The sequence below is a fragment of the Eublepharis macularius genome, chromosome 13 (assembly GCF_028583425.1).
Source record: "Eublepharis macularius isolate TG4126 chromosome 13, MPM_Emac_v1.0, whole genome shotgun sequence".
Lineage (NCBI taxonomy): Eukaryota > Metazoa > Chordata > Lepidosauria > Squamata > Eublepharidae > Eublepharis > Eublepharis macularius.
In genome coordinates this window covers 43,356,045-43,428,133 of record NC_072802.1, presented here as the reverse complement: position 1 = coordinate 43,428,133, position 72,089 = coordinate 43,356,045, and the positions used below count along the sequence as shown (strand labels likewise).

Below are 72,089 nucleotides of genomic sequence, written 5' to 3'. Positions count from 1 at the left end.
GACATTACAGTTTCATTGAGAAGAACAGGGAAAGAGCCTCTTCCTGCTTTCTCAAAAATCTTCTGTGTAGTTTTGTGCTGTCATCATTGAGCCAGCATGGATCTGTCTGTCTAATAGATTTTTATTAAGCCTTTCCTCTATGGAGCTCAGTGCAGCATACATATTTTGCCCTTTCCTATTTTATCCTCATAACCCTGAAAGAGTGTGACTCCCCGAAGACAGTGAGGTCCACAGCAGTGTGAGTGAAGACATGAACCTGAGCCCAGATATACAACCACTACACAACACCAACAATCTGCATCATGTCACCCTGCGAATCCCTGTGTTGTCTTCCCTTTTTCTTTCTGAATGATGAGTTCAGTGCCCAGCGAAACAACTCCTTGATTTTTTGCAAAGGGGCTGTTTCTCTGAAGAAAGCTTGAATCATTTGTTTCTTGTCCCCAGTCCCTCCCTGCATATACTGTGGCTCTCCAAGAAAGGTTTCAAGGGCTGCCTTAGATGGCTGGATGTTGGAATGAGTCATGTAGCTGTGCCAAGCCAAGTGGAGCCATTGCTTTCTGTGTAGATTTGTCCTGGTTTAATCATTGATGATGGACACTAATGGGCAATTCAGTTGCAGTTTAACTAAAGTCACCTTGGCAGGCATCTCAAATCTCACCCATTTCCTGGGTAGGAAGCAGCTGAAAGTGGTTGCCAAGAAGGGGGCGGAGGACCACCGCAGAAGTGGAAAGGAGCAGTCATGATGTGACTGTAGATTTAATAGCTGAGAATAGCTCACGGATGCTGCTGTGAATCTGCTGGGTTCAATTCAGAGTGAATGTTCCATTGACAGAAGGGAATTTTCACGCCTCCCCCTCCCACTGCAGCCCACTGATCTCTACAAAATGCTGCTCCTGAGGGGCAGGGGACTCTGAGCAATGACATGGGGGGCTGTGCAGAAGGAAGGGGGAATCTGTGGACATTGCCTGTTTAGTCTGGGTCCAACCCACTTTGTGCTCGCTTTTAAGCATTTTAACCATCAGATCAGCTCAACAGGTTACAGAGAGTTAATCACTATCCAGCACTGCCTTCAAAAGGGTATGGATTCTGGCTGTAGTCGCTCAGGAGCTGCTTACTCTGTTCTCCCCTTGGGAAAACATACAGAATGGATGTGCTTTGCTGAAAATACAGATTGGAGCTACTCCTTGTCCCCGTGAGAAAGGATGCCTCCCTCCCACTCCGAGCAATGATTCCAGTGTCAGGGCTTGAGTAACCAATGCCTCCGAAGCGAGATCACCATTCACCACTCTCGGAAGGCAAGAAAATGAATATTGATTTCCGACATGATGCTTTTGGGAGGACTGGAGCTTCTCCATAGGCAGCTTTATGTGGTTGTGATGCCTCTTGGCAAACAGCCTTTGACTCATGCTGTTGGCATAGCACATTACACTGTTCAGAGAGCTCTCTTGGAGCTCTTAATCACATGTGCATGTGCGTGCGCCTGCCTAGGAGCAACACAGTGCCCTAGAAGCCCCCTGATCCAATTAAAATTTAAGTAAACATGCACGTACCTATCGCTCCCTTGCTTCTCCAGGGCCCACTAATATGATCAGCAGCTATTTCATGAGTCTTTTCACTGGCCACAGTGGTATTCATTATTGCCTGAAATACTGTTTCCTATGGTGAGGGGCCATAGCTGAGTGCCAGAGCACATGTTTGGCATGCATGAATGCCCTCTCCCATCCTTAAAGGACTCTACCCTTCCTTATGCTTGGAATTGCTTCCTCCCCCCATGCCTGCCTTGATATGGGCTCTCTCACTTCCTTCAAAAACCCTCCTCAAAACTCACTTCATCTGCAAAGCCCCATTGGCGCACCCCTGAGCCCCCCTCCCTATGGGGCATGAAGCAGGTGGGTTGGAAGGAATGCCATTTCTTCCCCTATGTGTCCTTATCTCCACCTCCTTCTCTTTCCTTTGTTGGCTCAAATTTTGGATTGGAAGATCCTTGCTGGCAAGGATCTGTCATTCTGTACTTTGTTAGGTGCCCTCTGGGGTGTGTATGTGTTAAGCTTAATGAATGTGGTGTTGCATGCTCCTGGCACTTGAGAAGTTGTATGGTGGAATTTGCAAAACTCTGAAAAACAAGGTCTCTGAACACTGTAAATGTGAGGCCCCTTGAATCAGTCTAAAAAGGAGTATTTTCACACAATAAAAAACTGGGGGTATTACCTGCTTTGACAATTTGTAAATCTGCTCAATGCTGCAAAGCCATCTCCCCCCAATCACACACAAACTGCAGTGCCCCTTAATGACATTCTATGAAAAGATAGTTTCAGGTGGGTAGCTGTGTTGGTCTGTAGTAGAAGAGCAAGATTCAAGTCCAGCAGCCCCTTAAAGACCAACCAAATTTCCAGGGAGATGGATCAAGATGGGTAGCCATGTTAGTCTGAATGTAGCAGTAAAAAAGAGCAAGAGTCCAGTAGCACCTATAAGACAAACAAAATTTGTGATAGGGTATCACTCACAAAAGCTCATAACCTACCACAAATTTTGTTAGACTTATAGGTGCTACTGGACTCTTGTAGATTTCCAGGATATGAGCTTTTGAGATACCTCTGAAGGGAGCTCTGACGTTCAAATGCTCATACCCTGGAAATTTAGTTGGTCTTTAAGGTGCTACTGGACCTGAATCTTGCTCTTCTATGAAATTGTAGTAACAGAGGGCCCCAGATTCAATCTGCAGTTTCTCCAGTTAAAAGGATTTCAGGCCAGAGGGAGAGAGAAGACCACACTTTGCTTGAGATCATGGGAATTTGCAGTGAGTTAGCCTAATCCAGTGCTCCACGGGCCTATGAGCTGATGCAGACTTAGGGTTGCCCACTCTGAGTTAGGAAATTCCTGGAGATTTGGAGGTAGAGCCTGGCAAGGGTTTGATGAGGAGAAAGAGTTCAGCAAGGATAATGCAATAGATTTCACCCTGCAGGGCAATTGATCTTTGTAGCCTGGAGATCAGTTGTGATTCCAAGAGATCTCTCAGCCCAGCCTGGAGGTTGTTAATGCTAGATTCATTATAGGGCAATTTCATATGAAATGTTATCAATGAACAACTTAGTCCAAGGCATGCTTTTAAACAAAGATTGGCATTCTCTTCCTGGTATCGTAGCGTCAAATATAATCAACATTCTAGCATTATTTTTAATAACATTTCATCACCATCCAAGTTAATCTTTCAAAGTTAAACATCTCCCCCGCCCCCACCAAATCTCAGGTACCTTCAGCACTTAGCACTGTTTAGGCCAGGTTTGTTGCTCTGAGAACACTAAATAATGTTTTAATATTGCATGAGCAGACAACAGATTTCCGGAAGAAATGGATACAGAAGGGTTTGGGGCAATGGGCACTCATTTTTCTTAAAATGTGGCGTCTAGAACTGGACATGATATCGCAGTGGAGGTCCAACTAGGCCAGAATAAAGTGGATTGATTACTTTTTCTTAACAGGAGACTCTGCTTCTGTTAATACAGGGTAAAATCCCATTAGCCTGTTTTGTACCACATCACCTTAATGTCCCGTTCATGAGCAGCTGCAATCCCTGAATCCAATTTCATGTGTATTCTTGCCAAACCAAGTCACCCCAATCTCTACCTGTACATTTGGCTGTTTTTTCCTAAAGGCAGAACTCTATTGAATTTCATTTGTTTAGTTTCAGTACAGCTTTCCAACCTGTCAAGGATGTTGGAAATTTTATTTCAACCTTCTAAGGTATGAGGTATTCCTTCCATTTTAGCATCATCTGCAAATCTGGTAAGGGGTCCCTTCAGCCCAATCACTAACACAAACATTGAAGAGGAATGAGGAACAGGCCCAGGACAGAGCCCCATGGCATCCCGTTGCTTAAATGTAACCAGTTTGTTAACCAAAACCATATTGGGAAGCAGTGTCGTGTAGTGGTTAGAGTGTCTGACTTGGCTCTGTGAAACACAGATTCAAATCCTCACTCTGCTATGGAAGCTTGAGGCAGTCACACACTCTCATTCTGACCTACATGGCAGGATTTGTGTGAGGAGAAAATGGAAGAGACAAGAACGATGCACGCTGATTTGGATCCATGCTGGGGAGAAAGGTGGGATATGAGTAAATAAATAAATAAAATGCTGTGGAGGGCTGTGTGAAATGCTTAGCACTAGACTAATAAACTGATAAACTATTCTAATAAACTCAACTGAAACTTGACTAATGGTAGGGGCGGGGGGAATAATCCTTTCTGTTCCAGGCAGTTCTTTAAAAAAGAGTATGGTTTGTTCAAATGGTGCAAGGGCACTAGTTAATATTCCCTCTGCTTCTGAGCACAAAGAGAAATTGGATTTTCCCAGTATTAATAATAATTATAATAACTGTGCTTTTATACCACTCTTTTAGACAGATTAGTGCCTCACCCAGAGCAGTGAACAAGTTAGTGTTGTTATTATCCCCACAATACAATTGGGGAGCTGGGGGTGAGAGGAGTGGCTTACCCAAGGCCACCTACTGAGCTCATGGCAGTAGTGGGATTTGAATCAGTAGAGTGTTGATTCACAGCCAACCTACTTAACCACTGTACCACAGTAGCCACAGTTTGCAGAATGTTAGCTTCCCTTTGGAACCATTGTAGATGAGTGTTGTGTGTGTATATATGAGCAATACAGCAGGCTTGTTTTGGGACAGTATTGCACTTTGGGAAAGGCTGTATATGCTCAGAGGCTCACATCAAGCCATTTGAAAGCTGAGTTCCCAAGCAGCCCAAAACCCTCTAATCTAGTACTATCAAGGGACTTGCCCATTCTGTTACATGCATCACTACTGCCTCTCAGTGGCTATAGTCTGTTTAGCAGGTGCATCTTAGCTAAAATAGAGCCAAGCCCCTGATCATGTCAACTGCTTTTTGTTTTAAACTCATCAGTTTAGTTCACTGCTGGTGGTGGACTAGATCTGCCATCTTGAACATGAGCAACTGTTTTCCACGGCTGTGCAAACACCACCCACCAGAGCTGCCCCTGCCTAAGCAGGCATCCTGGCCTCTGGCCTCTAAAGCCCCTGTGCAGTTTTTGCTGCTTTCCCCCTTCCTACTCTACTCCCTCAAAGCCCCTATGCACCAGAAGCAGCATTTTGTGGAGATCAGTGGGCTGCAGTGGGAAGGGGGAAAGCATCAAAGCTCCATGCTGCAGGTGGAAAACAGACGTTTTGGCGCATGTTCCTCAAGTGTAGGGAGACGCAATGTTAGCTGGAAAGCATAGTTTAAAAAGACAGAGCTGGCAGAGATCCTTCCTCAGAGAGTTTGCTCATTTCATCTTCACCTCTCTGAAGGCGCTTGTCAATTTCACCTCTCCAGTCTAAAACTGTGTGAGATCTCAACAAGAGGGCAGTGAGGAAGGAAAATGGGCTGGAGCTACCTTCCAGAACCAGGCTTGGACCTGGAGAGGTTATAATGGGCTGGTTTCCCTTCTTGCATTTCACAGTCCCTTCACACAGCTCCAGCGTATATGCTGCTACCGGCTCTGTCTTTTTAAACTACCCTTCCCAGCTAACTCTGCAACTCCCAACATATGTTCTTCATGTGACCGATGTCTCATATAGAGAGATTCTCTGGATCCAGTCCAATGGCCAGGGGTCCCCATTTTATAGTTGCAGGGATTGAAGCCCACACAAGAGCTGTTTCTGGCCTTGTAGGGAAAACTGAAGTGAGGGTTGAGGTCTATTCAGGGTCTAGTCTATGCCTAAAAAAAAACCAGGCTGCAACTCAAACCCCTTTAAGTTTAAAGTGACCTGGTTTTTGGAGCTTGCAACTGGGCTGACATCACAGCCCACGTCTGTTTTGGGGTTTTTACAGATCCTGTTGCCGCTACAGTTCAAAACAATTGAACCACAAAGAAAATGCAGGACAAAAAATACAAGGCTGCTGTTAGCTCCTTTTTTCTGTCACTACGAAGGAAAAGGCCAAAACTCTCTGTACCACTGACAGCTTTTTAAAAAAAATTACACTCTAGAAACTTTTGTATGATAAAGATTAACAAAGGGATGCTACTGTTCAGGATTTCTTCAACCAGCTTCTCTCTTCTGGGTAGTTGCTGTTGCTGCCATACATGTTTCTCCCAGTCCCTGCTTCTGGTAGGATGGCAGGACTCTATTGAGATAGACCAGTTAGGGAAATATAGCTGGGTGTGCCTGCAATAAATGCAAGCGGGGTCCTGGAGACTACTGATCCATGCTCAATTACAGGCATATTAAACAGGACATCCTTCTTGATGCTGTTGATGATAGATTCCCAGGCAAATTTCAATCATGCTCTTCCCAATTCCACAAAGTTGTACAAAATTCCCACAGCAGCAGGAGAGCTGGCCACTCCTGGATATCTGTGAGCAGCACATGGAGAGGGAGCTCATGCGATGCCATAAAGTCTGCCCTCCAAAGCTACAAAAACATTCAGGTTACAAAAAGAAGCTTTCGTAAGTCAGGCCTAAAACATGCACTTGTGGGATTTTGCGTGTTAAAATATGTGTTAATATGTGTTAAAATAAATATCACTAACAGTGAAATCCTAAGCAGACTTAGTCCAAGCACCTGCTGTTTCATCCAAAGGAAACATATCCCTGTTCCATTTCCCTTGGGTTTCCTGATGCTAGCAATTGAGTTTGCCCCATTAGTGAAAAGAATTTTGTTAACCATAACGATGCAATATTTCAGAGTAGGGTTGCCAACCTCCAGGTGGGGCCTGAAGATCTCCCAGAATTACAACTGATCTCCAGTTTAGAGAGAGCTGTTCCTCTGCTTTGGAGGATGGAATCTATGGCATTGTACCCCACTGGACGCCGTCTCCTCCTCAAACCCTGCCCCACCCCCAAATCTCCATTTCCCAAGCCAGAGTTAAAAAGCTTATTTCATGCAGAAAAATCTCCAATATCTGCTCCCTTGAAGATCTCAGCATAACCAAAGAGCACTTGGGAAAGGTCAACTTTTAGTGAGCAGAGACAGAAGCAAAAAATGCAACAGAAATCTAGACTCCAAAATCTCCAGTGGAGGCACAGAATATGGGCTTTGTCTCTTTCCAATTGGCACGCAAGACACACAATTGAGATCTGATCTAGGGAAGATAAGGGTCATTTCTCTTGATGTTAGGCACTGAGTGAAGCACACAAAGGAGCCTCCAGCAGGTCAGCAGCATCCTACTATATAAAAGGCAAGCCGCATTGGCGACAACTCACTTTTTAATACCGTGCCGGTGCACTCACACGCCCCTCTAGGGGGATAAAAAGTGAGTCGTCGACAACACGGCTTGCCTGGTGGTGGGAAGGCCCAGCACGGCAACCGCTACAGGGCCTTGGGAGAGCCAAACAGCCCCTGCACTACCCCTGCCCCCGCTTACCTGGCTGGTGGGGGGAAAGGCAGAGGAATGTGTCTACTGGTGTGCTCTCTCTGGTGGTGCAGCACACTCCTGCATGTCCTGAAACATGCCTGATTTGGCTCGCTGTGGAATGCAGGATGGCTCCAGGGCCCGTTGCACTGCCCCAGCTGCACTCCCTACTTCTGCAGGGGCCCTATTTGGGCTGAATCAGGGCCAAATCAGGTCACTGCAGAGCGCTAGAGTGCTTCAGGGCCCCTTGCGGCCCCTTTCCAGTCTGCAAAGAAATTCCTTGAGAAGGCAGTGTCCTCCAGTGATGAAAGCACTCCACTTAGAGGCAAGGCACCTCAACCAGTAAAACTGAGCATCATCTCACCAGGCTTACCAATAGATAACTCCAAAATACAGAGCAGGAAATAGAGGAGGATCACTGCAGAGTTACGTTGGAAAAGCTGTTTGTGCATGTGTGGAAATCCTTGTATTTCTGTAAGCTGTGAAAATTACAGCTCAAGACTTTCCCCCCCTTAGGGCAGATAAGAATCCTGACAGCACATTGGGGAGGGACCATGGCTCTGTGGTGGAGCATCTGCTTGTAACGCAGAAGGTCCCAGTTCAATCTCCAGCATCTCCAGTTAAAAGGACCAGGTAGTAGATGATGTGAAAGACCTCTGCCTGAGACCGTGGAGACCTGCTGCCAGTCTGTACAGACAATACTAACTATGATGTACCAATGGTCTGATTCAGTATAAGGCAGCTTCATGCATTCATGTGTTCACACAAGGCAGATTCAAATGTTCAAGCAACTACACCTGCTGCCAGTTTGTTTCCGAGTTCAATTCAAGGTGCTGGTTTTGTGACCTTTAATGCTTTTCATGGCCTAGGACTCAGATTATCAGAAGATTCATTTGTTGCGTGTGCCAGCTACAGTCCTCAGGCTGACATCTACTGGCTGCTCCTCACATTTAAGGTCGCCAATCAGGCATTAACGTCCACTTGTTCTAGCCTAGCTCCCACCCTGGGGGATAGGCTCCCTAAAAAGCAAACACTGTCCCCAGAAGGTTACGCTAGGCCTTTTCATGGGCATTTTTTTTAAGATGGGGAGAGGTTTATTTGGGGTTTCATTGCATTTCATAGGTTTTAAATTTGAATTTGCAAGCCACGTTGAGATGGGAAAAGGTGGGTCTCTCTCTCTCTCTCTCTCACACACACACACACACACACACACACACACTCTCTCTCACACTCTTTATTCTTTCTTGGGAGGTGCTGCAAGATCATTGTATTCACTATGGCTTGTAATGGAGTGTAGTCTGCAGGTGTGGGGGGTTATTTTTTTGTTAGGTCAGAGAGAGGATTACTCTCAATAAGCAAGCAGCTGCCATTGCTATGAAAATCACACACAGAACTCCAGCACAAGCTGCCAGGACCTGCGAACTCCTTTAAGGCGAAATAGATGCATGTAAAGCCTCAGGCAGGTGGCTGACTCTCCTGTTCACAAAGAGAGGTACCACTGAGGCCGTGTGTGAGAAATACTTCATTTCTTTGAACTGCTGCTCTACCTGATGTAAACAGAACGATCAATACAATGAGAAACAAGATGTGCCAAGAGGGGCCCTTGATCTTGGCAAGTATTTGCCTTTTAAGAGTTCCGTTTACGCAGGGAAAATTTAATTTATTGCCTCTCTATTAGCTCAAGGACTTGACCGGAGCCTCGCTGAGCAGGTGCCTGTCTCTCTGTGTGAGCCAACAAAGCCATGAAGGTGTTTTTACCCTTGGAGGCTGCATTAACAAAAGTATCTGGCATAAAAGTGCTTGTGTCTTGATACACAGTTCTGTTAATTTGGTTCCATCATGTTTAATGGCTCTGCTTTGGATCCACGGGGGCCCACAAGGGCTTGAGTTTCTCACTGCTTTAAGAACAGCCTTGCTAATAAGTTCAAAGGTCCATCTAGTCCAACCTCATGATCCCCATAGTGGGCTAATAACCTAGAAGGACCACAAAGCAGAATACAGAAGCCAAAAACCTTCCCTATCCTAAACAACTGCATTCAAAAGGTAAACTGCTTCTGAACATGGAGGTGCCATTGCTGGGTCTGACCTCTTTTAACAACCTATAAGAACTTTTCACCATGAAAACAGGAATGAAACACAGATACCTGCAGCTTTATACTCCTGGATGGAAAATAACAGGAAATCTTCCTCTATGGCTTCATTTTGCATGACAAAGCAGACTTAATAAAACAGCTGAATAAATTAGCAGTAGCGGGGAGGCCAGATGTAAAAAAGATGCAGAGGTGAACCTCCAACAACGTGCTGAAGCCTCAGCACTAGGTACTACTTCACCCTCTAAGCCAGTTGCATGGCTTGGTCCAGCTTTGGGGCATGTTTCTCAATAAGGTCACCCAGTGCACGACAGCCAAGTGTAATCAGCTTAGTATCGGTTCTTCAGTTTAATCTGATTGTTTTTTTTAATCTTTTGATGTATTATTTCTATTTCTATCCCACCCATCCTCATCAACTCAGGGTGGTCAGTCACGCTTAATCCAATAAACCATGAAATAAGATATCCATTAAAATAAAAATAGTCCTTTCCTCAAAACTGGAACAAAAGGAACTCGGAGGGAAAGTGATGCTGGCAGATGAACACACAAACCAAGGCTCCTTCACGTCAGCAAGATTAATTCAAGCACAAGAGTCTCTTCTCCATGAGAAATGATCTTTAAGATGGGAGATTGTTTGAATACGGGGGGAATAGATGGCACATGGTAGCTAAGTTAGTATTGGAAGCCCCTTTAGCCTATCAGAGAAAGGTGGGTCAAGGTGCCAATAGCTTTAGGAACACACCTAATGAGGACGGCAGATGAAGAGAAGGTTGCAGAGAGTCTAGTGGTTCCTTTTACCCATTACCACTCACCAGGTATGCATTGCCGTTGTTGACTGTACTTCAAATAGGGCAGCTTTGTTTATATAGTTATATTGATGATGTATGCATATGATGAACAGATCTCAGGCACAGTCAATGAGACACTTGTGCCTGATGGCAATCAGCCACCTCCTAAAAGTTCGGTTTGATTCCTGTTGCTGTGTGCCACTTCAAGAGTCTTGGGGAGAAATCTAGGATATGGGAATTTATCCTCAGAGTGGAATGAGCAGCATAAAACAACTCTTTGCCACCAGCAGTCAGAAGCATTGCAAGTGGAAAGACAGGGCTGCCTAAGGAGTATTTACCAGAATATACATTCCATGCTATCAATCACTTGTTGGCTAGAAGTAATCTCCAGCCACTTCATAAACAGTGGCGAAGAAAATATGTAAGGGGTAAGATGAACCCTTCTTGAGCCAAGGGGCACTAGATGAATCATAAGAACCCAGATTCAAATCCCCGGTTTGCCAAGGGAGACCTTGGACCAGTCGCTCGGCCTATTCTACCTTAGAGGGTCTTGAGAAGTTAAAATGGAGGAAGGAAATGATGCAGGCTGTTTTAGGATCCAACTAGGGAGAATGGTATAAACATTTAAATAAAAATGTCTGTCTAGTTAAAGAGTCCAAGTAGTAAACCTAGATCACCAACAAAAGTCACGTAATCTGTATTGAAAAGAATTGGTTCAGAAAGATGCTTTGGTAAAGGTGTAGAGACTGTTAACTTTACTACTGTGGGCACTGTCTATTTATGTTCCTACTGAGAAATCCCTGCATCATTTAACGTCATGTGGGTTTCAGCTCTGCATCAGTTTTATGCTTGCTTTGAAATTTCTGCAATACAAACCTTATTCCACTGTTTATTGGATGTTCTAGCAGTTGCTCATATTGACTTATACTGTGTAATCTGCCTTGAGTCTCAGTGAGAAAAGTAGACCGTAAATAAAATATTCAGGGAAGGCAAAGCCTAAGAGCCTAACTACAAACTGTATGAGTTCACCATGGGAACTTTCAGGTGTACTGTACCTGTTTCCAGGGGGAAATCAGGAGTAAACATGCAGCAGGACCCTATTCAAATCTCAACTGCGCATGGGAAAAGGAGGGCTTCCTGCCATGTGCTGTATTTGGCAGCTGAAACCGCCCAGAGACCATGTGGGGCATTATTTTCTCTGTGAGGAGTCAGCACATGCAAGCATTCAGTGCATGCGCTGGCTCCCAACAGGGCAAGTAACACCCCCCCCCGCCCCAACCTCTGATCTATTTCAGCCACCAAAAACAGCATAGAGGTAGAAATTCCTCCTCCTCCTCCGCAAAAATGGGCCCTACTTCAGGTTTATTCCCAAGTTGTCTCTGCGAATCAGCAGCTACAGTACAGCTGCAAGTCCCCACCATGAACTCGTGCAATTTGTAAAGTCTAGTTAGGCTCTAAGACCAGTTGTACATGGGTTATCTACCCAAGGTTCAATGCTGTTGGGAAAAGGGGTTTTCCCCGCAGCACTGCAGTACATTTGTGCACCTCCCAGAGTTTCCTGGCCTAAGATCTTTCTCAAACCTAATGTACTCCAAGGTTTGGTGGGAAATTACAATAAAGCTTGGATGACTTGCTACATTGGTGGGAAAATTCAGATTTCCCAAACCTGTTACCGCAGCAGCCACTTCTCTCCACTGTTGTGACAGCAGACTTAAAAAAACAACAACAACCCTAGAATATCATATCAGAATACCTTTGTAACACAGAAATGTGTTACAAAGAGATTTGTCAGAGATATTTTGTGTAAAGAGTAGAGACACAGGTTCAAATTTCAATTCTGCCATGAGGCAAGCGGCATGACCTTGGGCTCTCAGCCTAAACTGCTTCAAAGGGGTTTCGTGAGGATAAAATGGAGAGGAGAGGAGAGGAGACGAGACAATGGACACAGTTTTGGGCCTCCACTGGGGGCGGGGGGAGGCAGCATATAAATGAAGCAAAGAAATAATCTATGGAGTATTTGGTGCAATTATTGTATTTCAGCAATGTTTGTCAAGGTTCAATTTCTACCTGTAACCATCTCCCAAGCAATTGGGATGAATGCACAAAGATCTTCCCATGACTTAACAAAAGCCTCAAGGTAAAGTTGTAACTAGCAAACAGAACTTAAGAGAAAAACTGCTTTGACACAAACAGCTGAGCAGGAGCGGGGAGCAGGGTTTGCCTTTTTTGTGCTTCGCTTGGGGTTAGAACCAGATCCTCTCTCTTCCTATCTACCACCACTTTATTACACAGAAAGAGAGCCTCCAGCAAGTCTTAGTTTTAGCTACAATTTAAAACTTGACTTCTGACTTGGTGTTCTGATCCTTTCTCATCACTACTGCTGGGCTTGGTTTGTTTTTGTTGTTTACTATAATCTGTTGTCTTTACCTTGTTTTAATATTGCAGCAGCCACTTGAACAGCTTTGTCCTAGAGAGATGGCAAAGAAATACACTAAAGAAAAGAAGAAATAATGAAGCTTGGGCCTCTGCTTCTTTACCACTCCAGCAAAACTTTGTCCTAGTGCTCCTCACATATATGCAACCCCAGATGAAGGAAAAGTTCAGACATGCATGCCCTCCCCCATACCCATAAGTCAATGCAATTCTTAAAGAAAACACTGTACACAAAAATGCAAGCATGGGCTCAGTATTCCAGAAGGACACTGTCAGGCATGAATCTGCTGAGTCACTCTCCCTCTGTGACTCCTCCCACTGCCTAAGGGCCTAACTACATGCTGCAAATTACCTGATTATGTTAAGCAGACTAGCAGCCACAAGTTCCCGGTGGTAACTCCATTTAGAAGGGCCATAGGGGTCCAATTCTGATTAGGACTGTGACGTGAGGGGGGGGGGGCTTTCCCCCCGCCCGGTTTTCCCAAACAGAAATGGCAAGCCCTCAGTGTGTGCGATAAGAGAACTGGGAAAATTATTCCTTTTGCTATTGCAAGGTTCAATTCAAGGCCATTTTGCAAGTCTTTGGTAGAAGTAGGTCCCTCCCCAATGATTCTGGGGTGTTAATCCTCTCCCTGACTGAGGCTCCCTTATAAGACATTCTCACTAGAGATTACATGTCAATGGCAAAATTTGGGAGTGTGACACGAGCTGAAGCAAGACATTTCTCTATTCAAGGAGGAGAAAAACTTTAAATGCCGCAACTACAGGCCCTTCAGCCAACAACTAATTTCATGTATTAACCAAGATTTTTCTATAGGTGTCTGATGAGGAATAAAAAGCCTTTGGTTTAGATTGAAGAAGAGTCAGGGGAAAAAACTTATCAGAAAAAGCTTACTCTGCAAATTCAGCTCCCAAAGAATTTACAGCATTGTGAAAATACATTTAAAAACCAGATTCCTCATTAGGCAGTTAGCAATTTCAAACCACAAAAGAACACAATTCGACTATGTAAGAATTATGAAAGAGTTTGAATTTTATACATAGAATATGTACATCAGTTTTGGACATGAGGGTCTTCTCCATGCAGATTCAATACAAAACTATTTACAGAAGATAATTAAACAGCAGGACCATTTCCAATGAACATATACTTGTTGGAAGCTCCAGCAATAAAGTAGTCCTGGAAAAAAACCTGTTGAGTCATATACAATACAATGAGGGGGGAAAGCATTTTACCAAACATGAATGCAAAGTGAATTAAAATGCAAATAGATATGGCAATATATACACAGAAAAAGTAATAGTCCCTTGCTACTTCTGATTTATTGTCCAAACTGCTGAAATTAGTTTTGCACACATTTACATAAAGCAGCTGCTGTCAATTTGGTTATAGTTACTGAATTAGGTAGAAAGACGGAAAAATACAAAAGTGAATACAAGAGATCATACTGCTTTTTTTTTCAAAAGCACACATCCACCCACCCTAATCCTAGTTTGTCCAAATCCTACAGATTACACAATAGGTTTGTAAGCCTTCCTAGTCATCCCACCCCCACAATCCTTACAAGTGTGCTTATTTGCATTTGACTCCACCTCACCCCCCAAATAGTGGTAGCATCGAGTTTTTAATCATTAGCCTTCCATCACTAATCTGATTCAAAGAACAGGACAGAACTCAGTATTTCATTTTTGTTTGTTTTTAAAAGCACGCCTGGAATTTGTGCAAGGATACATTCACATAGAGCTGGTCTTGCCTAAGCTGGCCATTCCGTGGATACAGCTGCTCTTTCTCAACACCCACGTGTATATTAATGAGGCAGGACATTTTTCAGACCTCCCCCTGAGAAGCAGCACCCATCCACAGAGAACCTGGCATGCATAAGGCAGGTATTGTCTGTGCAAAGGCATTCTTGGGATGCATGATGGGGAGACTTAGGTGATCATGAAAACAGTCCTAGAAATAGCAGTAAATCTTTATCCTATGAGCAAAAGTCACCGAGATCAGGGTCGGCTAAGAAGTGCTGTGCTTGATGATTAATTAAAAAGTAATGAAAGGGGGGGGGGGATTCCTACCATACACAGACACACGCCTCTTGAATTAAATACTATGATTTTGCACAATTTGCCAAGCCTCCACAGGGGAAGCAGGGCTTTATATATCTGTTCTTTGTCATACACTAAAGAGACAGGATGTCTCCTTTTGCAAAGTGGAACCTATCCTTCTTAAAAAGGAACATCTATAAAAAGGAGCGCCTACAAAAAGAACATTACAAACAAAAGAACAATAAAGTAGATCTAAAAATACCTAAAAGGGGGGGGTATTTCCACATACTTTGATTTAGAAAAACCCGATAATAACTGCATTTGAATGGAGAACCAACTGGGAGGGGGATTTACACAACAGGACTCCCTCCTGCCCTCATTCATAATGCCAATTGCTGTACAGAACAAAATATTTTATCTGAATACTTCATCCTAAGTGCTTGTGTGGGGGCTTTATTCAGTCTCAAAGACCAACTTCGCCAAACTTAATTTGGTAAGAGCTAGTTCACAAATCCCTCCAGTGTAGCCTTAACCTAGTTTAATGGTAAGACTTCCCATCAAGGAACCCACCTAAAGGTACACTTGGGAGAGAGCAGTAGGAAACCTAGAATCCAATGAGATTTGGTAAGGGAGCTCACAGAGAAGGATTTTCCTACTACCCCTTCTTGCTTCAGTCCACTGAATTGCTGTTCGGGGTGGGGGGGGGGGAGTGGAGTGTCTTCATGAACAGCACTAGGGGCAAAGTGGAGGTACTTGTATCACTGGAAACAAATAGTAGGATACAAGCTAATGTCTAATCATTCCTGGCACCCTGGTACCCATGGTCTCCTGATGAAAGCTATGGCCAATGCAACACCTTTGCATTTGTTTCGATCTGAAGAACTGCATAAATCCTGAAGACACTGCTTAGATCTACTTACTCCAGCCGATTACTCTAGAATCAAAGGGAGGAATTTTAGTTTCACAATTGACGGAACATGTTAAGGCAGTCTGCTGATGCTGTCCTCATGGAAAGGAGAGAGTAATAACTTCTGGATTTTACTAAGTCTCAGCAACACGAATTTTCAAAAACAAGCTGCTGCCAGCAAAAATCTTGCATGTTCAGATGTACACAGCTGCATGCGTTGGAAGCAAGTATGTTGGACATAGCTGGAGAAATTGAAAAGATTCCTTTTATGAGGAAAGGGCTTGTTAGTAGGGAAAAGGAAAATCATTGAGAAGTCTACACTACATCTCAATCTTTTGAACCCAAAAAGCATACTATGCTTTGGCAGCAGTGACTTCTAAAACAATCTGCATGAGCCTTAAGGCAAAGATGCAATTCAGAGACAAGTATAGCTATATTGCTTGGCTTACTTTGCAAAGAAAAAGGGGCTGGGGGTGGGGGAGAGAAAAGAGATGCAGCTTAGGCCAAGATCAAAAAGACCTGTATAATTATTTCCACAAGTCCATGGATAGCAATGCTGCACGTCAAGCCTCTTTTGAACAAGAGGGGGAATAACAGTATGAAAAAGTCATGGCCAAATGCTGTTCAAAGCAATGCAAGTCCAACAATACCACAGGTTTGTGCTCAAGCCTAAGGCCACGCCACAAATTTGCATCCCAACCTCCAGCTTGCTCATCTGCCTGGCCTCCTCCCTCTCAACCTTTTCCAGTAAACTATGCAAGTTGTGCTGAAGCAGCATCTATCTTGAAGGAGAAGCAGGGCTAGGGAAAAGAAGCAGGTCAATAAACCCTGCTGCCAACCTGGATCGGGGGTGGGGGTGGGGGAACGGTAGTCCCTCACTTTTGTTGTGACAAACTCAAATTTAAAAAAAAAACAGCACTTATGAAAAAGTAAAATTAATGAGCAAATGTAGGCATATACAGGGTATCCTCTAAAATAACTCACTTCTCTAAAAAAAAATTGATATGCAGTTTGCTGTGCTTTTTTGTTTGGCCAAAGGAGGCCATCTACAAAATCTGCCTCACATTCACTCTAAACTTTTAAAACCTGAGCAAGAGGAGCTGAGGTTTCCTTGGCACACATCTAGCAAAACATCCACACCCTTCAAAAGGTGAAAGGTGGCCCCAGCCTAATCTTCCACCAATTAGTTCAGTTTGTACAACTATGCACTGCCACAACCAATAGGAATAGAACAGCAAATTCTTCCAGTAGCAAAACTAAATAGGAAGAATATTTTGTTATATCTAGGCAAGGAGGAGCCAGAGCCTACTCTGACTACACAGGCAAACTGCAAAAAAAAAAGACTTGTTCCCCTCTAAACCGAATAAAAATTCTGCAACCTGTTTGCAATTTGCTATCTACTGTTCGCACACAGGAAGGCAAACTCAAAGAGAAGTCTGAAAGAGCAGCCAATGTGGGGAATGTCTGAGTCTCCAAAGAATGTTGATAGCCCAGTATTAGAGCTTTTAAAATGAAGGGAAACATAAATGCAAAATGGATTTGTGGCAAGGGTGCCTGAAAAACGGATTTGCAGCATGGTGTTATAACATCCAGTGCAGAAGAAATCACTCAGGTCCCAAACAAGCAAAATTTGTAGTGGTTCTGTAAACATTGCAAAAGTGGAACTATTCCTGGCTTCCATTTCATCACTCTATGGCATTTTCTTTTATGTTAAAAAGAACAACAACATGAAGTCAGGATGCAAGATATGAAACCCCAACAGTCACAATATAAACCTGAGAAATTTTTTTGGCAGTTTTACCCCCCAACTCATAAGCTTCCATTCGACTCATTTTAATCACTCTATATGTCATTGTTTGTCCTAGACAAGGAAAATAATTTAAAAAGTAACATCTGTTTGTCCAACAATACATTAAAAAGTGATTACGTATCAAATTAAATAGGATAAATAAAAGTGTATTTACATTTTCTTTTTTAAAAAATCAAACCTAATAAATTCAAACTGTGCAAACTGAAGAACATCCAACACTCAGATGTTAGTCTTTTAAACTTCACTTATTACCAACCTTACAAAAAAACCTAATATTTAAAAATACGCATTGCATCTATTGAGACATAAAAAGAATAGCAAAAATGTTTTAAGACTAGTAAAAGTTATCAATTACACAGGCACTTCACATGTAAACAATCTACAGTACAACTGAAAAAAAAATTTGGCACCAACCTAGAATACTGAAAAAAACCACACAACTTGTCCTTTATACTGTATACTATTCTTCGTCATCATCATACACCAACTAATTTTTTGGAGATGGTACAACAGTAAGAAGTGCAAGAAATGAAGGACAAATATTTTGGAAAATGTTAAAAATGGACAGTATGATCGATTGAAATTTCTACCAACAACGCAGCAGTGATATTTTCTGCTAAAAAAAATTAAACTCCTTAGTAGGAATCTGACTGCGAGCTACATTTCGTAATATATTTTTAGCCTGGACTGGCAGCGTGCACACACAACCTGATGCAGGAGACAAATGTACATTACAAGGAATGGTGAATACATGACCACAAAGAGCCAGAAACTGGTTGGGACTCCTTGCCAATGTATGTAATTTGTCTCCTATAATGTGTGCTGCAAACTCTAAGAAAGAGCCTAGGACCCCGCAGCATAACAGATTCCTGCACTGCATTTTTTTTGTTTTAAGAACAGGGGAGAGAGGATAACATCATGAAGTGTTAATGGGAGAATTAAGACCTACTACCTGGCAAGAGACTGAAGATTTCAAAATCTGATGGCTCTGAATTCAACAAAAAGCAGTACAATTCTTCACTCTGCTGGGTTACTGTCATTTTGATATCAAGATTCTACACAGAGGTCCATAATAAGGCTCCATCTAAACCACCTGGCCTGAAACAACTTCTGATGGCTTGTGGTGTTCCTCTGGAGAAAGTTGGACTGGCTGACATCAATCCATAGCAACCACATCATGATTTGATTTGATTTGATCCACATCATGGCAACATTTGTTCTCTGGGAGTCCTCTTACAGACAGGAAAGCTGTGGTGCTTTAGATGAAGGTATTTCCAGAAGGGCCTGAACTGTGAGTCCAACTTTCACAAGGCCCCGTTCTTCCAAAATATGATGGGGCAGGCAAAGTCTCTCCTGGTAAAGGAAGGGATATAGCTCTTAATCTTAGTTGGTGCAGCTGAATGGATTTTTTTAGATCCTTATTTCCCAAATCAGAGGTTCACCCATTCTATCACCTGTTCCTGTTTAAATATACATATTGGGGACAGAGAACATATTTCCATTCCCACCCCTTCTAGATTAAGAAAGAAATATAAATGTAGAATTTAAATGACATGTAAATATACTGGCTGGAATCCAAAGGTCATGCCAAAAGTGGGACTTCTTGCACTTTTCCCTTTTGTGATACGGTGTGCGGTGTTTATTATTCAAATTGCTTTTGAAGCTCCCCACGCTTTCGAGAGAAGCTTAGTGTGTTTTATGGAGGGCTACTCTGCAAGAAATACAAGCACCAATCTGTATACAGAACTAGTTGTCTAACTGAATACTAACCCCCTCCAATAAAGAGCAGGCAACATGACCTGTCAGCACAAGCCACTGCCAAGTATTTTTATGCACCAGTGTCATATAGTGGTTCATGCCAGATTAGGATCCAGCAGGTCTGGTTTCAAATCCACACTCTGCCATGAAGCTTTCTGGGTGACCTTGGTCCAGCTACCGTCTCAGTCTAACCTACCTTACACGTTAGTTATAAGGATAAAATGGGAAAAGAAAACCATGTATGTTGCCCTGAGCTCTGTGAAGGAAGGGCAGGCAGAAATGTACTAGCTAAGGCAGGTTAGGTAAACTGCAACAGTCTAAAGCAAGATGTACATCACTGGTTTATTCAGCTTCAGTCAGTGGCTGAAAACTAACTGCTACTTGTTCCCATTTGCTTATCGTTCCCAATGAAGGAGAAGGACAGCAAGAATCTAGATGCATGACTCTGATTTCTGTATGTTCTATTAGTAGGGGAGTCTCGCCATACATCCACCCACCCAACAATTGACAGCTGGAAAAGAGAAGTAGGCATGCCTCCATTTTATTGCAAGTTCTAAAGGCTGTGAAGCTTTTCCACCACCGTACCATATGAAACCTGGCCAATTCTATTCTTCAATAGAACAGGCTTTTATTCCACTCTACTCAAAGAACTACACTGTTTCTGAAGGGTTCCTACAAAATCTGGAATGTCACCAACACAATGACCCCAGTTAGAAGTTTGTCCATTACCTGTGGGACACCCAGTTTTTTGCAAGCGTCAAGGAAATTTTCAACATTTCTTCGGCACTTTGCCATACTGAGTTTAGGCTGTTAAAAAGATACAGGTCATCACTGACATTGTTTTTCAAAGAATTTGATAGTTATGAGACTTATACATGTATAAAAGCAGAAGTTCTACCAATCTGAAATAATCAATATTCTTTGGGAATGCCACTTAAGGGTCACATTTGCATTCATAAAGTTATAGGATGTTTATTTCACGCACTGTGAAGATAGGCTCAACAAATCCATAACACAAAGTTTAGCAGACCTGAGAATGTGCAGCTTACCACAGCTGGTGAGGGAACATGAATACTGGCAACAGATCGTGGTCTTATATGATTGGCTAAATGGCACAGGACTACCCCATCCATCAATGCTGCTCCAATGTCATCTGGCAAAATGACTTTCAACCGTGACTCAAGATTCTGTTAAAAGCAAAAGTCTGTAGTAAAAATAATGCTCATTGTCATGGCTTTAGCGCAGATCAGGTTCTACATTTCCTGCATTTAACTGCCAACTAAACATGTGCAACTTCAAACACTATGGCCACATTCAGATATCATGCTAAACCACAATTCAATATGCAGTGATGGGCACAAATGTGGCTTCTTTGTTGTGCTTGCTTTCTTACTTGCTTCTCCACTCTCCCCTTATTGAGTGGTGGTGGAAAAGCAAACTGCAGTTGCTTGAATGCAGCATACTGAAGCCTGCTTGCCCCTACAAGCCAGAATTCTAAAGCAGGGCTAAATAGGATGGACATCTTAAGCATTTGGACTTGTTTTTGTGCTCTGTGCAAGACAGGAAGAAGAAGGTGGGAGAAACAAGGGGAGCACGTAGCATGAACAAGCCACTCTCATGCTTGCTGCGGCAAACTGGCATTAGTTTGTTGCTTGGCATGACATCTAAATGCAGCCTGCTATTCTGCAGAGGGAGCTATGGATGCATGTTACATAGAAAAATTACATTGCGTAGCTGCTTTATTTGTTCTCTTTCTTCCCGCAAGTGTTCCATTTTCCTTCTCATTGTGAATCCAGGGTCTACAGCACTGTAGTCCTGACGAGAACGGCCAAAAGCTGCAAATTGAAAAAAGGAGCTTTTCAAAGCCACTGGGAAAAGACTATAGTGGAAGACAAGAAAACCCTATGCACTACTACTGTTAAATTCAATAAACAATCTTGTTCCTGCATCACATGACAGGGCAAAAGGGGAGCCTCTCTCTATGTACTGTCCACAGATGACTCTGCTTAAGAATGTATGTATATAAAGCAACCAAATGCAACGGTGTTACCCAGGGCCAAGTCTTACATCAACATACATAATGCATCCACCTTGAATCTCAGTGAGGAAGGCGGACTATAAATGAAGTAAATAAACAGCTCAAGGATATGCTTGCATCATCACACTGGTGCCCAGTCAGGGTAAGTCTAGAATATAGTGGGACAGCATTAGTGGTGGAACAGGGTTCAGTTAGCTTCTTATACCTCTCCAGCCCCGATCATTATCCTGATGCAGGTGTAATGTTATGCTTGCACCAACCCTGGCATAAGTTTTTAAAAACCCAGAGCCCACCTGCAGGGGAAAATACAGTCCCCTCTTCAGTCTACCTCCACATATCCCAGTGACTCTCTCATAATTATTTGATTCTCTTTAAGGGAGGCTGAAAATCTCAGCCTCCATGATCAACTAACATAACGCCCACTCCCCAAGAATCTATAGCAAGAGATCACTTTGCTTTCAGAGTAGTTCTACTTCCCTGCCACTTCCTAGTTTTAAATAATCTGGTTTTCCCATGAGCCCCTCAAAAAGTTTATCATGCAAAGTTGTGCCTCACCTGATCTGGGCTTCAATCCAAAAGGGCCGTGAGTGTTGCCATCTGCCCTGTCATAATCCTGGGAGGAGGGAGGGGACAGAAACAGAATGTTAACATTCAAACACTCCAAAAGGATTGTCATCAAGTGCCAATTCCTTGCACAGCAAACCCAAAGACTTTTCCAATTAACTTAGCTGGAATTACATGTTCGGAAAGATACTGGAGTTAGACTGTCTACTCTTACAAGGGGGAAGCAACAGACGTGTGGGCATTTCACCTGGAAGTTTGCTCATACAAGTCCCATTTAGTGTTGTATTTAAGAACAGACCAGGAGATACTGTCTGAAAAATTAAACCAGTTTAATTAGACCAAGTTATGTCCCAGTGATTCTGCTATTGTTTTCTTGAAGAAGAGGAAGATGGGTGGGCATCCCTTAAATATTACCCTCCCCCAAACCGTGAATAAATGTTTGTAAGAAAAAAAAGGGGATGACTTAAAAATAAGAAGCCTGAAGTTATTTTGCTGCTTCCTTCCTACTTTAATTTTTAGACCACATGTAAAATACTCCAGACTATTCTTCAAGGGAACTGTTATGGTGCACTATCCTCTAGCTTTGCAGAGTGGCTTTTAAATTGGGGTCCACACTGCAACAAGTTAGCAGACAGGGGGGCGGGGAGACTACTTTAAGTAAACAGACACACACACGCACTTGTACCTCAGACGACACAGGAGACTGTGGGGACACATTAGTATTATCACTGTCTTGCTAAAAAGAAACCAAAAAGATGAAATTATAAAATGGAAGTTATGGCTTTTAAAAAGAAAGTTTGGCATGAAACTATGAACATGCATGCACACCTTTTCCTATACACACAGATATGACTAAACATGCATGAACACGCCAAAAATGCCAGGACAATACATACTTGCCTAACTATATTACAATGTGGAGCTTTCCCCTTGGGAAAAGTATCAGAACTTGGGGTCCTATTGCAAGCAAAACTCTTTCCTATTACATCTCCCACTTTAATGTTTTTATATTGGCACAAAGGCCACTCAATAAGGTGTCTGTTCAACTGGAATCCATGGGCCAGCTAAAGTTGAGCTCAGCCCAATGCATATCCACTTGCCAACAGTAATAAAACCCAAACATGTTCCTAGTACTCGCTTGGATTGCCGCCAATATCTACATTAACTCTATTGTTGCATTTGAAACATCAACGAAAAATTAAGTTCTCTTTCTATGGAGCTTTTTGAAAAAAGATCTAGTTCCTCTCAATTTTTCTAAATTACTATCAGATTTTATACCTGAGAGACCTAATATTTTTTCCCCCTGAAGGAACAGAGCAAAGTGGGTGGGGAGGAAGAATGCTGAAACGATGGAAGAATTGTTGCTCTAGAAACTTCAGTACTAGCAAGACAGATGGATAACACTTCTAATTCGGGTGCACTAACAGCTCTACCAGTAAGCGTGCAATATATTGCAACTGTGCCAGTTAAGCTGCCGCTCATAATCATTTAGAGATTCTTTGCAATGCAACAGGAAGCAGGCAAAATTATGAAAACAACAGCAAATCTTCAGCCGAGGACTCTGCATTTACCTATTTTAATACACGGTTCCAACTACCGGCTATCAAGTTTATGCTGATACACGATCATAAAAGCAATTTTTTTTAAAAAAACCACTGCTACAATATATGGAAACTTTCCTTAAAAGAAGAAACATCTTCAAGGTAGTTCAGAAGTTGTCTACAAAGTAGGAATTAGGCTTTAATAGGCACAGGTTTTGCTTTGTGATCAGTTTACTTCCTATTACAGTCCTAACTCACCTCATCATTTTCATTTCCACTTGAACTCTTCCTGGAAGACTTATACTGAAAAAGCAAACAATTGTATATCAAACTGTTTCAACAGGATGCATTCTATTTAGCATAAATCCCAACCTGGACATCTTCCAAAATGCCTCTAATTTTGCATTCTTCTCAATTAATGTTTTCTTAGGCCTGGGCAATACATCCTGCAACATTAGGTACGAGAATCCAAAGATGGTAAAAAGGACTGCACCACTTCAGACTGCAGGTGACGGATATTATTTTTTAATATTCCCTTATGTGAAAAGCTATGCAAGTGAAGAATTAGCATACATCTGAGAAGAGTACTAGCCCAATACCCTCCATATTGTGCCAGTTTCCTACTAAGGAGAGATTTATATGAGCAGGAACATTCAAAAATGCAAAACTTGCCCCTGCTGCAGTCTGAACTGGTGAGGTCCAACCTCCTCAAAACTCCTGCACTCACTCTTCTCCATGATTACACGAGGCCTCAGTCACATCGGATACATTTACAACACCTTGCTTTGAGAAAGGTGCAGTGACACTTGGAAGTAATAAAACTTCATGTTCATCCCAGCTAAACCGAACACATTCACACGTTATCTCTGCTGTTTAAATAGAAAACAGAAACACTTTGAATACTGAGAAGTATGTTGACACTTTTAAAAATGTCAAGCTAACGTAATGAGCTATTAGATATTGTTCAGCTGATGCAAAAGAGTTTTTTGGCACAGAACTTAAGATTCCCCTTCCCCCTCTCAAAGGATGAGCACAGTCTACTTCTCAGAAATCTGACTTGGGAGCATTGGGAGGGAGATTCCTTACCGTCCCTAAATTAAGCAGCTGAGGCAATTCAAACATCTATTCTTAGAACTATTTTTGCCAAGAACACATGTGACGTTGGTGCTTTCATCTTGTGTCCTTGCCATGAGAGAAACACCAGAATGTACCAATTTCATAATGGAGAACATTCTGTTTTTCTATTCCTTACAAAATGAATAGCGCTGATGCCTCAGTGGATTTAAAAAAAACCTCGCAGGTTAGAATACAGGCCGACAGTGCCACCCTGTGGTAAAGGCTTACTTTAAGATGCGCTATCATTTTGATACTAAAAGGCAACCTCAAAGTTGATGAGAAATGCCAATATTTGAAACATTCAGAAGTAACCAGGAAATCAGGTCAGATACAGGCCAAGAAACTCCCCTATCCTCAGCATATTCTTGTTTAGATGAGTGTCTGGCAAGGAGGAAACACCCCCCCCCCCCATCATGCCATTGGAGAGCACCTTTCCTCCAGATATCATCATGCCATCTGTGAACTCCTCTGCCCCCATCACCACCAAGACCAAGAGGAAAAAAATCAACTGGCACCCTTTTCATTGTAGCTGAAACAAGATATCACTAAAATTATATTTTGATATTTATGTTAGTTTTAAATTGCTGTAAGCTGTGTTGGGTTACTTGTTTTGGTTTAAAAAGGAAAATATAAATGCTACCTTTGGTGGCAAAGCCTGTGTTACCTGCAGAAAGAGCTGGATTATCTATACCTAGAGCCACTTCAGTCTGGATTCAGGCCTGCTCCTAGGATAAAAACAGCCTTGGCCTTTGCCGTAAGAGTGCACCCCTACTGATTCTCCTAGACTTCTTTGCTGTTTGATACTGTTAACCATGGATTATCCTTGTGGAGAGGCTGGCTTGTATGGGAATGGGCAGGCACCGTGGTTCAATTCTGTTCTTATATAGCCAGCCAGTTCCTGAAGATGGTGCTGAGGGACTATTGTTCAATGATGTGGCATTTATGCCAGCAGGATTTATCCCAGCAGGATCCTTCATGTCCCCCATTATGCTTAACATTTACATGAAACTACTAGGAGAGACATTCCCGGGATTTGGAGTGAGTCAGGTTATTTGTGGAAGGTTCTGAACAAATGCCTTGAGGTGGTGGTAATGGGACAGAAGACTGCCCATAAATCAAAGCTCAGTTCAGACTACACAGGGGAGTTGTTGGTCCATTGAGCTGCTAAAGGACTGAGCAGCCAGCCTGTCTGTAGGGAGATGCACTCCTCCCCTGATGGAACATGTACTGTATCTGGGGGATGCAACTGGATCCTGGCCTACAGTTGGAGGCCCAGATCATCTCCATGGCACAAGGCACCTTTTATCAGCTTTGGTTTTTTGGTTTGGTTTTCACCTTTTATTAGCTATGTTTTTTTTCTTGAAAAGCATGTTCTCACTATGATGGCTCATGCTTTGATCACATCCAAGCTACGTGACTGCAATGTGACTTATGTGGGCTATCTTTGAAAGCTGCCTGGAAATGTCAGTTGGTCCAAAATGCAGCTACCAGACTATTGTTGGAATCTGGATATAGGGACTGTATTCCCTCTGTACCTGAAAGATTTCCACTGGCTGCCCTTTCATCTCCAGGCACAATTCAAAGTACTGCTGAGGTTAAAGAACTGTTTCCTCCCAGCCCTTAAATTAAAATGCTGTTCCCAAGACTTGCTCTTTATGCCCCCAGACTGCAGAGGTTAGGCAGGTGGCAAATGAGAGACAAGGCTTTTTCAGCGAAGGCACCTCACCTGTTTGAATGCTCTCCCTCTTGAGGTTTGCCTGGCACCTTCTTAATTATCTTTTAGATAGCAGACCAAACATTTCTCATCACGCTGGCCAACCCTGAGCTGTTTTAGTGATCTGACTCTACACTAGAGATGGGCACAAACTGCAAGACGAACTAAAGTTCGTCACAAACTGGGCTGGTTCGTGCTTCGTGAACCAGCAGTTTGCGGAAGCCCGTTTTCCACAAACTTCCACGGACTGGTTTGCCAGTTCGTTTGGTTCGTGTTAAACCTCGCCAATACCCCTTTTCCTGCCGCTGTGAAGCAGCACAGAAAGGGGCATTTAAACCCCCAGATCAGCTGCTTGTCAGGGATCTACCCAACTAGTAGCTGATCCAAGCCTGCGGGGATGAAATGCCCCTTTCCATGCTGCTGCAAAGTGGCAGGGAAAGGGGCATTTAACCCCCCCCCCATCAGCTGCTTGTCAGGGATCTCCCCGACAAGCAGCTGATCCAAGCCTGCAGGCGTAAAATGCTCCTTTCCCTACTGCTGCAAAGCAGCACAGAAAGAGGTATTTAAATCCCACGAACCACAAACCAGTTCACGAACTGTGGCAAGTACGTGAAAGTTCATGGTTCGTGAAACAGGACGAACCACGAACAGCACCGTTCATTTTTTTCCCGGTTCGCACCCACCTCTACACTAAGGAAAATGTTATGTGGGGTACTTATGGCTTGTTTTAATATTGTATTTTATGTGTTTTTATTTGTTTTTTTAAACCTTAAGCCTAACCTTAAGGTTTTTTTAACCTTAAGCAGGACTCAGCATCTAAAAAGTCCAACTTAAAAGTATGACTTCCACCTAAGACCCCAGAGAGCCACAGCCTGTCAGAATAGGCAGTACTAACTTGAGAGACCAGTATAAGACAGCTTCATGTGCATACTTCTACAGAGTCACACCACTAGGGGATGAAGATGAGGCTTGGAAGATGTAGTTAAGCAATTATTCTAAGTGTCTAACTCAAAGTAACAGGCTTCGAAGGCTCTTTGGTCTAACCAATAATCACACTGTCATCTGAATACTGTGATGATCTTTGTACTGATGTACTGTGAAACCCACAAATATTTAATCTGCAATTTATAAACAGCAGGTGCAGGAGAGCCACAAACTTTTTTTTGAAAAAGATTTAAACATGGAAGCAAAGTCTAATGGTAGCTATGTAGCCAGGTTACCTGAGACCAGAACATATGCAACAGCAGCACTGCTGTGATTGTCAAGTGCTAGGAGTTGTAACACCTTAAGCCCTGCTTGTGCACTACCCAGACACATCAACTCGCTGCTGCTGAAACAGACAGCCGGACTAATGGACTGTGGGTCTAATCCAACAATGCAAACCCTTGCATTATTTTATTGCCGTATCTTGCTCTGCTACACTACAAAAACCTGTTCATAAGCTGTCTTCCACTATTTTAGCAACTCCACCCCAGCAATCACTCATTTCTGCCCTCCTTAGCTCTAAGTCTACATGATTCCCAGCACAAGGCTTGTCTCAGAATCTTCTGCTACTCTTCTCTTGAATTCTTTTTAAAGTCAGGGTTTGGCATTAGCCTCTGGTTGAAGGCAACTCCCACTAAGGATTTTTCTTATACAGTTTTGGTCAGGGTAAAGAGGAAGAATTTCCTAGAACTGACATTGCATTTAATGTAGTTTTGAACTAAGAGTTTTTGTACTGAGTATGCACATAGAGGGCGGGGGCTTTCATAAGAGGATAGGGGGCAAGATGTTCCTCCCACCCCATCCCAAGCCTCTCTTTCAATTATACCAAATCTTAAGTGAGGTAGAAGATATTTGCTCACCAAATGCATTTTCTTACTGCATGCTCTCCTTGTACCAACTTGGCAGTGTGAATTACTTAGTGTTTCATCAATTGCTTCTCAGGCCCTCTCCTACAGCCATCTGAAATGGACTACTGCTCTTTTTTTAGGTGGGGAAGTCAAAGATGAGCAACAGTGACTTGCTCCTCCACTCATATGGGCTTACAATTAGAAGCCCATTCTCCAGGCACTGGGCAGAACAGTCATTCACAGTGCATCATTTAATACAACTCTCAATATCCCAGCTCGGCGGGAAGGGGGGACTAAAAATCTAACATAATAAATAATAAATAAATAAAAGAACATCATATTGAACTTCTAAAATTATATCAGAGTACTAAGGAAAGAGATTCAAAGCTACCTAGAAAGCATATAACCATTTCATTAAATAGCTGTTAAACAGCATGGAGGGCAGAAATTCTAATTTAGCAGTTCCTTGCTTATGGGCAGCTAAAATGGTCCAGACTTGTGCCTCCACAGAGATTTACTGAAACAGTGAACTTATTTATGATGCAGACCAGATCAAATTGCAGACCTATCACTATAAGTTAGCAAGAGACCTTGAAATATTCTCTTCTGATTTGCTTGCTCCGCCTCCTCTCCTCATTCTGCCAGATGACTGGCTGCATGTCTGGCCAATGTTGCTCATCTGACTGGTCTTTCTGATTTTCCAAGGACTGTGGAGGGAGGAAAATAAAGTCACCATATAACACCAAGTCAATACTCGGATTTTCTAGTAACAAGTAAGCAGATGAGATTTTATTCTGCGCAACAGAATTCTAGGCCAGAATGGGTCATAATGACTGGATGCAAGCAGGGCTTGTCCGCAGCAATGAGCTTAGAAGATCAGGAAGCACAGTATCAAGACTGCCTGCTTTCTTACAAATATATTTATTCTATTTTTGTCCCAGGTTGTTGTTGTTTTTAAACAAATGATCTCCAAAAATAGCTCACTTAAATTGAGATTTAATATATCATGCTGGTGGCAGGCACTGTCTACAAGTAAATGCAAAACACAAGCCCTGCCTTTTTAAAAAGGCAACAAAACAAGGGGCAGAAGGGGCGGGGTGGAAAGAAAAGCAGAAGACGACCAGCTTAACAATGCCAGAAGGTTAGTTAACAGGCATTTATTTTTATTTGCAGAATTCATATCCTGCCTTTCTGCCCACTCAGGGCCACTAGCAAAGCAAAGCTGACCTTCCATTGATGACTTTTTTGAAACAGTGGAGGTGGTGCAATGACCCAATGGCCCTTGGTTGTCTGGCTAGGGGCAGAGGCACTTTAATGCTACTATCACAGGACAACTGGTATGTGGACCAGAGCTCTTGTTTAGGGGAGAAGCAAGTTCCCTGCAACTGCTTGTTCTCTGGCTAATGACTGGACTCACACTAGCCTGCCCTTGGCCTGGAAGGAAGGAGATACAACTTCACTGAGCCCTTGGGATAGAAACAAGGAACAGTGTATTTCCTCCTCTTTCTACTGCAGATTCAGGGCCAAATAATTATTAGGTGCATCTTATACTTCCAAATTAGAAACATTTTGGCTTAAATTGGTTTAAAACAAAAAAAAATATTTATAGATTACAGCAAAGAACAAAGCTACTAAGTTAACTTGCAGATAAAAAATCTTGCCCAAAATATCAGAACAACCCAACTCCTCTGATCAAGGATGGATTGATGGAAAAGGAGAAGGAATATCTGGAATGCCTCAAGTGGAATTTGGAACGAAAGATGCAATACATTTCTATCAAACTGGGATTTCCTTAAAAAAAAACCTCCCCAGATCAACACCATCATTTTACCTGCCAGCTGTAGGGAGAAGATGGAGAATTTGCTTCATCTGCTGAAAGGCTATGAGACAAAAAAAAAAATCATTGTTTCTTGTACTGGATTTTATCCTCATTTACATAAACGTCTGACATCAAGACAGACACCTTGTAGTTAGAGAGGACCCTGAAATATTTCATTAGAGCTATATGGACTAGAAACTTGTGGGTCGTATCCACAGCACAAAAAAGAGAATACAGATGTGGTGAGCTGAGCACAGGTCACCCCATCTTACCCTCAGAAATCATTATAATACTCAAAGAATATAGCAACATGGAACAATCATGATGTTTTGATTGTTTAAAGAGGAAGAAAGGTCATGTCTTACTGTAAGTGTAATCCACAAGTAAAGAATTTTGGTAACATACTCCAAAAAGAGAAACAACTTTGTAGAAGAAGGATTGTTTCATACCACTGCTTTGCCTTTACCCAATCAAAACATCCGTAAATGAGTTCTTGGCAGTACCCTGAAGTGTCAGGTTTAATGAGTAAAACACAAAGGCTAGTTGTTTTCTGAAGTACAGAGAAGCTAAAAAGCCTTAGTTCTATTTGCTTCCACACATTATGCAAACAGTTCAGCTTTTAACACTAAATACAGAAAATGTTGCTGGGCTATAACTCAAACACAATTCATTTAGAAGGCCATAAAGATACATCTTTCAATGGCCTGTTTCATAAAGCACATCTGTGCCCTTACCTCTTCCCTTCAAAATACTCTTAAAACTCTTGTAAAATGAGGTAGGCTGTTATATTTTGAATCCATCACAGTATTAACAGTAGCCAAAGGCATCCTTCATGCGATAATGTTAACAACTTAGAATTTATTTCTGCTATCCAAAGATTCATGCAGCTTTCAAGAATTCATAACACATGAGTCTTTATTCTCCACCTTGCTATGATATACAGGTTCACTCCAAATTATTTTAATGCAAAAGACAACATGGACAGTGAATACCTTTTTTCAAATTCCACAGTCTGTTTTGGTCTATTTCTTGTGCTTATGGAGGTGGAGTGATTCAGAAGTCTAAAACCAAAACAGGGAGCACTTGAAACAACACTGTGTGCTGAAATGACTTATTTTAAACTGTATTTGTACTGTTTCTCTTTTACGGACACTCCAAGCAAAGATTCTGCTTTTCTAAAGCACTACATTCTTGGGTTTTTTTCTCGCTCTGCATCTTGGGAAAACCAACAAATTACATTTACCTATTGTTCTTTTTCTGTTTGAAGCCCCTTGCTCTCAGGTAAAGTATTGAAGATTGAGGGAGTATGAATTATTGTGAAGCAGTCAGTCTGGGCAGAAGACTAGTGAGAATGATGGCACGAAACAAAAGGGCATTATGAATGGACAAGACAGGGGCAAGGAAGAAGATTCAGAGCAAGAAAAACAGAGAGAAAGGAGGCAGAAAGTTGCTTCTCAGAGTATGTATCCTGCGCTACTGCAAAAACCAAGGACAGATAAAGCATCTCATCACAGAAGTAGCTATGTTTCTGACCTAGCAGCTGAGAGATGCAGGATGTGGGCCTCAGCATGTATGAAAATATATAGACATAAACAAAAATCCCCAAGGCAAGTTAGCATGCTGTGTTAAACAGAAGTGTAAAATACTTAATAATTAACTGAGGCCACTTGTAGGAGCTCTCCCGTGGGGAAAAAAGCTGCCTTGCAGAGTTTATTTTGATGCCAGTATTTGTACACGAAGGGTCCATGTCCACTGGACTCCTACGTAAATGAACCCTCAAAATAAGTCAGTTTTACTGGAATTCTAATTCCCCTATTTCAAATTCATCCTCACCAGCACAATAAGAAATACTTTATGCAATGTGCTGCTATGTGAAAATCATGCACCATAAACACCAAATACCTTGATGCACGTCCTGCAGCCCTTGTCCTCTGGAAGAGCTTTTCACTGAATGAAGTTCTATAGCTTAAAGGCCTCCGTCTGAACACAAAGATGGAGGAAGGAAGCAGTAAAGATTTACAGGAGAGGATAGGGAAGTAATTAGTACAGTAAGCAGAAAGAAGTAAGAGGATAGTTTTTACAGGGTTAAAAAGATTAAAATGCTTAATGGTCAGAGTTATGGTTTATATTTTTTGAGGATCGAGTGATCAGACCTTTAAAAATCCATAGAAAATGTTTAGAGTCAAACATACACCTTTACAGATTCTAATTCTTATTTTCTCTACAAAGGTCAAGGTACAATATGGACAAACCCACCTGTTACTGTTCAAAGCACAAAACAGTTCCTTTAAATTCTACCAAAATTTAAGCTTCTTGAAAGGTTAGAAGCAGAGAAGCAAAAAAAATGCATACATTTTTGTTGTGATCAAACCACTTAAAGGGCTTAACTGAATTCATTTGTTTACCTTCTCTACCCACACAAGTTATATTTCAGCATCCTAGAAAACTTTTTAGAAAGGCAGCCAGGCTACACACAGATTTGCCCACTGTTGCAACCACAGCTTAAATACCTGTTCTTCTGTTCTTGTTGCAGTAGTTGAGCAGCTATTTTCCTTAGGTCAGTCACTTCCTTCAATTCATCATCTTCCTCTGCCAACAGCTGTTCTCGCTCATCCCTAAAAAAAAGCAAAATGGAAAGATGCTCAATGCACATGCATGTCAGGACAACGGCTGGAAAAGAACCCGGAAAAACAAAAAAACTCCCCTAAAGCAGCTCATGCTCCCCACCCCCATTGCTCTACACACAGCCACTTCAGAATCCCCCAAAAAATGACTGCTGAGGACTCACTTTTTCTCATCCCCCCAATCTTCATTCCTTTCCATTTTCTTTGACTTCTCAGCCTGCTTCACTCGCTCCTTACAAATGAAAGTAGTATAGAAGCTACATTAGGGAACTTTATAAAAGGAAATACTACTAAGTTAATATATTTGAAATATCTTACAAAGTTACCTTAATAACACAGACTGCTGGTCCAGTTTGTACATCTCCTTGATCACAAGAAGCCACATCTTCAGAGGTGGGATCAAGGTAATCACATACATCTGGGTCTAGTGGTATAGCATGAGGATAACAGAGGGGAGGAGAAAGAAGATTTCATTACATATGTTAATACACTCAAGCCCTGAGATCTTGCGTAGAAAACATTTATTTAATACAGCCTCACAACTACCTTCTCTAGTAATAACTTGATCTGTTTAGAAAGTCAAATGGGATTATACCAGAACCATTAGGCTGCTAACAAGAAATCAGTGTAATAAAAAACCTTGGAAAGGCATTGAAAGACCTATGCTGAATTCCACTTCAGTTTCTGGTGCCATTCTAAATACTAGTTGTAACCTGAAAAGCCTTTCATAGCCTGCACTTTGAAGGACACCATCTTCTCCCATAAGAACCTGCCATTCTCCAGATCACTGGTGCTCCACTTTCCAATTTTAGACAGGCAGCAGCTAGTGACAGACTGTTTTTGAAAGTGGCACCATATCCTTGGAACGCCTTCCTCCAAAACTGTTGCCCAGCTCCTACAGAGTCATTTAGGCACCAAAGATCTTTTTATGGTCTCAGGCCTTTGATTATTTTGCTTCTTTCTGTAGGCTCCTACAATTTAGTACTGCAGGACTTCCTTGATTTTGTTTTTGAGCATTAATGGAAACTGAGATATAATCCTTACAGCAAACAGCTGCATAGTGCCAATATAAACTGGAGCGTCATTCCTCCGTTTATTGTTTTATACATGGGATAAACCTTAATAGTTTTATTCCATTGAAATCAAGCACACGGGCAACACAATGACTGAGTACTCATAGGGGTGCCTGCAGTTCCACGTAGTGCCTCACAAAAATGCTTTCTTTTGGGCGCCCAAAAGAAAGCATTTCCCCACATTCTACAGAGTTAGAGAATAATATTTACCTTTATGCAATTCAGGTTTATTTCCTAGCAACTGATTGTCATTTCGGAGGGTCTGCTCCCTGGTTGATTCCGATACCTGAGAGTGAAGGCTGATTGTGTCGTCATCGGATGGCTAAAAAGAGCAGTTTTAGAACATAATCTGCATATTCTATTTGTCCACCAGCTAAACCATGCATCATAAAATAACCTTCCCCAAAAAATGCTAACAGGGCTGTTACGTTAATTTAGCATAGTCATTTTGGCTGGCTGACCTCTCACCTTTATGCACAGCATTTCTCACACACTGAAACAGTTGCTGAAAATATATTTTATAGGTCAATCAACAGATGTAGCAAAAAACTCATTTAAATTCTAAAATGATACATTTATACAAAAATCAAATTGATGAATTTAGTGTTAAATTACCTAATGAAAGGATTGTTTATACTGCATGGAAAAAGATTAACAGTGATCTGTAATATCGCTCTAAATATAGAGCAAAAAAGACACATTGTTATTGTTGTGCTTTATACTTTAAAAATGGTTGTGAAGAGCTTTAGCTTAAGCAATTAAAAGACAAACTGGGGATTCATCCATGGGGAGTTTCATAGATAGTGGAAGAACTGAGAAATTCTTTCCTCCATTCCTACTCAAATTTCCTTCTCCAAGACACTATAAACTTCTAAAGAATTTAACCTGCCAATTTCCCAGTTTCCCTGCTTTTTTCCCCTTTAACCGACTCTCAACATTCTAAAGGCCATAAACATATTTACTCCCGGGGGGGGGGGGACTATTGGATTACACAGAATAATAGGTTACGGGACAAATTAAGATTTCCAAGACAATATAAAGCTATAAAATTAGAAACACTGGTACAGAAGAAGGGGGGAAATGCCATCTACCTCCTACTTTGCTCTGAACAGTTTCAAGAGAACAGACTTACTTCTGTAGTAGATAATCTTTTATCCCCATTATCACTACCAATTCCAGAGTCTGGGCCATGGTTTTTATTTGGATAAAAATCTTCCATGCTGTAACAAAGAGGAACAATTCTTGTGACACATCACTGCAAGTCAGATTCCAATACTCGATAACAGTCCTATCCCTGTACTGCTTATTAAGTGTTGAAAACAGACATGGGTGAGACCGATTATCTTGCCTGGTCTATACATTTCTCAAACCAATTTTTTAGAACTTTTCAAGGTAGCTAGATGGGCATTGCTGCACTTCTGAAATTAGTATCCAGATAACAGGTTAATTGAAAAAATTTATCCCGGCATCCTTTTGTGCTGGGTTTTATACACAAAGGTATAACCAGAAATCTTGCATCTATTCAAAACAGTGAAGGCTCAAAAATTTATGGACAAGGGTTCATTAGGATCCTAACAGGAAAAAAGTTTTTGTACACATGCCATATGCACAGAACTCATTTTACTGAGATGATATACAAGGCAGACACCTTGCAGAAGTCATGCCAGAATTATTATTATTAAAGGGATAAGGAATGTTGTTTATGGCATTGTTTATTGTATGCTTTTCTTGTTTATCCTGCATTCTTTTCTCGTTTCTATAATCCTTACCTAACGGAAGGATTGTTTATACTGCATGCCTTACACTGTTCCGTTGAAGTGTTTAAATCTGGAATCCAATCTTACTGCAATGTTTATTACATGTCTTAATATTGTTCCTACAGAAAGGCTAAATTTTGCAATTCACCTAATTCTTACCAACGGAGGTGAATTATAAATAAAGTAAAAAATTTCCTCTGTTCCTTTATACTTCTGTAGGTTGGCTTTCCCCTTTTTCCCCAACTGAAATTTCTAAATTTTGCTGTGATACTAGTGCATGTAAAGTTTGCTTCAAGTACTGCCCCCCACCCCACAGTCCCACACTACAACATTACAATTGTACAACCCATCAGGGTTGCTTTTGCATTCTGAAGAAACCATCTTTGGACCCCACTGACCTGGTCAATTACCGCCCAGTTTCAAACCTCCTGTTTCTGGGTAAGGTGATTGAGAGGTCGGTGGGGGAGCAGCTAGAGAGTTTCCTGAATGATTCCTCATCCCTGGATCCGGTTTCCAGTCCGGTTTCCGCACAGGATACAGGATGGAGACATTGCTGGTCGCCCTCACTGACGATCTCCGCAGACAGCTGGATCGTAGCGGATCAGCGCTGCTGATATTATTGGATTTTCAGCAGCATTCGACACGGTCGATTACAATCTACTGACCCGCCGCCTCACCAAAGTGGGGATACGAGGGACTGCCTTACAGTGGCTCATCTCTTTTCTCCATGGTCGGGGACAGAGGATGGCGCTTGGGCAGAAATTGTCATCTCACCACCCATTGGTGTGCGGTGTCCCTCAGGGAGCAATACTCTCCCCGTTACTGTTTAATGTTTACATGCACCCCCTTGCCCAGTTGGTGTGGAGTTTCGGACTTGGGTGTCATCAATATGCTGATGACACCCAATTATATCTGATGATGGACGGACGGCCCGACTCTGCCCGGGGTGTCTTGGAGCATGCCTTCAAAGCTGTGACTGGGTGGTTGAAGCAGAGTCAGCTGAAACTAAATTCCACAAAGACTGAGATCCTGCATGTGGGTCGGGGGTCCATGAGCATGAGACTCCGGCTCCCTGCTCTTGATGGAGTGCCGCTTGCGCCGGTTTCGAGAGTTAGGAGCCTGGGGGTGATCCTGGATGTCTCCCTGACCATGGAGGCACAGGTCGCAGCGGTTGCCCGGTCCTCATTTTTCTATCTAAGACAAGCCTGGCAACTTGTCCCCTACCTGTTGACCCACGACCTAACGGCAGTGATCCAAGCAATGGTCACCTCTAGATTAGATTACAGCAACTTGCTCTACGCAGGGCTTCCCCTGGGCCTGATCCGGAGACTACAGCTGGTTCAAAATGCAGCTGCATGAGTGATTGCAAGAGTCTCGACTGGAGAACATATAACACAATGCCAGCTGCATTGGTTACCAGTTGAGTACCGGGTCCGGTTCAAGGTTTTGGTATTGACCTATAAAGCCCTATGTGGACTGGGCCCAGCATATCTGTGGGACTGCCTCTCCCTATGTGTACCCCAGAGGACACTTCATTCTACAAATAAACAACTTTTGGTGGTCTCTGGCCCAAAGGAGGCTTGCCTGGCCTCGACCAGAGCCAGGGCCTTTACGGTCCTGGCACCAGCCCGATGGAACTCTCCATCTGATGAAACAAGGGCCTGGTGGGATTTATCATCTTTCCACCGGGCCTGTAAGACAGAGATGTTCCGCCAGGCATATGGCTGAGGCTAGGCTGGGCTTCCGCTGGCCATACTGAAAAGATCTGTCCACCACCCTATATATACATGGGTCGTGCCTGAAATGCAGCGTTTTACCATCGCCATCTTGAGAAGTTTTATTGTATACAATTTTTTAATTTTACTGTAATGTTTTATCTGTTTTAAATTGTATTTTATTTAAACTGGAATGTTGTACTCCGCCCTGAACCCACCTGGTGGGGAGGGTGGACTAAAAAGCCAATGAATAAACAAACAAACAAACAAACAAAGCGCTGGGCATTCTCAGTAGACTACGAAAAAAGAATTTTTTAACTGCAGAAAGCTGCATGCATGAAATAATCCAATGGAATTTTGGAAATAAAACAAAATAACAGATCTCTAATGCTTCTCTGATGTCCTAGGAAGAACACTAGGTAATTTGGAAGCCTTAAGTACTGGGAGCAGTTCAGATAGGGAGAATTGTGTAAGCATCTCTAATTTATACCCCCAAATTGTAAAGGTAATGCATAAATGACCTTGTGAGAAGCAGCCTTAAATGCTCAGATTAAATAATTATCTGCTCTGAGAATGTTCTCTAGAAGTATTAGTAATGTTACAGAAAGAAAGTGTGTTTTTCCCTGAAAGCCCGCAGAGATATTAATTGCTCAGCTGAGAAATAATGTTGTTCTGGCACTAGGCGGCAGACTTCCTAGTGAGCAAAAAACGGAAGTAAATACCATTTCAGAATTACCACCTTTGTGAACATGATGAATAATACTTTTTTAAAAAAATCACTCTTAAATAAATAAAGAATTCTTTGTTTTGCTCTGAAGGGGATGTTACAGGTGCAAAAAGACTTGCCTAAACAACCCCACAGTTGAGCTGGGATACAAACTCAACCCTTCGTTATTCTATCAACAATCTTTTCATTATAGATAGCACTTCAAGCCTTCACACCACACAAACTAATATTTTTCCTCCGTTATGTACGCTATTAATTAAATGGTGAATATTTGATTTGTGTTTAAGACTGTCTATCACTAATGTCAAAAGGAAGGACTGGCCACTGGTTAAAGGGCAACAAAGTATGGCAAGAGAAAAGGTGGTTGTTAAAAGATCTTTAAAAGCAGGGCTTTATTTTAGCCGGAATGCCCCAAAACAGAGTTCCGGCAGCTCTTTAAAATACCCATGTGACTGGTGTCATGTGGGTATTTTTAAAATGGCCTATTTTGGGCCTGGATTGGGCCGCTGCAAGGCAGGGGAGGGTTCCAGGCCCAAAATGGCCTGGATCGAGTCCGAAACGGCTCAGATCGGGGCAAAAATGGCCAGAATTGGGCTGCTGCTGGGCAAGGGAGGGTTTTCCCCACCCAGCAGCGACCCATTCCAGGCCATTCCGGCCCCAATCTGGGCTGTTTTGGTGCCATTTTGGGCCCAATTAGGGCCCCAAACAGCCTGGATTGGGCCTGCAATGGACAGGATTGGGCCTGTGTCAGGTGGCGGAACACTTCCCTGCCCAGCAGCAGCCCTGTCCTCGCCATTTTGGGCCCAATTCAGGCCCCAAATGGCGAGGATCAGGCCTGAAACAACCAGGATCGGGCCACTGCCTGGTGGGGGGCCTGCTCTCCCATGTGGCAGCAGCCCATTTCTGGCCCATTTTGGGCCCAGAACAGGCACTAAACAGCCATGTTCAGGCTGCTGCCCTGCGGGGGGAGGGCTCTCCCATTTGGCAACATGATCCTGGCCGTTTTGGGTCCAAAATGGCCCCGATCCGGCCACTGCCAAGTGGGGAAGTGTTCCCCTGTGGCAGAGCAGCCCATTCTGGGCCAAATTGACCCCCCCCCCATGGAGCACAGGAGTGCTCCCGGGGCAGCCACGCCTGCGTGATGACATCACTTCCCAGAAGTGACATTATCATGCAGTCCCGGGAGAACGCACGTGAGCATATTGAGAGACACACCACCTCCTCCCAGGAGTTGCCCCGCGTGAGAGTGCCTCCACCTCTTTCCCCAGAAAAAAAAGCCAGTTTAAGAGTACGAAATACTTTTATGAATGGCCCTTCACACAATGAAATGTTTTATCACCTCTGCCATAAACTTTAAAATATCATAGGAAGAAATCTGCTAGGAGCACTGAGGCCTGTGGAAACAAAAAAGGGGGCCTACACAACAGTGGCACCAGATGGACTGCATCCAAGGCCTGCAATAATGCTGAACTAAAAGCAATGAAATCATCACAATGAACAGCTCTTCAAGTTTTACAAATGATCGATTTATAAATGCTGAAAACAGAAAGAGTTTACCTGTCCGTGAGGGGCTGAGAAGGGATTCTTTTCCCCAGAGATGGCAAATCCAAGGAATCTGGCTTTTTATCTATTCTGAGGCATGCTTGAATGCTGAGGAATTTAAATATATGTACTTTGCCCTTTAAGCATATCTGTTCAGAAGCAGATGGGGGAAAACATTAGCAAAACCAAAGAAGTATTTAGAAGACCTTTTTTGAGCCATCATCATCCCACCATCCCTCACATGTACATTCCCCCAGACACCATACATAATAAAACAGTTAGCTTAGGCAAACCATCATTGCCCAGACACATGTGCTAGCTGTGCTGGGCCTGCAGGACAAAAAACAAGGCAGGCCAAGGGAATCCCCATCAATGGCCAGTGCAACTGTTGACTTTTTCCACACATATATAACCGGGGTGACGACAAAATAGCAGAAGGTTTGTCCTTTGGTTAGTTTGCTCTGCGTCTTAGTGATGTGTTACATTCTCTTCAGAAGCTGAATAGCTTTCCAGTTTTACAAAGACAAGCACAAGACATGCTCCTTATCTTCCAGCCACTTCCCTTCTAGCATATTAAAATCAACACTGAAAAGCAGCAAAGGATGCCTTTCCAGATGGCTTTGGGCCAAGAATGGTCTATTTCCTTAATGCGTAGGAAGCTAGCTGAATATGCATCTCTCACAAACCTTCTCCACTTCTGAACTGAAGGAAATCAAGTGGATTTAACGAACCTGTGCTGGTGGTATCTGCATTGGATTGTTATCCAAAATTATTACTTGCAAATGACGTAGCTTTCTGTAACAGACTGGTATCTCTGTGATTTTATTACAAGAGAAATCTAGTTTTACCAAGGGAAGATCTCCTAATTCTGTTAGAAAGAAAGACAGAAAATACGAGACTCAGGCACTGCAAGAGATTTACATTTTTACATGAACTAACAAGGAAGCTTGAAGGAGAGGAAACTTACCATCAGGCAGTATATGGAGATTATTTCTTCGTAAATTTAATTCTCTAAGTGACTGCAGCTTTCCTATTTGCTGTGGAAGGACCTGGATTTCATTGCAGCTAATATCCTATGTGAAGATACAAGGAGTCAGAACACCAATTAGCTTCACTGGAATTTTTCGAAGCACCTACCCCCCAAGAAGGCCAAAGCAAACCAAGTCAGAGTGTGATGAGAATGTACAAGGGCCAGATTTATCATGTTCGTCTGGATTACAGCAACCCTCTGCTTTGTAACAGGAGAGGATCTAATTCAAGGCAAATGTTAAAAAGACATTTATTCAATACCCCCAAAAGATTATAGCCTGCTGCTGATACAGAATTCCAGTAATATTGTTGGAAGCAAATGAGTATAAAGTAGGCTCCTTTATGAACATTCAGAGTCAAATAGATATATTCCTGTCAAGTTAATTCAGAGGATTATGAAACAGTCTTGTTTTAAAAGTATGACTGTTAAAACAAAATACCTCTCTTGAAGAAGAATACATTTAATATAAGTGACTTCACAAAGCCTCTAAGCAGGGTTGCCATCTTCTAGGTGGTGGCTAGAGATTTCCCAAAAATACTACTGATCTCTAGGCCATCGGAATCAGTTCCCCTAGAGAAAATGGCTGCTTTGGTGGACTCTATGGCATTAAACCTTGCTGAGGCCCCTCCCCTCTTCAATCCCGCCTCTCCAGGCTTCACCCCCAAACCTGAAGCAGGAAACATTACCTCTAAAGAGAGACTTGAGCATGTTAGTGATAATCTGAGAATTCATTATTACTTCTATCCATGGAGCAACACAATCCTCATTGCAAGATCAAACTAGCACTAAAAACTCAAAAATATACAGCATCTTATTTTGGTCTCAGATGGCTAGTTATAGCTAAAGTTGAAGCAAAACTAAGAATTGTCCTTAAAGAGGAAATATGAAGGTCCTATCTTTCATTACAAGCAAACTGTGTTAATGTTCAAGCGCAGAGATGGAGGTTTACCCTAAGATACTGAAGCTCAAAAAGCCTGAAATTGTAAGCCTTCTCTATAAATTGATATTGGGCTTCCTACAAAATGAGAAAGTTAAGAAATTAATTCTAAAGGTTAAATGTAGGGCAACACTTACCAACTCCATTAAATCTCGCAACTTTCCAATTTCTTCAGGAATGGACACAAGTTTATTATTGCTGACAACTAAAACCTTAAGTGGCAATTCAAACAGGTATTTTGGCAAGGTTGATAAAAGATTTCGACTAAAGAGGAGAGAAATTATGTAGTTAATAACTAGCAGCTATCAATGATTTAAGACACCCACACAGAGAGACACACAGAGTATTCACAGATGACTTATAACCAGAACTTTTTCTCCTAAACTAACTTGCTATTACTTCCATATTAATTTAATTGAAATGGCTGGCAGTTGACAACTAAACAGCTGTTAAATGTCTTTGTGGAAAAGCACAAGTTAGCTGCTCTTTAATATAAATTAAAAACTCATCCAATCAACTTGTGTTCTGTAACTCTACCTTGCATGGGAACCGAGGATGATCTTATGTGAATCAGTGAATCTCACACTGGGACCAAATATATATATAAAAATTATGCATTAAGGAAGTTTCATTTGGGACCAACAGTGGAACAGTTGGGGGAAGGGGGAGAGAATGAGGGCATAACAGATTTTTCCTGTTTGACAAGAGATAAATTTGCAGGTCGTTTCAGGGTATCCAAGTAACAGCATCACCAAGAAAAAAAAAAGAAAAACTGAAGGAATGAAGCTCAACGAATGAAAACACCAATGAAATTCTCTCCACCACCACTTTTTTGATTCAGCACTAACAAGCCCTGCCTGCTTAGCATGTAGAAGCTTCTTTCACTCAAATTATATACAATCTCTGATTTTCATAGAATCGGATAAGATCTGACAACTCAAGCATTTTGATTTTCAATTAAGATACCAGATATAGAACTCTTATTTTATTTTCACATTTATATCCAGCATTCAAGACCAGATCACAGCAAAATGAACATAGAGATGGTAAATCAAATTGCCACTTAAATATCGAGATAAAAAGATTTCACTGGGCAAAAATCAATATCCACTACCACTCTAAAATAAGTGCTTCTCTAATTTTACCTCAAAGCCAGCCAGGGTATTTCCAAGGCAACCTAGTCCACTGCTTGGCAAATTTAAGAGTTATCTAAGAGTTAGGAAGCCTTTCCTAATTTTATCTCTAATTAAGATTTTTGTAGTTTACACCTAGCACTTTATCCTGTCCTCCAAGATGTGTTTGCTTTCTCTCCTCCCCCTCATTTGCATTCCCCAATTGTCTTCTCTCTTTTTTTAATGCTTTCAGCAAGTCTTGCTTTTACCATCTTTGCAGCTCTAGTTTGTAACCCTTTTCCAGTTAATATTATAGGACCTCCAAAATGTGGAATGGGATTCACATTTCTACAAGAACAGCCAATATCTCATTAATTTCTCCGTTTAGATTATATCACAACCCTAGCATGCATTGGGAGAGCCTCTCAGGAACAAAGAATGAAGATGGCTGACAAGGCAACTAAAGAGAATCAGCCTGGTTTACCAGTTTACAAAAACTGGCACACTAAAGTACAGCTAACATTTCCACAATGTCTCAGAGCTGCATCACACAGGATGGTTTTTTCTTCTTATGTATCTCTGGAACACCAGAAAAACTCCATGAACACTGTGTGTGATAACCCAAGCCTTATTTACCACTTGTACACATACTGGAAGTTGCTATGATTTTTGCATGTAACAACATTCATTTCCTACACTCACGTAAGAAGTAAGTCATGTCCACACTTGCACATAGTATACATCAAATCAAAAACTGTGTACACTGAAGGTACCACACACACACAGCGCCAACATTCTTTGAAAAGCCAATTTTTTCCAGTACTGCAGTCAGTCCAGCCATTATTCTTAAGCATGCAAGATCAGCAAAGCTCTTTCAGCAGTAGTTAATGTCCAGATGCTGAAACTGAACAAAGTTTTACCTTCACATCTCAATCATCATCACCTGAAATAGGAATACCAGGAATAAAATTAGACATTGGCAACTTCTAGTTTACAGACTGGAGAACAGTCCTCCACGCAACTTTTTCAAGTAGAAGGGGTAAACTGAAGCCCTCATGAGCTGGAATGTTTAACAATTAGTTTAGATGGCTTGAAAAGATTACCGACCTGATATTCAGATATGTTAGCATCTGCAGATTTTTAATCGCTTCAGGAATTGATTTGATGCAGTTGTGATATAAGTTCAATGTCTCAAGTGGTGCAAACTGCCACACATCAGGAGGAATTTCAGCAAATCTGTTCTTGGAAAGGTCTAAAAGGGAAAAAAACTCCTAACGATCAGTCTACTTAAGTGAAAAAATGTACAAGACGTGCTACCCTTACAGTATGCCCAAAGCTTTAGTGCATACTGTAAGGGTAGCACTTACCCTTACCCTTACCCTGTAAATTTGATATTACAAAGTAAACTAACACTAGAATACTTAGCATTGAGGATGAATGGAGATGTGCATCCTGCTTTGGTTCGTTGGCATTCTGGAAAGGGAGGTCATTTCCATAAACTTTTACAACTGTCAACCAGGCAGGATGGGTTTCTTGGATTGGCTTACTGGATCTCTTGTCTAAGAGGAGCTGCTGCTTCCTGATGCTAACCCATTTTCCTCAGCAGCTGCAGAGTGATTATATTTTTCTAAAAAGTAGTTCTTCTTTTCTACTCTCTCCAAATTAGAAAAAGAAATCTATCTCCTTAGAACCCCAATATTCTATCCTCATCCCCAAAGGAATCAAACATGTAATTTCATTTGCTCACCTTCAGCCACTGTTACCTGTTACTCCCCCACTCTTGCACAGTTCAACCTAGATAATTACGTTTTGCTTTCCCTACAGTGTAGTTCTAAACCAGGTTGCACCCTTCTAAGCCCACTGACTTCAATGGACTTAGGAGAGTGTAAACACCTCTTAAGGACTGCTCTGCAAATTCCACAAGCATGCACCCTATCAAACATAGCACTGTGCCAATCAGCATTATGAAGATATTCTGCTGTAAATGCTGTGTTAAAAAAATCTGCAATACATGTATCAATGACAAAATAAGAGCACTAAGGCAGACTTGTATTGGAATCGTATGCAGAACTACTACATCCTGAGCTCTTTGAAGTCAATGAAGAAGCCCTGCATTGGATTGCACAATTATTATACCCTAAGCCTTTATGATCACCCTTTGTCAGATGCAAATGCCAAAGCTAGGCCCACATTGTCTATGGAGATAAAATCAGTTGTCTGCAGCCTTTCAAAAATCCTTTTGAAATCAATTTGTAGATATTTCTCTTCTATGTTTTTTAATTAATAAACCCTTTCAAACAAGTAACAAACAGCTACATGATCAAGCATCACTAAACACTGAATTTTAGACAAATAAGGAACACCACATCTTTGGCTCGCTCTCTTTGTGCTCTCTCCTGTCATATGAACAGATGTGATCAAAGGCAAACCCCAAAGGCTGATTAATACATCCCAAAGCCACAGTGTTTCCTTCCCTGTCTGTAGAATATTGCAATTACTTCATTCTACAAGAAAAAGGGGAAACTGGACAAATCTACTTTTGTATCTCATATACTAAGACATTGTCCTGCTTAGAATCAGAAAGATAATCTTCAAGAGGCTGTATGACGGAGAGAGAAACACAGTATAATAATCTGCCAACTAAATGCAAAAACCATTAACATTTGGTACGGCATTAAAGAGAAATAGTGGCCAGTCTGTAAGCATAGCCCTTATTGATACCAGGAAAGCAAATTCAATAGGGAAAAAATTAAATATATTTATTATTTATTAAAACATTTATAGCCTTTCCATGTGGTTCAAAAGCCTAGTTTACAATTTCCACCAGAGCTTTATAAACTAAAATTACAGCTAAACAAAGCAGCTTGGGCTTATTCACTACCATGAACATAGCAATTTTTTTTTAGTATCCAGACCCTTTTATGATGGCAGCATTCAATTTCAGAAGAGGAAATTTAGAGCATAACTAATTTAAGAGATCCATGATCAGTTCATCCCAGGTCTTTAACTTCATGTTTAAAAACAGTCAATTGTGGGGAACCACAATTTAGATCCAGACCATAGCACAGAGGAAGGGGGGAGTAATACTTTGCCCTTTGCAGTTTCCTGGTTCAAGGAGAGCAATTTCCATCTAAGAAACAGCACAAGGAAAAAGGATTCACATGCACACATGCCATGGATTCAATGCAAATGTATCCCCTGCACTGCTTTTAAATAAAATGGGTTGAGAGATTCAGGAGATTGTGGATTTCCCACATCTTATCTAGTTATAGCCTCAATTTTCTTCAAGATGGTTGGAAGCTAGACCACCATGCTAATAATCACAGATACAGTGTACAAAGCTTTAGGAAAGGTACAAGTCAAAGAGCTGCAAAAGGCTAGAAGTCTCACAAAGACTGACTGTTACAGAGTTCGAAAATAATGAAGCAATGCTTCCTATAAAGTATAGCACCCTAAAAAGGCAGCCATGTCATGTAGCCCCATCATACCTGTCAGATATCACATATGAGGGGTACAAATGGGCCTTTTCGAGAGCATTTTGACGCACTTCCCTCTGCAGTTTTATATCTACCATTACAGCATCTACCATTACAGCAGCACTGTTGTCCCTGCTCTGAAAAAGTAGTTGAGTCAATTGTACACATCCTACTATACTGTGAGTTTTACCAAGAAGAAAGAACTCAATTGATTATTCCACTTCTCACTAGATTTAAGCCCTTGCATTATTTTATGAATTTTGAGACTGAAGCTCTGCAGGAATGTCTAACTTAGGACTCTTTAGGAAATCCAAATGTTTGGCGAGGGTGAATTTTCATTTGTACAAGTTGTGCTGATTTTTCCTCTTTGGTATTTAATAATTCTAGCTTAAATGATGTTTCCATGAGTTTCCTTGAGAAGTAATGAGTCTGCAGTTTCCTGATTTCCATTTTTAAAATTGGAGTCAGCTACCTTCTAGCCTTCCTGTAAGGAAACTAGGCCTCTAATTCAAGGAGGTCTGCTTTCAAGATAGCACAAAAGGAAACAGTTTTTCCACATTTCAACAGAAATCAGTAGGTAAAGATTATATAACAAAACCCCAGGTATATCCAATCCATTCCACATATCCTATGACAGAGAGAGTACCCTGAAGGAGAAGCAGAGATCAGAAGATATTTCAAGGAACAAATTTAAACAAATCAGATGAGAAACCATTTACACACAAACACCTAACTCAGTAAAATAAGCAATCCCACACATTACAGTGAATGTGTAAGGTTGTTCTCAGATTACTCTAAAAGGGGAATTACACAACTTCATGGGGCTTAGCAAACGCCCTGTTTAGAGCATTAACAATAGGGGAGACTGTTGCTTTCATGCCCTGCTTGTAGGCTTCCCAGAAAAATCTAACTCACCACTGAAAAATGATGCTAGATGGACTTTTGTTCTGAAACAGTGAGGGTCTTTTCAAGTTTATTTATGTAAAAAAATTCGATGTCGCCTTTCCACCCAACTCAAGGTTCTCAAGGCTGCAAACATTAAAAGATTTCAACATTTCAAAATGAGAGAATCTATATTTAAAAGAAGAGCCCTGTGGGTGGAAGACATAAGAACAGCCCTGCTGGATCAGACCAGTGATCAATCTAGTCTTTCATCCTGTCTCACACAGCAGCCATTTACTCTGGAAAGCCAACAATAGGTCATAGAGGTTGTGGTGGCCTTCCTCTGATGTTGCCTCCTAGCACTGGTTTTCAGAGGTTTACTGCCTCTGAATGTGGAAGTTCGCCTTAATCACTATGGCAAGAAGCCACTGATGGACTATCTTCCAAGAATCTATCTTTCCCTTTTACAGCCATCTATACCATGGCCATCAGAACATCCTCTGGCAGCAAATTTCACATTTTAAAAGTAGTATTTCCTTTTGTCCATCCTGAATCCACCATCCTTCAACTTCACTAGATGCCCTCAAGTTCTAGTATTTTGGAAGAGAGGGAAAAAGTTCTCTGTTCACTCTCTCTACTCTGTGCATAATTTTATAAACCTCTATCATACCCCCCCCTTTGTAATTTCTTTTCTAAACTGAAAATCCCAATACTCCTCAGCCTTGCCTTGTCCGCACCCTGGAATGCACTGTCGGAAGGCACACTTGCCCAGTAGGACCTGTTGATGTTTCAAAAACTCTGCAAGGAAGAACTATTCCAGCATGCTTTTGGTACTTAATATTCTTATTGCAAGGCAGAGCTGATTGCTGTGTATTATATCTACCTGTAATTTTATCTTATTTGCAGGGTTCTATAATCTGGAGTTGGACTAGAGTGGTTTTAATTATTGAACTATGCTGTTGTTTCATTGTGATTTTATTGAATATACTATGTTTTGGATTGGTTTTTAACTGATGTAATTGTTGTGAACCACTTCAAGCTCTTAATTGAAGAGAAGCAGTATAAAAATCAAAATAAATAAATAAATAGTGCTCCAACTCCTTATTCAACTTGGTTGCCCTCTTCTGTACTTTTTCCAACTCTGCAATAACTTTTTTGAGATATGGTTACCAGGACTGCACAGAGTATTTCAAATAAGGCTGAACGATAGATCTATATGGGCACATCAGCTGTTTTATTTTCAATCCCTTTCCCAGCATAGAGTTTGCCTTTTCACTGCTGCAGCACATTGGGTTGATATTTTCATTGAGCTATTCACTATGACCCTGAGGTCTCTTTTCTTCTTGGTCTCAGAAAGTTCACACCCCATTAGCATATACTTGAAGGTGGCATTTTTTGTTCCAATGGCATCACTGTACACCTTTGTCACACTGCTACACACTCACAGACAACCTTATTTTTCACCATTCCAAACAACAACAACATTCGATTTATATACCGCCCTTCAGGACAACTTAATGTCCACTCAAAGCACTTTACAAAGTATGTTATTATTATCCCCACAACAAAACACCCTGTAAGGGGGTGGGGCTGAGAGAGCTCCTAGAAGCAGTGACTGACCCAAGATCACCCAGAATAAGCAGTAAATTTCAATGTTACAAATCATTCCTGGCTTTAAAAAAAGTGAGAGCGAGCGCATACCCTTGAGGATGGAAGGGAAAAGCAGCCATTTAACCTCTTTTCCTGGCTTTTAAAGCCAGCAGGGAATTAGCAGCAAGCTTAGAAATCGTTCCTGGCTTTGGAAAAAAAATAAGAAAGTGTATGCATACCCGGGAGGAAGGAAGCCAACAGAGAAGCAGCCTTATGACCCTTACCTTGCTTTACTAAAAAAAATGGTGGACAAGGAGTTCAGAGAGCTGAGGAGGGTGGGAGTGGCTAATTCTGCACAGACCAATCAGCTCCCAGGGAAAAGGAGAGTGGGGAGAAGAGAAGCAAAAGGAGAGTGTAGAATTCACAGACATTAATCACGCCAGCCGCAACTCGGCAGCAGCTTCAAAATAAACTCATGATATGTCCGCAGGGAGAAAAACCGGGGATGCCGTGGACAAACATGGCAAACATCAGTTCTGCATCCCATGACTACCTTGCAAGTGTGAAAGTCCCGCAAACATAAGAAGCAGAAAAGGTGCTAAAACAGGTGTGAAAAGGACCAGAATCATCTGAAATTGCACACAGGCACACCAGGACACAGAATAAATGGCAAAGCCTCCTTTGGACAACATAAAAACCACAGTAACTTGGATTCATAAATAACATTAAATAAACATAAATAAATAAAAATTCATCTCTAGTGCCATCTAGTGCCAAATTTGGATCATCTCTAGTGCCAACTAAAGCACATGAGTTTTGCGTAGGATAGAGGAGTCATAAAGGGAAACATGGCAGTCTGGGGAACGCTTCTAATTTGTGTTATTGTGGTTGCCATCTCTTCATTTCCAGCGGCCCAACACAACTCTCTGTATCCCACAAACATGTAACTCTCCACTACTCAATTCCTTATTTTGGGTAAATGCCAAGTTAGGATACTACATTAGCTTAGCCCAGGAATGTGACCTGGCAATTTTTCTCAGATCTACAACACTGTTTTTGGTACTGGCTTGTTTATGACCTCAGACAAGATGCCAAACAGCAGCCTCAGATAAAAGCAAGAGGCAGCTTATATATTTTAAACTCTTCCAAAATGGCCAGTATTGTGCTTGTCTGATGCCTTCATAACAAGACTTTTTAAAAGAAAAAAAATGAGCCTTCTATAGCACACAGTCTGCATACCTGAAGTCTATTTTTCATTCTTCCAAATCAAGTCTCTGGCAATTAGCCCGAGGCATCCCTTTTCTTAGTTCAGTACACAAGTCCTACTCAAGACTGTACAAAAGACTAATTGTACCCAACAAGGAATGACAGACACATGCCATCAAAGTAAATTGCCTGTCATTTCCAAAACATGACATTAATTGTAAACAATTATAACACTTTTGGTTCTAAACAAAGGATAGTTGGCTGGTTAGGAGTATGAGAGTTTTTCTGCAAAAAAATCTGTAAAATCTGTGAAAGGGACACAGGCAGCTAAATCAGTGTGCTTTATGTATTGTGCACAGTGTCCTCATTCTGTATGAGGGTGTTACATACATGAAAAGATGAGCCAGTAAATTAAAGTTATTTTCCTCCTGCTTATTTTTAAGTTTGTCTCTGTCATTTTAACGGCAAGTGGGGGGAAATTACAGACAAAACCACAGATGTTTTGGAAAATAAACATCTAAATGTTCATTTTTCATTCATCTAACACTGTTCCATTCTTAGAGAATCAGAAGTGCTCACCTCTGAAGTCTCCATCAATTTCTTTCTTCTGGCTTATCTGCTCTGGACCAGAACAGCAGGATCTTGAACAGTGAACCATTACAGATGCTTATACTTAAACAGAGGACATAGTAGCTAGTTTGCAACATCTGTCATTTTCACAGTATTAAACTAGAGTGTCAGAGGATGATATTAATTCATTTCCACAGAAGGAAACTTATCTTTTTGTTGCTAAGGAATGGAGCTTATGTTTCTATGTAATCATGGGAGGGGGGGGGAGCTAGCTAACATGCCAGTACCATGTCATTAAACTCATCTTAGAAAAGCAAAGCCGGGCTCATTTTTTCTTTATTTGGTAAGGCAGTTTCCTATTAATCTTTCATCTAAGACTGGCTATAGTCAATGTGATAGAGGGCACAAACTAAAACAAATTCATTTCAAAGCAATGGTTGATCTTACAGTGTATTTGATGCCATTTTTCCAGTGCTCATTCTCTGGAGTTCACATCCAAAATACTGCAACATGATCTCTGGGTGTCCAATATGTGCTAGGCTCCTCTGGACTGGAGCTCCTCTGTGCTGCTTCTTTATAGTCCTGGGTGTCAAACTATATGTTCCACACTACCACCTTTTTCTTCCTTGGGAAAAAAAAAACTTTTAAAAAGTTTAATATATTTTGTCTATCGAGAGACTCTGTAGTAAGACACTGGCTATCTATAGGAATCTGTTTTGTTTTGCTAGATTTGGGGGCATTGCCCCCTTGCTTCCAAGACACAGAACTTATGTGCAATTGCATAGACAATACTTGTGCAGATGGGTTTTCTTTTAACCCAGTGCAGACAAGAACAATGACCAGCACATGCAAAATACCATTTGTAAGTCTATTTACAGGCACAGTCACAAAGCTTTGATAAGAAATTATACTTAATGAGGGTCTCAAGGGGTTAGGGATGGATAAGTTCTGTTTGCACAGACCTTGAACTGAAATGCTTAAGGACTCAAAGCAGCATGACGAAGTTGATCAAGAGCTGCAGGAAGTCTCCTTAATAGGGAAAGGCACCAGAAAACCAATCTCTGTTCAACAGCAGCCGAGGATGTCTGCCCTCACAATTCCTCTTTAATGAGTACTGCATTAATATCTCAACCTAAGAATGACTTTAAATAGGAAAAATATGCTTTGGGGAAGGCGAAGGGAACAGGGTAGTGAAGCAACATTTCCAGCCCTTCTGTTTTACTAGTTCTGAGCAAACGTAAATAAATCACATCTCCAAGAGACTTTTGCCTTAATTGTCCATAAAGAGGAAGAACAATTAGAAGCCAACTATAAGGTCAGAAAGATAAAAGCAGAACTGATCTCTATTTAGGAGGAACATCTAACACAATATAAAACAGAATGAAATGTCTTGGTGGCTTTGCTAGAATAGGTATGACAGAATTAAGTAAAATGTATACAAAATGGAAGGTCAACTACTAAAAAGATTATTACACAGGAAGGTAGGCTGGAAAGTGCAAGGAAGGCACAGCCATAGGCAGAGGAAGGGAGAGCACTCTGCCTATGGCTGTCCATCAAAACCTTAAACCAGCCCTGACCACAATATTCTTTGATATCACACACAAAGCAGCTTTCCAACACAAGTCTCTGAAGAATCCTTTTAACATTATAATCCATTTTAGGTTTGTCATTTAATTTCTCTAACTGGAGGCTCTCAGAAAAAGTTTTCTTCACCACACAGTATTCCAGAGACCAAGAGCCAAAATATTCTCCTTGTATATACTTCTCTACTCAAGTGGCTTACAACTCACCTCTGTTATTACATGCTGCAAGAGACAGCAAAGGAAATACTTATGCTTAACCATAATATACCTTGTTTTGCATATCAGACAACACAAAGAAACACGCCACAATGTCTAAGGCAGTGAACCCCAACGTGGCATCTTGGGGCACCACAGCAACTGCCAACGTGCTTTCCAGTTGCTTACTTGTGGCTTGAAGATAAAATCCAAAGGGAACCAAAAAAAGGAAGCTTCAGGTTACTCCTTATCAGCTGACTCACTAGCAAAATGCTGAGCTCTTGGGTAAGGGTATCAAAGCTGTATGCCCTTACCTATGCAAGACAAATTCATATCAATGGGCTTTCAAACCCTTCCCTTTTTTTGCACACTGAAACCAAACCATCTCCTCCTGAGAGCAAAGAGCAAACTCTGACTTCCTTAAGCCTTCTCAGAACAAGAGGTACTTTAAAGAGGTAAAGGAGGTATTACGTTTGCATCTGGACGGAACATTCATTTGGAAGCAGCTGTTTATGTCAAAGAACATTTGGCTTGGAACCTACTAGTTACACTGAGCCTCCCAACATTGTGTAATTAGCCAACTTTTCCACAACAGCTAGTTTGTGACTGGCTACACTCCTGTCGTAGCATTTTTGCGACAGTACCTACTACCCTCTTTCAAAATTCCCAAAAGTGCTTAGGCTCAGCAATGTTGGGGATCCTGATTTAAGTTACAGAAAGGCACTTCGGATTTCATGATCCCATAACTGCCACACAACACTTTTAAATGGGTGGTATGAATCCCAGCAGGGGTCGCCATAAGTCAGCTATGACTTCACAGCACTTTCTACCACATGAACATATTTAGCCTGGTACAGCACACAGGGTGCAACATTTCTCGAGGCAAAAAAGAAATGAAAGTGCTGCATCCAAAACATTCAAACTCCACAATTTAAAATACACTTCACCACTTCCTACCAATAACCACTGGCAGGCAAAACCACACTTTGTCCCCTATGCCTTAAGCAGTCACTGCCCTTACATTTTAAATCTTCATTGCAATTAGGGATGCTAGAATCTTTTTTTTTTAAGTAATTCTCAGAAAACCACATCCCATTCCTGTGAAACAAGCAAATGCACAGAAGAACATGAATTTTCCTGTCTGCATTCCTGTGTACATAATACACTTCACTTTACATTGTCATGTTCTGCTGGACAATACTTTGAAATGTTATGCTTCTTTTAAAATAAAAGCATATTCATGTAGTATAGAATGCCTGAAAAACACAGAAGCACTATTTACTAAAAATTTTATATGCCCCCCTTCCACCCAAAAATAGGGTCCTGAAGGTTGCAAAGAGATAATTAAAGCATTAGAATTGCATTTAAAATACATGTATAGATACAGTAAAAACATATCAACATATAAACACATACAGCACTAGGGAAGAGGGCTAATAAGAGGGTATTGGGGGTATACTAAATTAAACAGAAAAGTCTTCACCTGCTGGCAGAAGACAATGACAGAGAGCGATAAACAAATCTCCTTGGGGAGGGAATTCCAAAGGCACAGCACCATGTACAAAAAGGCCCTTTCTTGAGTTGCTATCTATCCAGCTTTGAATGGCAGAGGCACCCAAAGCCATACTTCCAAAGTTGACCAGAATTGACAGGATAGTATGAAAGAAGGTGGTCCTTAAGGTATACTAGCCCCAAGCTTTATAGGGCTTTCAAGGTCTATGCCAGCACCCTGAATTGGGCCCAGAAGCAAATTAGGAGCCAGTACAAATGTAACAAGGCTGGAGTGGTCCCTATGACCCACTCCAGTCAACACTCTGGCCATAGTAATCTGTAACCAACTGCAGCATCCAGTCTTCAATGGCAGCCTCACATAGAGCACAGAGGCCCGGCTCCAGCAGCACCCCCAAGTTACAAACTTATTACTTTAGGAGGAGTGCAACCCCATCTAGAACAGGAAATATTCCCATTCCTAGGTGAAATCTTCCCCCTACCAGTAGCACATCTGTTTTGTAGGGATTAAGCTTCAGCTTGTAGCCCTCATCCATCCCAAAACTGCCTTTCAGGCACGTGTCCATTTTCCATTGCCCCCTCAGGATCTGCTGGAAACATAGGATAGAGCTGAGTGTCATTCGCACATTGGTGACAATTCAGCACAAATCTCCAGATGACTTCTCCTAGTGGATTTACATAGATATTTAAAAGCATAGGAGACAAGACACAACCTTATGGAAGCCCACAGGCAAAAGACTAAGGGGCAGAGCAGCAGTCCACTAGCACTATACTCTTAAACCTATCTTCAAGGTAGGACCAAAACCACCACAAAGCAGTGTTTCCCAGTCCCCCAACCCCAAAAGGCAGTCCAGAAGGATACTATGATTAATAATATCAAAAGCCACTGAGAGGTCCAGGAGAATCAACTGGGTCACACTCCCCCTTGTCCATCTCCTGGCTCAGGTCATCCATAAGGACAAGTAAGGCTGTTTCAGTCCCATGACCAAGTCTGAAACCAGACTGATATGGATCCAAACAATCCACTTCATTCAGGAGTCTCTGACATACCACTTGTTCTATCACCTTGCTCAGGAATGGCAGTTAATAACTATTGGATAGTAGTTATTTATATTGAAACAGGTCATGGATGAACTAAAGCAGACACAGAATGGTTTTCACTGGCCTCTATCCATGTGGATTTCCTTAAAGAAAGCACTCCTGGGACACTTGCAGGTCAAGAAAATAACTAGGTTCAGGAAAAGACAACAGAATTTTATAGTAAGTGAAAGCCATTTCTTGACTATATTACAACAAGCAACATACAATCTACGAACACAATCTACCAGTCATTAACAGAAACAAGCAACTGAAGAACAACAAAACTTTCATGGATCTATATGGGAAAAACCATTTAAGGAAAAAGAAACTTCAAATGTTAATAGTAAAACTAGTAAATAAGTTATTGTTACGTGAATGTAAAAGTAAGACTTGAATTGGACTATGTACTTGATAACCCTTAATTTTTTAAAAAAAAAAATTAAAAGAAAATAACCAGGTGTGGCCGGGGGGGGGGGGGGGGAGCAGTAGAAGGCACTTCTCCATGTGCAGTATGGTCCTGATCCAAACCAACCAACACAAACAAGGAAACGAAGGAAACCCCACAACTCACATCTGACTGACAAATGACACAATATGGGGGCCCCCAGAACCATCCTGTCTAGTGCATAACATCTGAATCAACCTTCAATGGTTGAGAGGTGTCACCCTTATACACACACATTATACCTCCTAATCTTAAAAAAACCCTACATCACTGCAAAGCAAATTTATCACTAGCAACTCAAACATTTCAACCTTTCTTAACCCGAAAGCTTTTCAAATTCAAAACTAGCATTCCCTCAAAGGCAAAGCAATCTATACCAGATCTAGTTTAAAACTGTAAGATTTCCAAGATTTCCCCCCATATAATTAATTTTTTCAACTAGGAGGATAAAAAGCCTTTACACCGTTTTATACAATGTTTATCAGTCCCATTTCTTTTTAAGCTTCATTTCATGCCAGATATTTAATAGCTGATTTGTTACTGCAAGACTATTGGAGCTCTAAATTAACGCAAGCCTATGCAAACAGGATGCATGTCTGGTTATCCTTCAGATCTACAAAACATGAACAGTCAAGTTAGGAGATGAAAATCATGCTTTCACCCAGCTTCAGATATACTTGACCGTTATCTCTACCTTGCTTACCCAAGCTGTCTTAACAGGCACTGTGACCTATACATATTACAGGGGCTGTTGACTTTTATTTAAATAAATTGCTCCAAAGATGAAATAAAGGCCAAGACACTGACTACTCAGTAGCTTCTCTTTCATCTAGGCCTGTTCAATTCAGTCTCATATAGAATAGGCATACGTGTACAATTCAGTAATTACTTTATGCCATGTTGAAGTTGTACGTCATTTCTAAGATAACTTCACCTTGTCAAAACTTGAAGGTGCATAAATAAGACCATCAGCAACTATTGCAAAACATTCTCCTTTGTCTCATATGACCTCTGAACCTTTTTTGCTTAAAAACAGAGTATAGTATACAACCCTAAATGTGATCCACAATAACAAAGACTAAAGAGACCAAGGAAGTACATAACTGTCACAGGCTGACAAAAATACTGCACTCTGGCATTCAGAATGATAACACAATTATCAGCATCACAGACGAAGCCACCATCTCAGCTTCTAAGTTAATGGAACTGACACTTTAGAAAAAGAGAAAACACCAGGCTGCATTTAACATGATAACTTCAACTTTGATTATCTTTTCATATAGTACTCAAAGAAATTCAACTAGAAATAATTGAGGATAACCCTGGCAAAATAGACACACACGTGTATAAAAATATTCCTGAAGTAAAAGAAAATGCATACATTTTATTAATTTCACATTATTAAAGGCGGTGATGAAACACTAATCTGTGTTACTAAATTACCTAAATAAAAACAAAAAGCATGTTGTTTGTAAATGCAAGCCATGCATGTATGTTTTTTATCCTTGTCCTCTCAGTATGTGACACCCTCTCAAAAGCATACTGGAAAATTTGTTATACCTGAATGGATCTACAGTTACAAAGAACAAAATCTGCTTTATAACCAAACTAATCTTGTATAATGTATTTGAAAAATCTCATGAACAGCAGCTGCCCATAATATTCATTTGCTCTCTTCACTGGGTACAGTGGCAATTCACCATCATTCCCCTAGAACGAGACCTCCAATTTCCTTTCCTCTTGCAGTCCCAATCCATTAACCTATTCCTTATTACACTCACTCCTCCAAAGATATTAACCTAACCTTATCTCCCAAAGCTTCATGCAGTCATCACACAAAATGCCAACTCATCATCAGTTTATTATAATCCACAATCAGATAAATATTACCAAAAATCAGCAGTACATAATACATAAAAATAATACATAAAGTACAGCATTCTATCAAGGAATCATACAATTGATAGTGATTATTATAATACCAGACAAGCTGCTTCCTTGTTGAACAGCCTGTGCACAGAATCTTGCTACCTTAAGGGTAATTTCATTAAAATGGTCAACAAAAAGAAAGGAAGTATAAAAGTCATTGGGTCTGCCTGGATATTTGGATATAACTGGAGTTATGTAAATTTTCCAAATGACCTTACAGAATGAACCGTGTAAATGGACACGTTTGAGTGTTTCTATCATGACAGTCTGTATCATTATAGGGCAGAGACATTGGGAGTATGGGATACATGCATATCTCCCTTCAAGAAGGGAAGATGACAGCACATTGGAGCAAACTAGAGAAAAAGCTCTACAGTGTTTAGGAAGTTCTAGCATGTAACAGTAATCTGGCTGGGCAATTTTTTTTGCTGCAATTCCCAACTGCAGGACCAGAATGGGCCCGTTATCTATTGACTTCAAGGGTTGTATCTCATATTCTTTGTATAATTAAAGCTCTGGCTCCAGAGTACTCAAATGGCAAATTCACATGCACATAGCCTCCAGTTCCCAATCCATCCCCATTTACCTTAATTCCCACATTACAGATCTCCACCCCCCACAAACCGCATCCCCCATCACCTGCCAGACACATTGCGCCATCTACCACAAAAGAAACTCAACCCATCCCCCCTCACCTGACAAACACTCAGCCCATCCCCCTGCCTGACAAGTACTCCTCGCCAATACAATGAATCCCCCAATTCTCTGTGACACTGCAATATAACAAGACCACCCATTCCTTCCTTTAACCCAAACGCCCTTCTCTTTTCCTATTCTGTCTCCCCCACATGCCGAATAAAACCCCTCCCTGTGGCTCAGAATTACAGCCTCTCACTCCAACAACATCCCTCTTGAGACATGAGACTTCACAAAGCCCATGCAACACTGCCTCACCCCTTCCTTCCTGCACCCCAAATCCACACACACACACACACACACACACTTTGCAATGACACTATCCCACCAGACCTTCTTCAGCCTTCCAGTGCAACACACACCACCCAATTCCCTATGGCTCTTAAACAGCAGGATTTGAGCTCACTGGCACCTTAGAGCCTGGCAAGATTCCCAGGATATTTTCAGGAGCTCTGATTCTCAAGAGCTCATACCCTGAAAATCTTGTCGGTCTCTAAGGTGCCACTGGACTCGAATCCAGGCTAAATCCTGGCACCGTTTCTGGGACTTGGCTAAAGCTCTGAAAGCAAGGCGCAGAAAGGCCTGGTTGTATTTCAAATTGTATCCTTTATTCCCTGTATCTGGAGAAGGGAGCTCTGACTCTCAGACGCTCCAACGCTGAAAATCTTGTTGGTCTCCGGACTCAAATCCTGCTGGGCTACCTACCTGAACCTCTCTTAGGCAGAGCATCCTAGGTGGTGGGCGAGGGGCCTGTTATGGTGCTAAAGGCGCTTCGGGGGTACTGAAGAGGCGAGGCGGAACCCCACCCCCTTTTGCTGCCCTCCATGGCATCCCCCTTTCGACACTCGCCATCACATCGCCTCCCCCAGAGACGCTGCACTCCACCCCCACCACCCCCAGCCCGGCCCGGCCACGAAGCGCCCGTGTCCAGTCCTTCCGCCCCTCACCGGCTTGCGTGGTGTCGCTGAGGTCGTAGCCGCCGCCGTTGTTAGCGGCGGGGAAGTCGCGCAGCTTCCGACCGCTGAGGCAAAGGATGCCCGAGCTGCCGGCCTCCTCGAGGGCCTTGTCAAGGCTGCGGCCAGTGTGAGGGGACGACGAGGCGGCTCCGCCCGACGACGAGGTCGCCGCCGAAGAAGAGAGGGGCGGCGAAGCGGCTGCCCCGCAGCCGGAGTAACCGCCTGCCGCGCCCCAGGCCGGACCCGTGCCCGGGTACGAAAGCGTCAAGTGAGCCGGCAGGCCCAGGCCGAAGAAGCCCGAACCCGGCTCCGAGAAGCTGGAAAAGGAGGAGGCGGCACCGGGGGGAACCAGGCCTGGGCCGGGGACCGGGCCAGGAGTCGACCCACCGGGACCATCGCCACCCCCACCGGCCGTAGTGCCTCCGCCTTGCCCGGCCGCCATGGACGCCACGGCAAGGACCCTCCCGCTCGCCCGCCACAATAATAATAACAGCGGGCCACAGGAGTGCCCACCGCGCAGTCGCACAGAGCAGGGCGGGAGGGGGGAAGGCCAGGAGGGAGTGGAGCGAGCCTCTGAGCGCCTGCGCACGCCCCGGGAAGGGGGCGGGGCCGAAGGGAGAGGCGCGGTTGCTGCTTTTCGGAGCCGACAAAAGGGAAAGCCCAATTTCCAGACTCGGGGGCGGGGCTCCGCGGCTGTTTTGTGTGTCTTAATTTTCGGTACAGTGCCTGGGTCGTACACGTGGATTAGTATCATCGTTGTTGCAATTTAAATAAATATTAGCACTATTGTTTCATTTAATTGGAATATTTATACAAATACAATACAATAGTGTTTCAATTGTTTCTTTAGATTATTGCTATTGTTTAATATTTTAAATAGTAGTAGCAATGATGCTACTGCTAATAGTGTCTTTTTAGACTGTTTAAAATATTAGTGGCACAGTTGCTATCAGGCAACGAACTAACTCCTGTTGGCCGATATTTCTAGGATCATAGACAGAGGATGGCGCGGGTTTTCCTGCCTCAGAAGGTTGGACTAGAACCAACCGGCTGAAATTAAAAGAGTTTTTGGCTAAACATTAGGAAGAACTTCCTGACAGAGCAGTCCCTCGGTGGAACAGGCTTCCTTAAGAGGTGGTGGGTTCTCCTTTGGAGATTTTTAAGCAGAGGCTAGATGTTCATCTGACAGCAATGCTGCTTCTGTGAACCTAAGCAGATCATGAGAAGGAGGGCAAGAAGGGTTACATCAGTGCTTAGTTGTTCTTACACTCCCAGAGTAATACCAGTCGCTGCTTTGGGTCAGGAAGCAATTTTCACCAGGCCAGTTTGACTGAGGATCTTAAAAGTATTTTGCTATCTCTGGGCATGGAGCAGAGGTCACTGTGGGTGTGTGGGTGGGAGGTAGTTGTAAATTTCCTGCATTGTGCAGGGAGTTGGACTAGATGACCCCAGAGGTCGCTTCCAACTCTATGATTCTATGAGTTTGTTTCTAATTTCCTGTGCAAGAGGGAAAGAGTATGATGTGAACAAGCTGGGTTCTTGTTAATCCTGGTTTAATGCCACTAAAAAGTGATGACTGAAAGCAGCCACAGCTTTGCTATACATATCCAAGGCCCCCTCCTCCACACATAACAATTGATAACCATTCTTACTCATCCCCACTAAACTCAAATGCACATGGTTGTCACTTTGCACCCTTATTAATGCAAATAAGATTAAACCCCCAATATTTAAGTGTGACAATCAGTGGCTCTTGCATGTCATGGCTTTTGGACCCTTCCTGTTTTCTCTATATATATCTGCCACCTGAGGATACACTTCATTCATCTGATGAAGTGGGTTGAAGCCTACAGAAATTTATTCTACAATAAATAAGAGACTTTAAGGTATTCCAGTAATCTTTGTGGTATTCATCCACTACGCAGGAGTGGAGAACTGTCACAGAAGATACAAATGAGGAAAAGTGACTTCAACAAACAAAATCAATGGAGCAGAATCTGTGAATGGCTTCACTAGTAAATGGAAGTGAAATGGAAGTAAAATTTAATCTGTTTCTGTAGACTACCTAATGTCCTTACATGGCACAATGGGAAATGCCTTTGAAGTCACCATCATTATGTGAAAGGAAGTGAGAAATGACATCTTTGGAGAACAGCTGCTTTTCTCCGGGGTAAGGCTGTTTCTGAATGAGTCAGCCAGCTGTCTGTCCTTTTCCCCACAGTATAAATGTGGGCCTTTCTTGGGATTCAGTGAAGAAGGCCACAAGCCACTTAACTAGATTTAGTGGGGCTTCTTTGAAGCACACATACTAATTTGTGGATTGCAACCTGGTCCTGTAAATTAAGTAAACAAAAACCCCTCCGGCTTCCATGTTATGTTAGGAAGCTTGGTATATTGTTGGGGGAGACTGCCCCAAGATTAATTTGGTTCCTAGTTCCTCTTCTACAGGACATCAGCCTAGCTTTCCCTTCCTTATCTGTCAGCTCATCCTACTAAACACTATGAAAATAGCACCATGTGTACAAAATTTGTCCTTGTGATTGTTTTGGGCTGGTTTAGGACTAATCACTATATTATTGTAGCATTGTCCTCTGACTTTACTTGCATCCAGAGACACAGAAGTTAAGCAGGTGAGCTACAACTGATTCTCGAGTTGCTCCAAAATTAATGGAGTTGGGTGTGTGTGTGTGTGCGGAGATTGGCAACCATGTCTGAGCTACAGGGCATTTTACAGAGACCCAAGTGCAGCTAGCAAGATAGACTATTTATCCTGGAACTTCAGATGATTCAAACGCAGCAGTTGCCCCACTGGACTGGGGCCAAGTGCTCAAAAAGCAGCAGTCCCGTTCCCTTTTATTCATGGCCCCTTTAGCTACAGTCTTTAGAAAGCTATGGGGAAATTTATTTGGCTATGATCCACTGACATACCACCACTACCACCACCTTTCCCTTCATAGTTCAATAGAAAGATAACAAGGAAAAATTTTACAAAGAGGCTTTTCTGGTTTATTGCTGCTTTAAATATATAACAACAACAACATTTGATTTATATACTTCCCTTCAGGACAACTTAACACCCACTCCAAGCGGTTTACAAAGTATGTTGTTGTTATCCTCACAACACCTTGTGAGGTGGGTGGGGCTGAGAGAGCTCCTAGAAGCTATGACTGACCCAAGGTCACCCAGCTGGCTTCAAGGGGAGGAGTGGGGAATCAGATCCAGTTCTCCATATTAAGAGTCCCACGCTCTTAACTACTACACCAAATTGGCTCTCTGGATATATGTATCTACCTATAGGTGTGAACTTCATGCATCTGATAAAGTGCACTCTGACTCACAAAAGCTTGTGCTGGAATACGTAAAACTTCAAATTTCTCTGTTCAGTGCCAGTGATGGAAGGAGACAATATGGTTGCTCTTAAAGCTACCAGCAACATGAGGGAAAGTTAACAGATTAGAATGGGAGGAGAGGGAAGCTTTCCAAACTGATAAATAGATTGACAGGGTGGTATCACAGGAAACTGGATGCTCTCAAATTTATAACTTATTTTTGAATTGACGAATATGTGAATTATAATGAGGGGGGGCATAAATGAAATGAGAACAGCCTGTATGGTGTAGCAGCCAGTGCAGGACTACGACTGCCTTTGGGCTTGACTTCAGGGAAAGTCGGAGTTATGTCCCCGGGGCACGTGTCCACAAGTCAGACACGTGCCAAGCCGAAGAGCAGCCGGCCGGGAAGGAATCCGGGAGAGGCGCTTGTGCCGGTGCCAGGGGGAGGGGGTGCCGCCGAGACAGCTGGCTGGAGGCGGGCGCTTGTAGGGCGCTCCGCCAGGTCTTGTCCTTCGGTCGGCCTGGCCGCTAAGTGCGCCCACATCGGACCCAGCTTGTGCGGAGAGCCCATGGAGGCGGCGGGCGGAGAGCAAGAGCCGGCTGCGGGGGCAGGATCGGGGCCGACCGGCTCCGAAGAGATTGACCTGTCCCTGGGTAGGTGCGGCGGGGTGCGAGAGTTTTGGAGTTGAGACGGGGGGGGGGGGGCGACGAGGGATGTGCCGGGGACGTCGCCACCCCAACTCCCCCCCCCCCATTGGATCGGGGCGGGTAGCGGGACTGATCCCCTTCGTGCGCCTTCCAGCAAGCAGGAGGGGTTGGCGCCGTTCGCAGCGGGTCTGCCCAACGAACCCCCCTCCCCCAAATCTTCCACACTGGAGTGTCCTTTCCTGGTCCCGGGGAGAAAGGGTGAAGCAAAGGCCGGACAGCGCCGCCGGCCCGGGCCTGGGACCGTTTCACGCACCTTCCAAAGTTTTTCATGCAAACTTGGGCACCGCAGCCGCTCACCCCCCAAGTGTGAGGCAGGCTGCATTGCCGCCACCCCTCCCGCAGCGGGGCTCCCAAAATAGAACCGTCTGGTGCCGAGTCGGGCTATTTAGGGCAGCTGACTCGGCGGGCAAAGCCGCTAACGGCAGGCCGTCGCGGTACACGCCTGATAATGGGAGGGGTAAACCACACCCCTGTGGGGCTGGGAGGAGCTTCTCGGTCTCTCTTCGGGCTCCTTCCTACCCGCTCCCGCTAGGCCTCGGGCCGGTTCACATCGGACGTTCCTGGTTAAGCTTCCGCTCTCGGGCTTTTGGTCTGCGAAATAAAATGTATGCATTAATTGCATACTGCTCTTCTTCACCATGGGGTGTTAGACTGCGTGCATGGGGTGTTCGAGCAGTCTGCCACGAGGCACTGGCCAGACCCAGCTTCTGCATGGTGGCTGCATCAGGTGTCCTTCCCTGGCTTCTTCCTAAGGGTTTTTTCCTGGGCACGCTGTTAACTTCTTCTTTTTTTTTTTTTGCTTCTATGGGCCAAGCTACAAGTGACGAATGACACTTGAACAGCAAGTGGATTGAGTGAAGGGCAAGTGAACAGGGAGAAATACACTTGCCATTCAAGTGTTGTTCGTCACTTGTAGCTTGGCCCTATATGCACACCTTTTATCCCTGACCTAGATAACCCAGGAGAGCCTGATAGAGAAGCTAAGCAGGGTTGGCCTTGGTTAGTAATTGAAAAGGAGATCTCCAACGAAGACCAGGACTGTAGAGACAGGCAATGGCAGACCACCTCTGTTAGTCTCTTGCCATGAAAACACCCCCAGGGGTCACCCTATGTAAACTATGACTTGAGGGCAGGATTTCATTTTTCATGTATGCCTTTTAGTTTGTCTCTTTCATGTATGCCTTTTAGTTTGTTTCTTGAACAATTTGAACTTGCTCCTCCAGGTTGGGGCTTTTCCTGGTAGAGGGAAGCCATATTTCCCAGGAATTTTGATGGAGCTCTTATAACCCTGAAATTGTGAAGGTCTGAATCGCATTGTCGACATGCTCAGATTTGTTACCTGCCCTCAGTTATTCTTGGCAAAGTACATTCCGCCCCCATACACACATACACACACACTGGGGGGGGGGGGGATAGTATAGAAATGTTTAATGAATAAATGGTCCTTCTTTAAGTAATCAGTTAAGCAAAAAACAGGCTTCTTTGATTTGCTTATTTGGGGGGGGGCTGTTTCCTAATCCAGATGATATTATAAAGCGTAACAAGAAAGGGCAGACCAATACAAAGGCAGCAGGGAACAGATGGAGGCAGCAGCTCAAGAACAGAAATCCATCCTATAGCAATGGAAGACCTCGATTCCGGAGCTGGGCACCACAAAGCGTGCAAGGTACGTACACAGCAGCAAACAGAAGTGGGAAAAGCAGAGCTGAAGTCAGCAGAAGCAGTTTTATGCACAATCAAGTTTCAGAAGTTGTTTTCCTGGAGTCACTATCCTGAAAATTCAGCCCTCTTTTCACCTTGGCACAAACACCCCTTTGCTGTCTTTCCTGGGGCATCCACAAGGACCAGTGTGTTTCTCTTTAGTACCATGGCCTCCACCCATTAAGCACAAGCCACCCAGCACTTGTTTAAAAGATCATTATTCCAGGGCGGAGGGGCAAGAGTCAGTCTGTCTTACCCCTTTTTTCCACCACTGATTCATCCCCTTAATCAGCTAATGAAATCCAAGGCTAAACTGAGTCCAGAAGTAATAATCCCAAAATATCTTATGATCATACTAACAGACAGCTCTCCCTGCCCCCCCACCCCAAATTCTTGTTTTTGTTAGTTTAGCAACATTTTTTTTCTCTATAACCATATTAAGTCCAGTTTTATCTGGGCCTGAATCCAAGCAGTTCTCACTAATGTTTTCTTGCTCCATTAAATGTGATGTTTGGAGATCTGTGAGCCAATTTCCTGCTGTGTTTTTAACTGTAAACAGCAGCCATGCAAGGAGGCAATCAGGATACAGGCTAGAGAACAGGTTATCTTTCTCCTTCTGTGCTGTTTTCCCAACTCTGGTCAACCTTTTCCCACCATGGAGTTAGAAGCATTTGTGTGGCCCCTCCTTTCATGGGACAAATAGCAGTTTGAGAGAGGGAGCAACTGAAGTCAGTAAAGTGTCTACTCCCCTTCTCCTGTCCCAAAGTTCCAATGCTGGATTAAGGCATTCACAGTTACGGACACACACACACACACCCAATGTCACATATAGTTGGGCCTTCAGTCAAAGTAATTTTACAGAGCAAGCTTAAGATTGTTTACTCAGAAGTAAGTTGCACTGTGTTCAGTAGTTCTTATTCCCTAAGTAAGCATTTTTAGGTTTGGAGCTATAAATGAATATCAGCTTAGTCAATCTTTTGGGGAGTTTTAAGCAGATTTAGTTTATTCCTTCTCTCAACTTTTTCATTCTGGTGATGCATTTAAGTTATCCAGAGCTTGCTGCCCTGACCTGGATGCCTTCTCAGGGCCTTCGTGGCGGATTTTTTTTTTAAGTTTGTGGATTAGGTTTAACACATCGCTCTAGACGTTTGGGAATAAAATTCCCCCCCTCCCCAATCACTTTCAAAAGGGACCAGGGCTGCTTTTGTCTTCCTGTTGAAATAGTGCTTGTTGACATGTTGAACCCCACACTAACAATGAGGAAATGGTTAATGTGTGTTTCCTACAGTATTTTTAACACAGATGTTTTACACAAAGGCTGAATGTTAAATGAAAATCTAATTAATAATGAGAAAGAAATAAATATGAATGGAGGAGAAAAAAATGATTGAGACTAAAGAAATGTTCAGTGAGGTGTAATCATGAGGTAATACCTGAGGAAAAATAATCCATAAACTAAACACAGAACTAAGAAACAGATTATGACAAAGAAACCTCTTCTCTCTTAGATGAACAGCCTGGCTGTGAATCAAGAGAGCAATTTATCAAAGCCATATAGTAGTTAAAAATAGGAAGAAAGATTCTCTGCCACAGGGGAATTTCTCATGCCGTGGTTTGCCTTCGGGAAGAGGAACCTCCATCTAAAACCAGTCCCTACACTCCCCCGCTGTCCCTAAGTATGGTATGAAAACACGCCAAGAGCTAGTGTGCCACAGACAGTGTGGGAGGGAAGCTGGATTTGCCCTAGGGAGGCTTGGGCTCAAAATTCCCAGGGCTGGCTCCAGGTTGGTGGCGACACTGATGCACTCCAGTGGCCGCCTAAGGGTGCTACCCTCTCCTCATGTATGCGTATACTTGCACACAATCCTGGAGCAGTGCTACGTTTTCATGATCCTTTGAGGGCCGTCAGTGCTGTAAGGCTGAAACAGATCTGGTGGTCTTTGCAAGAGTGTGAAAGAGCCGCGCACCCCTCTCTCCCCCAAACACTGTTCCCAGCAGCAAATAGATCACATGGGCTACTGGTGGCTAACACAGGTGCTCACTGTCATAGCTGGTGGGAGTGGATGGGCTCAGAGTCTCTGGCCTTGGGTGGGTCCTTTTCTGGGCCATGGGCTTCAGCAGATATCTAGCCAAGCCAGCCCTTGATGCTGGCCCGGAAAACTGTTCAGCCACAAAGTTCCCTGGGTGATCTTGCCCTGGGTAATTGTTCACAGATTAACCTGCCTTACAGGATTCTTGTGAGGATAAAGGAGGCGTGGGGGGGCTGTGTATATTTCACTGAACTCTTTGGAGGAAGTTGTGGGTAAAGATGTGAAGAATAAAAAGACGTAAAACAGACATTAGAGTCTCTATTTTCCACACAAGAAACCACAGTCTCAACCATGTATTTCTTTAGGAGCCTACAGGTTTAGAAGAGGGTTTAGAAAACAGCAGTATTACAGAAAACGGTTTTGGAATGGCATGACTGGTCCCCAGAAAAGAACAGCCCCCAGGCCAAGTGGCGCAAGCCCCTTAAATCGGCCAGCATCAGCTCAACAACAGGTAGGACCAAGGCCCTTCCATTCTTCCAGATTGCTTTCTATGGAGGAAGTCAAACCTGATATGTTAATGGTGAGTGAGTGAATAATCTGTAGTTAATTTCTAGGTCAAACAGGATGAAACCACATCAGCAGGGAATGGTGATGGAGTGGAAGCTGATCCACAGCAGGGGCAGCCCACAGGGGTCAAGCGGTTCAGGCGCACAAATGCTTTCCCACCCACTCAAAGGTAAAAGCTTGGTGCGTCCATCCTCTTTGGATTTCAAATGTTGTTTTGCAAATATGCCATGCCCAGTTCGGGAAGCGAATTTCAGATTTTTCCGGAAGAATATCTAGCCATCAATTTGCATGACAAAATTCAGGGCATTGGTTCCAAATCTGGCATCTCCAATCAGCCATTTTATTGGGTGGAGGTGGGGGTAGGGAGCAAGACAGGTTCTGAATATTTCTAATTTCCACATTTCAGTTTCAGGAAATGCAGTGCTATCCTCTAGAGAGTTACACCCTTCTAAGCCCATTGGCATCAGTGGGCATAGAAGGACGTAACTCTGCTTAGGTGCAACTCTGCTTAGGAAGGCATTATAAATGCTTAGCTTGCATAGAATTTAGCTGTATTAATTGCCCCTGCCCTCCAATAACAGGCCTTTCAAATTAAATCGAAGACCAGCTTTTATGCAGAGACAATCCAGGTTCAACTTCAGCAGAGGGGTGAGTTATTTTACATTTTGTGAAATGCAGAGTTTACTGCACTGTGGGTTTCAGCTGGGTATGATAGCCATTATTAGATCAGTAGCTGTAAAAATAATAATAATACTGTTTAGCATTTATAGAGTATTTTCAGCTTACAAAATGCTTCACATATCTTGGTTTGGATTCAGACTAAATTGGCAGTTTCCACCTATTACCCCTTCCCACTGTAAACCCACCGATGTCGTGGCTCAGGGTCCCGTGTCCCGCAGGAGCAGCATTTGGTGGAAATTCAGTGGGCTGCAGTTGGAGGGGAAAGGCAGGAAAGTTTAATTCAGCCATTTAAAAAATGAGTCCGGTTCCTGCTCATCATCTCTGCAATCCTGATAATGAACTTTACAAAATAGGCCATTGCTTTACCCACATTAAAGAGGAGAAGTTAAATATAACTTATATAACAACCAGTATTATACTGAGTCAAACCATTAATTCATCTAGCTTGGTATTGTCTGATTTGACTAGCAACAGCTCTTCAGGGCTCAGGTGGAAAAAAAAGTGTTTTCTGACACCTCCGAACTGAGATGATTTATTCATTCATTTATTTATTGCACTTATATTCTGCTCTCCCTGTAGAGCAGATCATATCCAAAATATAAACAAGGTAGCATAATAAATAAAAACAATTCCAACTGTTAGATGTTGTGCAGACTGGGGTGGAGATGTTCCTCTCCTGGCAGGAGGCCGATTTTGGGGAGGGGGGTTCACTCACTTAAACCACCAGGGACTGAACCTGGGATGATCTACATACGAAGCATCTGCCTCTCCACTGAGCCCTTCCCTCGACTGGTGTGTTTGAACACTATGGGGTTCATAGTGGAAGCTCCCTTTAATTCAAATATACTGACTTAAGAGGGGGACCCTCCAGAACTTATGGAGGATACTTCATTTATAACAACAACAACAACAAAACTGTGTTTATATATTGTCCTTCTGGAAAGATTAGTGCTGGGCAGAGCAGTGAACAAAGTCAGTGTTATTATTATTCCCACAGTACAGCTGGGGCTAAGAAGAGTGGCTTGCCAAGGCCACCTGCAGAGTTCATGTCCGTAGTGAGAGTCGAACTAGCAGAGTGCTGATTCGTAGCCCAGCTGCTTACCTACTGTGCTGCAGAAGCTCCTCCTGCTCCACTATTTCCTCTCCCTTCCCTGAAAGCACCAATAGCCTCTCCCCTTTTCCTGCTTTCTTCTCACCCATGAGCTAACCTACCTTTACCTGCCACCTGTCTTCAGCCTTCCCTGCTCCCGCCTCCCTGGCAGCCTCTACCCAGGAAAACGATGGCCCCCAGGTGTCTCCCATCTGACTGAGCCCAGGTGTACAATGGGCACCTCTCCCCTTCCCCCTTCCCACACTATCTCCTCTTTTCCTCCTCCTGGCACCTCCTGTATGCTGACCTTTCCCTGTTTCCTTCTCTCCACCCCCTCCACCAGCCATCCTATCTTTCATCCGCTCCTCGTCTTCAGCTGTATGTATTATTTATTTACTTCACTTTTACCCTGCCTTTCCTTTTACAGCAAAAAGAGTCAAATCAAGACAGGAAACAGCCATGGACACGAAGGTAAGCAAGGGAAGGACTCCCCCTTTTTAAAAAAGGGAAGTAAAATAGTTAATAATAAAACCAGAATATTTCCCTCTCCTGGCAGGTGGCAACTTCAGCCAAGCTCCGGAGCTGTCCTGACCGTTTCTGTATCTAACCCCCATGCTAATCAAATGAAAATGTAAGTGAACACACGCACAACCTGGATGGTCTTTGTTCTTCTTCTCTTTATCTCATTGGCTTTTGGGGTTGTTGTATCAACCAGCACATAGGCCTGTTTTCGTTTTAAAGCCTTTACAAACCATTCTGTCCCCTCCGAGCAGCAGGAGAAACTCCCCACTGAGGTCAGCATCATTTAAAAGGCCTCCTGACAAATGCTCAGGCTACGACTGTTGAAAGTACCTGTCTGCTTTTATGTTTCTGTCTGTGCCTGATAGAGTTGAATTATAGCTGGTGAATGAGAGAGGAAGAGGGGGTACCAAAGGCTATTCAAGTTGCAGTTGGCCCAATTTTCCACATCTGTTTCATTCACTCAACATAGATCTGGATGAATAGCTATTTTCCCCAATGCATGAGTACATTGCTCCCCACCTTTTATTGTTTTACTGTGCTGGTGATTTTGTACTTCTGTAATTCCCCCTCATTGTAGACAGTGAAAGAAATTAGTAGGAGATGCTGCTAGTCTGTCTCTTATGAAAGGGGATCCAGGGGACTGCCTTACTCCACTTTCATTTCATCATTAAGCAGAAAAAGACATATTTACTTTGTGTGTATGTTTGACAGGCTAGGAGCCAAACGCCCATTCTTGAGAGGGAGAAGCACCTCAACAAAGATGACCCAACCCAAGCCCAAAGGGGTGCCTTTGAGGTTCAACTTCCGGGCCATGGCTAACCAGGTAGGGGGAATTCCTCAAGCTGTGCCAAAATTGCAGTAGTTCTCACATTCAGCTGCTGATCATGGAATGATTTGATTGCATGTGTGAATCAGTTCTGAGGTTTCAAAACAGGATTTGTGCTTCCTTTTTTAAGCTTTGCAAAATCACTCCTGCCTAAGAAGTGACACCTGCCAGTCTTATGGAGGTTCAGGCAGAAAATCATCCAACCGGCTCCTCCCAGTGGGAGGGGGGATATGTGCCCAACTCTGTATTGACTAAATCTTAGCCACCCTGCCCTGCAGATCTTGAGGATGCTGAGATGTAGGGTGCAATGTGAGCTGCCTTAGTATGTTTTTAGTGCTGTATTTACATGATTGCTACCAGTGTTTTTATTGTATGAATTTATATGCTGTTAATCCGCTCTGAGCCCACTTGTGGGGACAGCGGACTACAAGTAAGTAAGTAAAGTCCAGAATGATTTAGTGTAATTTTATCTCTCCAAAGATGTGTGTGTTTAAGCTGATGACTGAAAAGGAATGCAAGTTAACCTTTCTCCCCCTCCCCCTTTAGACGAGCTTGACGTTGAACGAAAGATTCTCTGGGCTGAGGCTCAAGCATCGTTTTACAGCCTTAAGGAACACGAGCCGTATGGTCACACTGCCGTAATGTTGTCCACTTGGTAGATTCCAACCAGCTCTGGAAAAGGAATTAGTCATTGAACCCTACTGATTTCCTGCCACTTCCTTAATGATGGTTTGGGATCATTTTGACACAGTTATGGACCCATCTAATATAACACCAATAAGATTTTTGCACAACTATGGCCCACAGATCAGAATCGGACTCTTCTTCCCAGCCTCTCCACTATGGACTATGGTCACCCCCATGTTTCGGCTTAGGGCAAATAGAGTTTGGTTTGGGGGCCCATGAAGGAGCCAGTGCCATGTCTAATCTTGTCATGCTGATATGAGAGAGTCACATGGGAAGGAAGAAGAGGCCCTCGGCTTTGTCTTGAGATGCACTTAGAGGCATGAGTGAACATCAGCTTGTTCACAGCGCCTTTTGTAGCACCACACCCTCATCTTCGAGGTCCCCCCCCCCCGTGCACTGGGATCAGAAGGCAACACAGCCTGGGTGGGGGCGGGGCAGGAGTGTTATGCCTGAATGTGCTGCCTAGGGAATGTGGGTGGCACTTGAGGGGTTTGGGGGGCAGTGGCCTGGAAAGCACTTTTACAGATTAGGTTGAGGGTTTGGTTGTGATGAGCTACTATTCCACTTAATAAATTCACTTTTAGAAGCTTCACAATCTTGTTAATTCTTCATAACTACTGCAGCTTCTGAGGCTCAGGTTTAAAAAGTACAATACTGACTGTGGAACCCTAAGTAGAGCTACGCCTTCTAAGCTCATTGACTTTAGTGGACTTACACTTTTTTAAGTATGCTTAGGATTGCACTGAGAAAATGAAGGAAATACAATGGGTGGAGGAGTGGATTGTGTGAATCAGGATAAGAGAGACTGAATTTGGACATTCTTGAACAGGAGATTTGTATCTGTTCCTGACTGCATTTCTTCGTATAAAAAAAATGGGAATGGGAATTGACAGCTCACCACCCAGACAATGTTTTACTTTCAAATTTTTTAGAAAATATATTTGTACCTCTCTAGAGATTTGCTCAGTGTGGCTCATGAAGTGAAACACGATGAAATTATAAAACAAAACCATCATTAAATTGAACAAAGCATACAATATCTAGCCATGAACAAACCCAACCAGAGCATAAAACAGCAGAACTATTTTTAAAGAAAATTTGGAAGCCGGCTTTGCACAGATGTATCCATTTCACCTTGGAAAGGAGGAGGTAGAGGGTGTTGTTTCAGACATTTGTGACTCCTGTCTCAAGATCCAGCTGGAAAAACCATAAAGCAAATTAGTCTCTAAAATGCTTCTTCTTTTCTTATTAAAAAAAGGCCTCTGAACCTTTCTCTTTCAAAGCTGTAACCTGATAACCAAACTCCTCTTTCAACGCTTTCTGATATCTTTACAATGACATCGATTTTTGTGTTTTTTGCAAATCGAGCAACCAGCAGGTGGCAGCAACCATCTTTCACCAACAGGCCACAATGCCTTCTCCTGAAAGCTACTAGAGGCCTCCAGGAAAGGGGCTTCTTGTGTTTTCCTTCTTGGCGGACTCTGACCTACCT

At 42.6% G+C, this 72,089-nt stretch overlaps 2 protein-coding genes across 2 annotated transcripts; one reads left to right on the top strand and one right to left on the bottom strand.

Moving 5' to 3' along the window:
- Positions 1–13,690: 13,690 nt before the first annotated feature.
- Positions 13,691–58,914, bottom strand: LRCH2 (leucine rich repeats and calponin homology domain containing 2). The gene is made up of 21 exons (XM_054996110.1): positions 58,445–58,914; positions 43,444–43,588; positions 41,362–41,488; positions 40,225–40,330; positions 39,989–40,125; positions 39,273–39,406; positions 34,649–34,736; positions 33,727–33,838; positions 32,770–32,867; positions 32,608–32,675; positions 32,330–32,434; positions 30,812–30,880; positions 29,832–29,880; positions 28,591–28,707; positions 23,597–23,641; positions 22,483–22,533; positions 21,789–21,846; positions 20,921–21,030; positions 20,245–20,382; positions 19,925–20,002; positions 13,691–18,790 (listed from the first exon to the last, which is right to left on the bottom strand). The coding sequence occupies exons 1-21, from the start codon at positions 58,893–58,895 to the stop codon at positions 18,671–18,673; spliced, it is 2,406 nt and encodes an 801-aa protein (XP_054852085.1). The 5' UTR covers positions 58,896–58,914; the 3' UTR covers positions 13,691–18,670.
- Positions 58,915–62,192: 3,278 nt separating this feature from the next.
- Positions 62,193–71,828, top strand: LOC129341292 (UAP56-interacting factor-like). The gene is made up of 9 exons (XM_054996414.1): positions 62,193–62,439; positions 64,016–64,159; positions 66,590–66,735; positions 66,839–66,960; positions 67,373–67,439; positions 68,990–69,033; positions 69,119–69,193; positions 69,796–69,907; positions 70,457–71,828. The coding sequence occupies exons 1-9, from the start codon at positions 62,355–62,357 to the stop codon at positions 70,550–70,552; spliced, it is 891 nt and encodes a 296-aa protein (XP_054852389.1). The 5' UTR covers positions 62,193–62,354; the 3' UTR covers positions 70,553–71,828.
- The last annotated feature ends 261 nt before the right edge of the window (positions 71,829–72,089 follow it).

Bases quoted from the DNA above. Each gene is read 5' to 3' on its own strand.
- LRCH2 (XM_054996110.1), bottom strand. From the start codon at position 58,895: ATGGCGGCCGGGCAAGGCGGAGGCACTACGGCCGGTGGGGGTGGCGAT. The intron at 43,589-58,444 runs GTGAGGGGCGGA...TTTCCCTTTTAG, and splicing joins CAGCGACACCACGCAAGCCG to ACCTTTCCAAGAACAGATTT. The intron at 29,881-30,811 runs GTATTCACTGTC...TTTGTCTCATAG, and splicing joins ACTGTGGAATTTGAAAAAAG to CCTTTCAGCAGATGAAGCAA.
- LOC129341292 (XM_054996414.1), top strand. From the start codon at position 62,355: ATGGAGGCGGCGGGCGGAGAGCAAGAGCCGGCTGCGGGGGCAGGATCG. The intron at 64,160-66,589 runs GTACGTACACAG...GTATTTCTTTAG, and splicing joins GGCACCACAAAGCGTGCAAG to GAGCCTACAGGTTTAGAAGA. The intron at 69,034-69,118 runs GTAAGCAAGGGA...CTCTCCTGGCAG, and splicing joins AAACAGCCATGGACACGAAG to GTGGCAACTTCAGCCAAGCT.